This window comes from Heloderma suspectum, chromosome Z (genome assembly GCF_057233095.1).
Source record: "Heloderma suspectum isolate Gila_16-S chromosome Z, 16-S_ref, whole genome shotgun sequence".
In the NCBI taxonomy this organism is placed as follows: Eukaryota; Metazoa; Chordata; class Lepidosauria; order Squamata; family Helodermatidae; genus Heloderma; species Heloderma suspectum.
Window position 1 is genome coordinate 11999807 of NC_139476.1, and position 70804 is coordinate 12070610.

The following is a 70804-nucleotide window of genomic DNA, read 5'->3' on the forward strand; positions in this document are numbered from 1 at the left end:
TGTAATACTCCCTTCTTTCTCTACCCTGGAACTTTCTCTTCTTTCTCTACCCTGGAACTTGCTCTTCTTTCTCTACCCTGGAATTTTCTCTTCTTTCTCTACCCTGGAATTTACTCTTCTTTCTCTATGCTGGAATGTTCTCTTTCTTCTCTACCCTGGAATGTTCTCTTCTTTCTCTACCCTGGAATGTTCTCTTCTTTCTCTACCCTGGAATGTTCTCTTCTTTCTCTACCCTGGAACTTTCTCTCCTTTCTCTACCCTGGAATTTTCTCTTCTTTCTCTACCCTGTAATGTTCCCTTCTTTCTCTACCCTGTAATGTCCCTTCTTTCTCTACCCTGGAACTTTCTCTTCTTTCTCTATCCTGGAATTTTCTCTTCTTTCTCTACCCTGGAATGTTCTCTTCTTTCTCTACCCTGGAATGTTCTCTTCTTTCTCGACCCTGTAATGTTCCCTTCTTTCTCTACCCTGGAATGTTCTCTTCTCTCTCTACCCTGGAATGTTCTCTTCTTTCTCTACCCTGGAATGTTCTCTTCTTTCTCTACCCTAGAATTTTCTCTTCTTTCTCTACCCTGGAATGGTCTCTTCTTTCTCTACCCTGGAATTTTCTCTCCTTTCCCTACTCTGGAATTTCTCTTCTTTCTCTACCCTGTAATACTCCCTTCTTTCTCTACCCTGGAACTTTCTCTTCTTTCTCTACCCTGGAACTTTCACTTCTTTCTCTACCCTGGACTTTTCTCTTCTTTCTCTACCCTGGAATTTACTCTTCTTTCTCTATGCTGGAATGTTCTCTTTCTTCTCTACCCTGGAATGTTCTCTTCTTTCTCTACCCTGGAATGTTCTCTTCTTTCTCTACCCTGGAATGTTCTCTTCTTTCTCTACCCTGGAACTTTCTCTCCTTTCTCTACCCTGGAATTTTCTCTTCTTTCTCTACCCTGTAATGTTCCCTTCTTTCTCTACCCTGTAATGTTCCCTTCTTTCTCTACCCTGGAACATTCTCTTCTTTCTCTACCCTGGAACTTTCTCTTCTTTCTCTATCCGGAATTTTCTCTTCTTTCTCTACCCTGGAAAGTTCTCTTCTTTCTCTACCCTGGAATTTAGTCTTCTTTCTCTACCCTGGAATGTTCTCTTCTTTCTCGACCCTGGAATGTTCTCTTCTTTCTCTACCCTGGAATGTTCCCTTCTTTCTCTACCCTGGAATTTTCTCTCCTTTCTCTAGCCTGGAATTTTCTCTTCTTTCTCTACCCTGCAATGTTCCCTTCTATCTCTACCCTGGAACTTTCTCTTCTTTCTCTACCCTGGAACTTTCTCTTCTTTCTCTATCCGGAATTTTCTCTTCTTTCTCTACCCTGGAAAGTTCTCTTCTTTCTCTACCCTGGAATTTAGTCTTCTTTCTCGACCCTGGAATGTTCCCTTCTTTCTCTACCGTGGAATTTTCTCTTCTTTCTCTACCCTGGAATGTTCTCTCCTTTCTCTACCCTGGAATGTTCTCTTCTTTCTCTACCCTGGAATTTACTCTTCTTTCTCGACCCTGGAATGTTCCCTTCTTTCTCTACCCTGGAATGTTCTCTTAATTCTCTATCCTGGAATTTTCTCTTCTTTCTCTACCCTGGAATTTTCCCTTCTTTCTCTACCCTGGAATGTTCTCTTCTTTCTCTACCCTGGAATGTTCTCTTCTTTCTCTACCCTGGAATGTTCCCTTCTTTCTCTACCCTGGAATTTTCTCTCCTTTCTCTACCCTGGAATTTTCTCTTCTTTCTCTACCCTGTAATGTTCCCTTCTTTCTCTACCCTGGAACTTTCTCTTCTTTCTCTACCCTGGAACTTTCTCTTCTTTCTCTATCTGGAATTTTCTCTTCTTTCTCTACCCTGGAAAGTTCTCTTCTTTCTCTACCCTGGAATGTTCTCTTCTTTCTCTACCCTGGAATGTTCCCTTCTTTCTCTACCCTGGAATTTTCTCTCCTTTCTCTACCCTGGAATTTTCTCTTCTTTCTCTACCCTGTAATGTTCCCTTCTTTCTCTACCCTGGAACTTTCTCTTCTTTCTCTACCCTGGAACTTTCTCTTCTTTCTCTATCCGGAATTTTCTCTTCTTTCTCTACCCTGGAAAGTTCTTTCTCTACCCTGGAATTTAGTCTTCTTTCTCGACCCTGGAATGTTCTCTTCTTTCTCGACCCTGGAATGTTCTCTTCTTTCTCTACCCTGGAATGTTCCCTTCTTTCTCTACCCTGGAATTTTCTCTCCTTTCTCTACCCTGGAATTTTCTCTTCTTTCTCTACCCTGCAATGTTCCCTTCTATCTCTACCCTGGAACTTTCTCTTCTTTCTCTACCCTGGAATGTTCTCTTAATTCTCTACCCTGGCATTTTCTCTTCTTTCTCTACCCTGGAATTTACTCTTCTTTCTCTACGCTGGAATGTTCTCTTCCTTCTCTACCCTGGAATGTTCTCTTCTTTCTCTACCCTGGAATGTTCTCTTCTTTCTCTACACTGGAATGTTCTCTTAATTCTCTATACTGGAATGTTCTCTTCTTTCTCTACCCTGGAATGTTCTCTTCTTTCTCTACCCTGGAATGTTCTCTTCTTTCTCTACCCTGGAATGTTCTCTTCTTTCTCGACCCTGGAATGTTCCCTTCTTTCTCTACCCTGGAATTTTCTCTCCTTTCTCTACCCTGGAATTTTCTCTTCTTTCTCTACCCTGTAATGTTCCCTTCTTTCTCTACCCTGGAACTTTCTCTTCTTTCTCTACCCTGGAACTTTCTCTTCTTTCTCTATCCGGAATTTTCTTTTCTTTCTCTACCCTGGAAAGTTCTCTTCTTTCTCTACCCTGGAATTTAGTCTTCTTTCTCGACCCTGGAATGTTCTCTTCTTTCTCTACCCTGGAATGTTCTCTTCTTTCTCTACCCTGGAATGTTCCCTTCTTTCTCTACCCTGGAATTTTCTCTCCTTTCTCTACCCTGGAATTTTCTCTTCTTTCTCTACCCTGTAATGTTCCCTTCTTTATCTACCCTGGAACTTTCTCTTCTTTCTCTACCCTGGAACTTTCTCTTCTTTCTCTATCCGGAATTTTCTCTTCTTTCTCGACCCTGGTATGTTCTCTTCTTTCTCTACCCTGGAATTTAGTCTTCTTTCTCGACCCTGGAATGTTCCCTTCTTTCTCTACCGTGGAATTTTCTCTTCTTTCTCGACCCTGGAATGTTCCCTTCTTTCTCTACCGTGGAATTTTCTCTTCTTTCTCTACCCTGGAATGCTCTCTTCTTTCTCTACCCTGGAATTTACTCTTCTTTCTCGACCCTGGAATGTTCCCTTCTTTCTCTACCCTGGAATGTTCTCTTAATTCTCTATCCTGGAATTTTCTCTTCTTTCTCTACCCTGGAATTTTCCCTTCTTTCTCTACCCTGGAATGTTCTCTTCTTTCTCTACCCTGGAATGTTCTCTTCTTTCTCTACCCTGGAATGTTCCCTTCTTTCTCTACCCTGGAATTTTCTCTCCTTTCTCTACCCTGGAATTTTCTCTTCTTTCTCTACCCTGTAATGTTCCCTTCTTTCTCTACCATGGAAATTTCTCTTCTTTCTCTACCCTGGAACTTTCTCTTCTTTCTCTATCTGGAATTTTCTCTTCTTTCTCTACCCTGGAATCTTCTCTTCTTTCTCTACCCTGGAATGTTATCTTCTTTCTCTACCCTGGAACTTTCTCTCCTTTCTCTACCCTGGAATTTTCGTTTCTTTCTCTTCACTGTAATGTTCCCTTCTTTCTCTACCCTGGAATTTTCTCTTCTTTCTCTTCAATGTAATGTTCCCTTCTTTCTCTACCCTGGAACTTTCTCTTGTTTTGCTACCCTGGAACTTTCTCTTCTTTCTCTATCCTGGAATTTTCTCTCCTTTCTCTACCCTGGAATTTTCAATTCCTTCTCTACCCTGGAATGTTCTCTTCTTTCTCTACCCTGGAATCTTCTCTTCTTTCTCTACCCTGGAATGTTCTCTTCTTTCTCTACCCTGGAATGTTCCCTTCTTTCTCTACCCGGGAATTTACTTTTCTTTCTCTACCCTGGAATGTTCCCTTCTTTCTCTACCCTGGAATGTTCTCTTCTTTCTCTACCCTGGAATGTTCTCTTCTTTCTCAACCCTGGAATGTTCCCTTCTTTCTCTTCCCTGGAATTTTCTCTCCTTTCTCTACCCTGGAATTTACTCTTCTTTCTCGACCCTGGAATGTTCCCTTCTTTCTCTACCCTGGAATTTTCTCTTCTTTCTCTACTCTGGAATGTTCTCTTCTTTCTCTACCCTGGAATGTTCTCTTCGTTCTCTACCCTGGAATTTTCTCTCCTTTCTCTATCCTGGAATGTTCTCTTCTTTCTGCACCCTGGAATGTTCCCTTCTTTCTCTACCCTGGAATGTTCTCTTAATTCTCTATACTGGAATTTTCTCTTCTTTCTGTACCCTGGAATTTTCTCTTCTTTCTCTACCCTGGAATGTTCTCTTCTTTCTCTACACTGGAATGTTCCCTTCTTTCTCTACCCTGGAATTTACTCTTCTTTCTCTACGCTGGAATGTTCTCTTCTTTCTCTACCCTGGAATGTTCTCTTCTTTCTCTACCGTGGAATGTTCTCTTCTTTCTCTACCCTGGAATTTTCTCTTCTTTCTCTATCCTGGAATTTTCTCTTCTTTCTCTACCCTGGAATTTACTCTTCCTTCTCTACCCTGGAACGTTGTCTTAATTCTCTACCCTTGAATGTTCTCTTCTTTCTCTACCCTGGAATGTTCTCTTCTTTCTCTACCCTGGAATGTTCTCTTCTTTCTCTACCCTGGAATTTAGTCTTCTTTCTCGACCCTGGAATGTTCCCTTCTTTCTCTACCCTGGAATTTTCTCTTCTTTCTCTACCCTGTAATGTTCTCTTCTTTCTCTACCCTGGAACTTTCTCTTCTTTCTCTATCCTGGAATTTTCTCTTCTTTCTCTACCCTGGAATGTTCTCTTCTTTCTCTACCCTGGAATGTTCTCTTCCTTCTCGACCCTGTAATGTTCCCTTCTTTCTCTACCCTGGAATGTTCTCTTCTCTCTCTACCCTGGAATGTTCTCTTCTTTCTCTACCCTGGAATGTTCTCTTCTTTCTCTACCCTGGAATTTTCTCTTCTTTCTCTACCCTGGAATGGTCTCTTCTTTCTCTACCCTGGAATTTTCTCTCCTTTCTCTACTCTGGAATTTTCTCTTCTTTCTCTACCCTGTAATACTCCCTTCTTTCTCTACCCTGGAACTTTCTCTTCTTTCTCTACCCTGGAACTTGCTCATCTTTCTCTACCCTGGAATTTTCTCTTCTTTCTCTACCCTGGAATTTACTCTTCTTTCTCTATGCTGGAATGTTCTCTTTCTTCTCTACCCTGGAATGTTCTCTTCTTTCTCTACCCTGGAATGTTCTCTTCTTTCTCTACCCTGGAATGTTCTCTTCTTTCTCTACCCTGGAACTTTCTCTCCTTTCTCTACCCTGGAATTTTCTCTTCTTTCTCTACCCTGTAATGTTCCCTTCTTTCTCTACCCTGTAATGTCCCTTCTTTCTCTACCCTGGAACATTCTCTTCTTTCTCTATCCTGGAATTTTCTCTTCTTTCTCTACCCTGGAATGTTCTCTTCTTTCTCTACCCTGGAATGTTCTCTTCTTTCTCGACCCTGTAATGTTCCCTTCTTTCTCTACCCTGGAATGTTCTCTTCTCTCTCTACCCTGGAATGTTCTCTTCTTTCTCTACCCTGGAATGTTCTCTTCTTTCTCTACCCTAGAATTTTCTCTTCTTTCTCTACCCTGGAATGGTCTCTTCTTTCTCTACCCTGGAATTTTCTCTCCTTTCCCTACTCTGGAATTTCTCTTCTTTCTCTACCCTGTAATACTCCCTTCTTTCTCTACCCTGGAACTTTCTCTTCTTTCTCTACCCTGGAACTTTCACTTCTTTCTCTACCCTGGACTTTTCTCTTCTTTCTCTACCCTGGAATTTACTCTTCTTTCTCTATGCTGGAATGTTCTCTTTCTTCTCTACCCTGGAATGTTCTCTTCTTTCTCTACCCTGGAATGTTCTCTTCTTTCTCTACCCTGGAATGTTCTCTTCTTTCTCTACCCTGGAACTTTCTCTCCTTTCTCTACCCTGGAATTTTCTCTTCTTTCTCTACCCTGTAATGTTCCCTTCTTTCTCTACCCTGTAATGTTCCCTTCTTTCTCTACCCTGGAACTTTCTCTTCTTTCTCTACCCTGGAACTTTCTCTTCTTTCTCTATCCGGAATTTTCTCTTCTTTCTCTACCCTGGAAAGTTCTCTTCTTTCTCTACCCTGGAATTTAGTCTTCTTTCTCTACCCTGGAATGTTCTCTTCTTTCTCGACCCTGGAATGTTCTCTTCTTTCTCTACCCTGGAATGTTCTCTTCTTTCTCTACCCTAGAATTTTCTCTTCTTTCTCTACCCTGGAATGGTCTCTTCTTTCTCTACCCTGGAATTTTCTCTCCTTTCCCTACTCTGGAATTTTCTCTTCTTTCTCTACCCTGTAATACTCCCTTCTTTCTCTACCCTGGAACTTTCTCTTCTTTCTCTACCCTGGAACTTTCACTTCTTTCTCTACCCTGGACTTTTCTCTTCTTTCTCTACCCTGGAATTTACTCTTCTTTCTCTATGCTGGAATGTTCTCTTTCTTCTCTACCCTGGAATGTTCTCTTCTTTCTCTACCCTGGTATGTTCTCTTCTTACTCTACCCTGGAATGTTCTCTTCTTTCTCTACCCTGGAACTTTCTCTCCTTTCTCTACCCTGGAATTTTCCCTTCTTTCTATACCCTGTAATGTTCCCTTCTTTCTCTACCCTGTAATGTTCCCTTCTTTCTCTACCCTGGAACTTTCTCTTCTTTCTCTACCCTGGAACTTTCTCTTCTTTCTCTATCCGGAATTTTCTCTTCTTTCTCTACCCTGGAAAGTTCTCTTCTTTCTCTACCCTGGAATTTAGTCTTCTTTCTCTACCCTGGAATGTTCTCTTCTTTCTCGACCCTGGAATGTTCTCTTCTTTCTCTACCCTGGAATGTTCCCTTCTTTCTCTACCCTGGAATTTTCTCTCCTTTCTCTACCCTGGAATTTTCTCTTCTTTCTCTACCCTGCAATGTTCCCTTCTATCTCTACCCTGGAACTTTCTCTTCTTTCTCTACCCTGGAACTTTCTCTTCTTTCTCTATCCGGAATTTTCTCTTCTTTCTCTACCCTGGAAAGTTCTCTTCTTTCTCTACCCTGGAACTTTCTCTTCTTTCTCTATCCGGAATTTTCTTTTCTTTCTCTACCCTGGAAAGTTCTCTTCTTTCTCTACCCTGGAATTTAGTCTTCTTTCTCGACCCTGGAATGTTCTCTTCTTTCTCTACCCTGGAATGTTCTCTTCTTTCTCTACCCTGGAATGTTCCCTTCTTTCTCTACCCTGGAATTTTCTCTCCTTTCTCTACCCTGGAATTTTCTCTTCTTTCTCTACCCTGTAATGTTCCCTTCTTTATCTACCCTGGAACTTTCTCTTCTTTCTCTACCCTGGAACTTTCTCTTCTTTCTCTATCCGGAATTTTCTCTTCTTTCTCGACCCTGGAAAGTTCTCTTCTTTCTCTACCCTGGAATTTAGTCTTCTTTCTCGACCCTGGAATGTTCCCTTCTTTCTCTACCGTGGAATTTTCTCTTCTTTCTCGACCCTGGAATGTTCCCTTCTTTCTCTACCGTGGAATTTTCTCTTCTTTCTCTACCCTGGAATGCTCTCTTCTTTCTCTACCCTGGAATTTACTCTTCTTTCTCGACCCTGGAATGTTCCCTTCTTTCTCTACCCTGGAATGTTCTCTTAATTCTCTATCCTGGAATTTTCTCTTCTTTCTCTACCCTGGAATTTTCCCTTCTTTCTCTACCCTGGAATGTTCTCTTCTTTCTCTACCCTGGAATGTTCTCTTCTTTCTCTACCCTGGAATGTTCCCTTCTTTCTCTACCCTGGAATTTTCTCTCCTTTCTCTACCCTGGAATTTTCTCTTCTTTCTCTACCCTGTAATGTTCCCTTCTTTCTCTACCATGGAAATTTCTCTTCTTTCTCTACCCTGGAATTTTCCCTTCTTTCTCTATCTGGAATTTTCTCTTCTTTCTCTACCCTGGAATCTTCTCTTCTTTCTCTACCCTGGAATGTTATCTTCTTTCTCTACCCTGGAACTTTCTCTCCTTTCTCTACCCTGGAATTTTCGTTTCTTTCTCTTCACTGTAATGTTCCCTTCTTTCTCTATCCTGGAATTTTCTCTTCTTTCTCTTCAATGTAATGTTCCCTTCTTTCTCTACCCTGGAACTTTCTCTTGTTTTGCTACCCTGGAACTTTCTCTTCTTTCTCTATCCTGGAATTTTCTCTCCTTTCTCTACCCTGGAATTTTCAATTCCTTCTCTACCCTGGAATGTTCTCTTCTTTCTCTACCCTGGAATCTTCTCTTCTTTCTCTTCCCTGGAATGTTCTCTTCTTTCTCTACCCTGGAATGTTCCCTTCTTTCTCTACCCGGGAATTTACTTTTCTTTCTCTACCCTGGAATGTTCCCTTCTTTCTCTACCCTGGAATGTTCTCTTCTTTCTCTACCCTGGAATGTTCTCTTCTTTCTCAACCCTGGAATGTTCCCTTCTTTCTCTTCCCTGGAATTTTCTCTCCTTTCTCGACCCTGGAATTTACTCTTCTTTCTCGACCCTGGAATGTTCCCTTCTTTCTCTACCCTGGAATTTTCTCTTCTTTCTCTACTCTGGAATGTTCTCTTCTTTCTCTACCCTGGAATGTTCTCTTCGTTCTCTACCCTGGAATTTTCTCTCCTTTCTCTATCCTGGAATGTTCTCTTCTTTCTGCACCCTGGAATGTTCCCTTCTTTCTCTACCCTGGAATGTTCTCTTAATTCTCTATACTGGAATTTTCTCTTCTTTCTGTACCCTGGAATTTTCTCTTCTTTCTCTACCCTGGAATGTTCTCTTCTTTCTCTACACTGGAATGTTCCCTTCTTTCTCTACCCTGGAATTTACTCTTCTTTCTCTACGCTGGAATGTTCTCTTCTTTCTCTACCCTGGAATGTTCTCTTCTTTCTCTACCGTGGAATGTTCTCTTCTTTCTCTACCCTGGAATTTTCTCTTCTTTCTCTATCCTGGAATTTTCTCTTCTTTCTCTACCCTGGAATTTACTCTTCCTTCTCTACCCTGGAACGTTGTCTTAATTCTCTACCCTTGAATGTTCTCTTCTTTCTCTACCCTGGAATGTTCTCTTCTTTCTCTACCCTGGAATGTTCTCTTCTTTCTCTACCCTGGAATTTAGTCTTCTTTCTCGACCCTGGAATGTTCCCTTCTTTCTCTACCCTGGAATTTTCTCTTCTTTCTCTACCCTGTAATGTTCTCTTCTTTCTCTACCCTGGAACTTTCTCTTCTTTCTCTATCCTGGAATTTTCTCTTCTTTCTCTACCCTGGAATGTTCTCTTCTTTCTCTACCCTGGAATGTTCTCTTCCTTCTCGACCCTGTAATGTTCCCTTCTTTCTCTACCCTGGAATGTTCTCTTCTCTCTCTACCCTGGAATGTTCTCTTCTTTCTCTACCCTGGAATGTTCTCTTCTTTCTCTACCCTGGAATTTTCTCTTCTTTCTCTACCCTGGAATGGTCTCTTCTTTCTCTACCCTGGAATTTTCTCTCCTTTCTCTACTCTGGAATTTTCTCTTCTTTCTCTACCCTGTAATACTCCCTTCTTTCTCTACCCTGGAACTTTCTCTTCTTTCTCTACCCTGGAACTTGCTCATCTTTCTCTACCCTGGAATTTTCTCTTCTTTCTCTACCCTGGAATTTACTCTTCTTTCTCTATGCTGGAATGTTCTCTTTCTTCTCTACCCTGGAATGTTCTCTTCTTTCTCTACCCTGGAATGTTCTCTTCTTTCTCTACCCTGGAATGTTCTCTTCTTTCTCTACCCTGGAACTTTCTCTCCTTTCTCTACCCTGGAATTTTCTCTTCTTTCTCTACCCTGTAATGTTCCCTTCTTTCTCTACCCTGTAATGTCCCTTCTTTCTCTACCCTGGAACTTTCTCTTCTTTCTCTATCCTGGAATTTTCTCTTCTTTCTCTACCCTGGAATGTTCTCTTCTTTCTCTACCCTGGAATGTTCTCTTCTTTCTCGACCCTGTAATGTTCCCTTCTTTCTCTACCCTGGAATGTTCTCTTCTCTCTCTACCCTGGAATGTTCTCTTCTTTCTCTACCCTGGAATGTTCTCTTCTTTCTCTACCCTAGAATTTTCTCTTCTTTCTCTACCCTGGAATGGTCTCTTCTTTCTCTACCCTGGAATTTTCTCTCCTTTCCCTACTCTGGAATTTCTCTTCTTTCTCTACCCTGTAATACTCCCTTCTTTCTCTACCCTGGAACTTTCTCTTCTTTCTCTACCCTGGAACTTTCACTTCTTTCTCTACCCTGGACTTTTCTCTTCTTTCTCTACCCTGGAATTTACTCTTCTTTCTCTATGCTGGAATGTTCTCTTTCTTCTCTACCCTGGAATGTTCTCTTCTTTCTCTACCCTGGAATGTTCTCTTCTTTCTCTACCCTGGAATGTTCTCTTCTTTCTCTACCCTGGAACTTTCTCTCCTTTCTCTACCCTGGAATTTTCTCTTCTTTCTCTACCCTGTAATGTTCCCTTCTTTCTCTACCCTGTAATGTTCCCTTCTTTCTCTACCCTGGAACTTTCTCTTCTTTCTCTACCCTGGAACTTTCTCTTCTTTCTCTATCCGGAATTTTCTCTTCTTTCTCTACCCTGGAAAGTTCTCTTCTTTCTCTACCCTGGAATTTAGTCTTCTTTCTCTACCCTGGAATGTTCTCTTCTTTCTCGACCCTGGAATGTTCTCTTCTTTCTCTACCCTGGAATGTTCTCTTCTTTCCCTACCCTAGAATTTTCTCTTCTTTCTCTACCCTGGAATGGTCTCTTCTTTCTCTACCCTGGAATTTTCTCTCCTTTCCCTACTCTGGAATTTTCTCTTCTTTCTCTACCCTGTAATACTCCCTTCTTTCTCTACCCTGGAACTTTCTCTTCTTTCTCTACCCTGGAACTTTCACTTCTTTCTCTACCCTGGACTTTTCTCTTCTTTCTCTACCCTGGAATTTACTCTTCTTTCTCTATGCTGGAATGTTCTCTTTCTTCTCTACCCTGGAATGTTCTCTTCTTTCTCTACCCTGGTATGTTCTCTTCTTACTCTACCCTGGAATGTTCTCTTCTTTCTCTACCCTGGAACTTTCTCTCCTTTCTCTACCCTGGAATTTTCCCTTCTTTCTATACCCTGTAATGTTCCCTTCTTTCTCTACCCTGTAATGTTCCCTTCTTTCTCTACCCTGGAACTTTCTCTTCTTTCTCTACCCTGGAACTTTCTCTTCTTTCTCTATCCGGAATTTTCTCTTCTTTCTCTACCCTGGAAAGTTCTCTTCTTTCTCTACCCTGGAATTTAGTCTTCTTTCTCTACCCTGGAATGTTCTCTTCTTTCTCGACCCTGGAATGTTCTCTTCTTTCTCTACCCTGGAATGTTCCCTTCTTTCTCTACCCTGGAATTTTCTCTCCTTTCTCTACCCTGGAATTTTCTCTTCTTTCTCTACCCTGCAATGTTCCCTTCTATCTCTACCCTGGAACTTTCTCTTCTTTCTCTACCCTGGAACTTTCTCTTCTTTCTCTATCCGGAATTTTCTCTTCTTTCTCTACCCTGGAAAGTTCTCTTCTTTCTCTACCCTGGAATTTAGTCTTCTTTCTCGACCCTGGAATGTTCCCTTCTTTCTCTACCGTGGAATTTTCTCTTCTTTCTCTACCCTGGAATGTTCTCTCCTTTCTCTACCCTGGAATGTTCTCTTCTTTCTCTACCCTGGAATTTACTCTTCTTTCTCGACCCTGGAATGTTCCCTTCTTTCTCTACCCTGGAATGTTCTCTTAATTCTCTATCCTGGAATTTTCTCTTCTTTCTCTACCCTGGAATTTTCCCTTCTTTCTCTACCCTGGAATGTTCTCTTCTTTCTCTACCCTGGAATGTTCTCTTCTTTCTCTACCCTGGAATGTTCCCTTCTTTCTCTACCCTGGAATTTTCTCTCCTTTCTCTACCCTGGAATTTTCTCTTCTTTCTCTACCCTGTAATGTTCCCTTCTTTCTCTACCCTGGAACTTTCTCTTCTTTCTCTACCCTGGAACTTTCTCTTCTTTCTCTATCTGGAATTTTCTCTTCTTTCTCTACCCTGGAAAGTTCTCTTCTTTCTCTACCCTGGAATGTTCTCTTCTTTCTCTACCCTGGAATGTTCCCTTCTTTCTCTACCCTGGAATTTTCTCTCCTTTCTCTACCCTGGAATTTTCTCTTCTTTCTCTACCCTGTAATGTTCCCTTCTTTCTCTACCCTGGAACTTTCTCTTCTTTCTCTACCCTGGAACTTTCTCTTCTTTCTCTATCCGGAATTTTCTCTTCTTTCTCTACCCTGGAAAGTTCTCTTCTTTCTCTACCCTGGAATTTAGTCTTCTTTCTCGACCCTGGAATGTTCCCTTCTTTCTCTACCCTGGAATGTTCTCTCCTTTCTCTACCCTGGAATGTTCTCTTCTTTCTCAACCCTGGAATGTTCCCTTCTTTCTCTTCCCTGGAATTTTCTCTCCTTTCTCTACCCTGGAATTTACTCTTCTTTCTCGACCCTGGAATGTTCCCTTCTTTCTCTACCCTGGAATTTACTCTTCTTTCTCGACCCTGGAATGTTCCCTTCTTTCTCTACCCTGCAAATTGTCTTCTTTCTCTACCCTGGAATGTTCTCTTCCTTCTCTACCCTGGAATGTTCTCTTCTTTCTCTACCCTGGAATGTTCCCTTATTTCTCTTTCCTGGAATCTTCTCTTCTTTCTCTACCCTGGAATTTTCTCTTCTTTCTCTATCCTGGAATGTTCCCTTCTTTCTCTACCCGGGAATTTACTCTTCTTTCTCTACCCTGGAATGTTCCCTTCTATCTCTACCCTGGAATTTTCTCTTCTTTCTCTACCCTAGAATATTCCCTTCTTGCTCTATCCTGGAATTTTCTCTTCTTTCTCTACCCTGGAATATTCCCTACTTTCTCTAACCTTGAATTTTCTCTTCTTTCTCTACCCTGGAACTTTCTCTCCTTTCTCTACCCTGGAATTTACTCTTCTCTCTCGACCCTGGAATGTTCCCTTCTTTCTCTACCCTGGAATGTTCCCTTCTTTCTCTACCCTGGAATTTTCTCTTCTTTCTCTACCCTGGAATTTACTCTTCTCTCTCGACCCTGGAATGTTCCCTTCTTTCTCTACCCTGGAATGTTCCCTTCTTTCTCTACCCTGGAATTTTCTCTTCTTTCTCTACCCTGGAATTTTCTCTTCTTTCTCTACCCTGGAATGTTCCCTTCTTTCTCTACCCTGGAATGTTCTCTTCTTTCTCTACCCTGGAATGTTCTTTCTCTACACTGGAATTTTCTCTCCTTTCTCTACCGTGGAATTTTCTCTTCTTTCTCTACCCTGTAATGTTCCCTTCTTTCTCTACCCTGGAACTTTCTCTCCTTTCTCTACCTTGGAATGTTCTCTTCTTTCTCTACCCTGGAATTTACTCTTCTTTCTCTACCTTGGAATGTTCCTTTCTTTCTCTAACCTGGATTTTCTCTTCTTTCCCTACTCTGGAATGTTCCCTTCTCTCTATACCCTGGAATTTTCTCTTCTTTCTATACCCTGGAATGTTCCCTTCTTTCTCTACCCTGGGATGTTCTCTTCTTTCTCTACCCTGGAATGTTCCCTTCTTTCTCTACCCTGGAATGTTCTCTTAATTCTCTATACTGGAATTTTCTCTTCTTTCTGTACCCTGGAATTTTCTCTTCTTTCTCTACCCTGGAATGTTCTCTTCTTTCTCTACACTGGAATGTTCCCTTCTTTCTCTACCCTGGAATTTACTCTTCTTTCTCTACGCTGGAATGTTCTCTTCTTTCTCTACCCTGGAATGTTCTCTTCTTTCTCTACCGTGGAATGTTCTCTTCTTTCTCTACCCTGGAAAGTTCCCTTCTTTCTCTACCCAGGAATTTTCTCTCCTGTCTCTACCCTGGAATGTTCTCTTCTTTCTCTACCCTGGTATGTTCTCTTCTTTCTCTACCCTGGAATGATCTCTTCTTTCTCTACCCTGGAATGTTCTCTTCTCTCTCTACCCTGCAATGTTCTCTCCTTTCTATACCCTGGAATTTTCTCTTCTTTCTCTATCCTGGAATTTTCTCTTCTTTCTCTACCCTGGAATTTACTCTTCCTTCTCTACCCTGGAACGTTGTCTTAATTCTCTACCCTTGAATGTTCTCTTCTTTCTCTACCCTGGAATGTTCTCTTCTTTCTCTACCCTGGAATGTTCTCTTCTTTCTCTACCCTGGAATTTAGTCTTCTTTCTCGACCCTGGAATGTTCCCTTCTTTCTCTACCCTGGAATTTTCTCTTCTTTCTCTACCCTGTAATGTTCTCTTCTTTCTCTACCCTGGAACTTTCTCTTCTTTCTCTATCCTGGAATTTTCTCTTCTTTCTCTACCCTGGAATGTTCTCTTCTTTCTCTACCCTGGAATGTTCTCTTCCTTCTCGACCCTGTAATGTTCCCTTCTTTCTCTACCCTGGAATGTTCTCTTCTCTCTCTACCCTGGAATGTTCTCTTCTTTCTCTACCCTGGAATGTTCTCTTCTTTCTCTACCCTGGAATTTTCTCTTCTTTCTCTACCCTGGAATGGTCTCTTCTTTCTCTACCCTGTAATACTCCCTTCTTTCTCTACCCTGGAACTTTCTCTTCTTTCTCTACCCTGGAACTTGCTCTTCTTTCTCTACCCTGGAATGTTCCCTTCTTTCTCTACCCTGGAATGTTCTCTTCTTTCTCTACCCTGGAATGTTCTTTCTCTACACTGGAATTTTCTCTCCTTTCTCTACCGTGGAATTTTCTCTTCTTTCTCTACCCTGTAATGTTCCCTTCTTTCTCTACCCTGGAACTTTCTCTCCTTTCTCTACCTTGGAATGTTCTCTTCTTTCTCTACCCTGGAATTTACTCTTCTTTCTCTACCTTGGAATGTTCCTTTCTTTCTCTAACCTGGATTTTCTCTTCTTTCCCTACTCTGGAATGTTCCCTTCTCTCTATACCCTGGAATTTTCTCTTCTTTCTATACCCTGGAATGTTCCCTTCTTTCTCTACCCTGGGATGTTCTCTTCTTTCTCTACCCTGGAATGTTCCTTTCTTTCTCTACCCTGGAATTTTCTCTCCTTTCTCTACCCTGGAATTTTCTCTTCTTTCTCTACCCTGCAATGTTCCCTTCTTTCTCTACCCTGGAACTTTCTCTTCTTTCTCTATCCTGGAATTTTCTCTTCTTTCTCTACCCTGGAATTTTCAATTCCTTCTCTACCCTGGAATTTTCTCTTCTTTCTCTACCCTGGAATCTTCTCTTCTTTCTCTACCCTGGAATGTTCTCTTCTTTCTCTACCCTGGAATGTTCCCTTCTTTCTCTACCCGGGAATTTACTTTTCTTTCTCTACCCTGGAATGTTCCCTTCTTTCTCTACCCTGGAATGTTCTCTTCTTTCTCTACCCTGGAATGTTCTCTTCTTTCTCAACCCTGGAATGTTCCCTTCTTTCTCTTCCCTGGAATTTTCTCTCCTTTCTCTACCCTGGAATTTACTCTTCTTTCTCGACCCTGGAATGTTCCCTTCTTTCTCTACCCTGGAATTTTCTCTTCTTTCTCTACTCTGGAATGTTCTCTTCTTTCTCTACCCTGGAATGTTCTCTTTGTTCTCTACCCTGGAATTTTCTCTCCTTTCTCTATCCTGGAATGTTCTCTTCTTTCTGCACCCTGGAATGTTCCCTTCTTTCTCTACCCTGGAATGTTCTCTTAATTCTCTATACTGGAATTTTCTCTTCTTTCTGTACCCTGGAATTTTCTCTTCTTTCTCTACCCTGGAATGTTCTCTTCTTTCTCTACACTGGAATGTTCCCTTCTTTCTCTACCCTGGAATTTACTCTTCTTTCTCTACGCTGGAATGTTCTCTTCTTTCTCTACCCTGGAATGTTCTCTTCTTTCTCTACCGTGGAATGTTCTCTTCTTTCTCTACCCTGGAAAGTTCCCTTCTTTCTCTACCCAGGAATTTTCTCTCCTGTCTCTACCCTGGAATGTTCTCTTCTTTCTCTACCCTGGTATGTTCTCTTCTTTCTCTACCCTGGAATGATCTCTTCTTTCTCTACCCTGGAATGTTCTCTTCTCTCTCTACCCTGCAATGTTCTCTCCTTTCTATACCCTGGAATTTTCTCTTCTTTCTCTATCCTGGAATTTTCTCTTCTTTCTCTACCCTGGAATTTACTCTTCCTTCTCTACCCTGGAACGTTGTCTTAATTCTCTACCCTTGAATGTTCTCTTCTTTCTCTACCCTGGAATGTTCTCTTCTTTCTCTACCCTGGAATTTAGTCTTCTTTCTCGACCCTGGAATGTTCCCTTCTTTCTCTACCCTGGAATTTTCTCTTCTTTCTCTACCCTGTAATGTTCTCTTCTTTCTCTACCCTGGAACTTTCTCTTCTTTCTCTATCCTGGAATTTTCTCTTCTTTCTCTACCCTGGAATGTTCTCTTCTTTCTCTACCCTGGAATGTTCTCTTCCTTCTCGACCCTGTAATGTTCCCTTCTTTCTCTACCCTGGAATGTTCTCTTCTCTCTCTACCCTGGAATGTTCTCTTCTTTCTCTACCCTGGAATGTTCTCTTCTTTCTCTACCCTGGAATTTTCTCTTCTTTCTCTACCCTGGAATGGTCTCTTCTTTCTCTACCCTGTAATACTCCCTTCTTTCTCTACCCTGGAACTTTCTCTTCTTTCTCTACCCTGGAACTTGCTCTTCTTTCTCTACCCTGGAATTTTCTCTTCTTTCTCTACCCTGGAATTTACTCTTCTTTCTCTATGCTGGAATGTTCTCTTTCTTCTCTACCCTGGAATGTTCTCTTCTTTCTCTACCCTGGAATGTTCTCTTCTTTCTCTACCCTGGAATGTTCTCTTCTTTCTCTACCCTGGAACTTTCTCTCCTTTCTCTACCCTGGAATTTTCTCTTCTTTCTCTACCCTGTAATGTTCCCTTCTTTCTCTACCCTGTAATGTCCCTTCTTTCTCTACCCTGGAACTTTCTCTTCTTTCTCTATCCTGGAATTTTCTCTTCTTTCTCTACCCTGGAATGTTCTCTTCTTTCTCTACCCTGGAATGTTCTCTTCTTTCTCGACCCTGTAATGTTCCCTTCTTTCTCTACCCTGGAATGTTCTCTTCTCTCTCTACCCTGGAATGTTCTCTTCTTTCTCTACCCTGGAATGTTCTCTTCTTTCTCTACCCTAGAATTTTCTCTTCTTTCTCTACCCTGGAATGGTCTCTTCTTTCTCTACCCTGGAATTTTCTCTCCTTTCCCTACTCTGGAATTTCTCTTCTTTCTCTACCCTGTAATACTCCCTTCTTTCTCTACCCTGGAACTTTCTCTTCTTTCTCTACCCTGGAACTTTCACTTCTTTCTCTACCCTGGACTTTTCTCTTCTTTCTCTACCCTGGAATTTACTCTTCTTTCTCTATGCTGGAATGTTCTCTTTCTTCTCTACCCTGGAATGTTCTCTTCTTTCTCTACCCTGGAATGTTCTCTTCTTTCTCTACCCTGGAATGTTCTCTTCTTTCTCTACCCTGGAACTTTCTCTCCTTTCTCTACCCTGGAATTTTCTCTTCTTTCTCTACCCTGTAATGTTCCCTTCTTTCTCTACCCTGTAATGTTCCCTTCTTTCTCTACCCTGGAACATTCTCTTCTTTCTCTACCCTGGAACTTTCTCTTCTTTCTCTATCCGGAATTTTCTCTTCTTTCTCTACCCTGGAAAGTTCTCTTCTTTCTCTACCCTGGAATTTAGTCTTCTTTCTCTACCCTGGAATGTTCTCTTCTTTCTCGACCCTGGAATGTTCTCTTCTTTCTCTACCCTGGAATGTTCCCTTCTTTCTCTACCCTGGAATTTTCTCTCCTTTCTCTAGCCTGGAATTTTCTCTTCTTTCTCTACCCTGCAATGTTCCCTTCTATCTCTACCCTGGAACTTTCTCTTCTTTCTCTACCCTGGAACTTTCTCTTCTTTCTCTATCCGGAATTTTCTCTTCTTTCTCTACCCTGGAAAGTTCTCTTCTTTCTCTACCCTGGAATTTAGTCTTCTTTCTCGACCCTGGAATGTTCCCTTCTTTCTCTACCGTGGAATTTTCTCTTCTTTCTCTACCCTGGAATGTTCTCTCCTTTCTCTACCCTGGAATGTTCTCTTCTTTCTCTACCCTGGAATTTACTCTTCTTTCTCGACCCTGGAATGTTCCCTTCTTTCTCTACCCTGGAATGTTCTCTTAATTCTCTATCCTGGAATTTTCTCTTCTTTCTCTACCCTGGAATTTTCCCTTCTTTCTCTACCCTGGAATGTTCTCTTCTTTCTCTACCCTGGAATGTTCTCTTCTTTCTCTACCCTGGAATGTTCCCTTCTTTCTCTACCCTGGAATTTTCTCTCCTTTCTCTACCCTGGAATTTTCTCTTCTTTCTCTACCCTGTAATGTTCCCTTCTTTCTCTACCCTGGAACTTTCTCTTCTTTCTCTACCCTGGAACTTTCTCTTCTTTCTCTATCTGGAATTTTCTCTTCTTTCTCTACCCTGGAAAGTTCTCTTCTTTCTCTACCCTGGAATGTTCTCTTCTTTCTCTACCCTGGAATGTTCCCTTCTTTCTCTACCCTGGAATTTTCTCTCCTTTCTCTACCCTGGAATTTTCTCTTCTTTCTCTACCCTGTAATGTTCCCTTCTTTCTCTACCCTGGAACTTTCTCTTCTTTCTCTACCCTGGAACTTTCTCTTCTTTCTCTATCCGGAATTTTCTCTTCTTTCTCTACCCTGGAAAGTTCTTTCTCTACCCTGGAATTTAGTCTTCTTTCTCGACCCTGGAATGTTCTCTTCTTTCTCGACCCTGGAATGTTCTCTTCTTTCTCTACCCTGGAATGTTCCCTTCTTTCTCTACCCTGGAATTTTCTCTCCTTTCTCTACCCTGGAATTTTCTCTTCTTTCTCTACCCTGCAATGTTCCCTTCTATCTCTACCCTGGAACTTTCTCTTCTTTCTCTACCCTGGAATGTTCTCTTAATTCTCTACCCTGGCATTTTCTCTTCTTTCTCTACCCTGGAATTTACTCTTCTTTCTCTACGCTGGAATGTTCTCTTCCTTCTCTACCCTGGAATGTTCTCTTCTTTCTCTACCCTGGAATGTTCTCTTCTTTCTCTACACTGGAATGTTCTCTTAATTCTCTATACTGGAATGTTCTCTTCTTTCTCTACCCTGGAATGTTCTCTTCTTTCTCTACCCTGGAATGTTCTCTTCTTTCTCTACCCTGGAATGTTCTCTTCTTTCTCGACCCTGGAATGTTCCCTTCTTTCTCTACCCTGGAATTTTCTCTCCTTTCTCTACCCTGGAATTTTCTCTTCTTTCTCTACCCTGTAATGTTCCCTTCTTTCTCTACCCTGGAACTTTCTCTTCTTTCTCTACCCTGGAACTTTCTCTTCTTTCTCTATCCGGAATTTTCTTTTCTTTCTCTACCCTGGAAAGTTCTCTTCTTTCTCTACCCTGGAATTTAGTCTTCTTTCTCGACCCTGGAATGTTCTCTTCTTTCTCTACCCTGGAATGTTCTCTTCTTTCTCTACCCTGGAATGTTCCCTTCTTTCTCTACCCTGGAATTTTCTCTCCTTTCTCTACCCTGGAATTTTCTCTTCTTTCTCTACCCTGTAATGTTCCCTTCTTTATCTACCCTGGAACTTTCTCTTCTTTCTCTACCCTGGAACTTTCTCTTCTTTCTCTATCCGGAATTTTCTCTTCTTTCTCGACCCTGGAAAGTTCTCTTCTTTCTCTACCCTGGAATTTAGTCTTCTTTCTCGACCCTGGAATGTTCCCTTCTTTCTCTACCGTGGAATTTTCTCTTCTTTCTCGACCCTGGAATGTTCCCTTCTTTCTCTACCGTGGAATTTTCTCTTCTTTCTCTACCCTGGAATGCTCTCTTCTTTCTCTACCCTGGAATTTACTCTTCTTTCTCGACCCTGGAATGTTCCCTTCTTTCTCTACCCTGGAATGTTCTCTTAATTCTCTATCCTGGAATTTTCTCTTCTTTCTCTACCCTGGAATTTTCCCTTCTTTCTCTACCCTGGAATGTTCTCTTCTTTCTCTACCCTGGAATGTTCTCTTCTTTCTCTACCCTGGAATGTTCCCTTCTTTCTCTACCCTGGAATTTTCTCTCCTTTCTCTACCCTGGAATTTTCTCTTCTTTCTCTACCCTGTAATGTTCCCTTCTTTCTCTACCATGGAAATTTCTCTTCTTTCTCTACCCTGGAACTTTCTCTTCTTTCTCTATCTGGAATTTTCTCTTCTTTCTCTACCCTGGAATCTTCTCTTCTTTCTCTACCCTGGAATGTTATCTTCTTTCTCTACCCTGGAACTTTCTCTCCTTTCTCTACCCTGGAATTTTCGTTTCTTTCTCTTCACTGTAATGTTCCCTTCTTTCTCTACCCTGGAATTTTCTCTTCTTTCTCTTCAATGTAATGTTCCCTTCTTTCTCTACCCTGGAACTTTCTCTTGTTTTGCTACCCTGGAACTTTCTCTTCTTTCTCTATCCTGGAATTTTCTCTCCTTTCTCTACCCTGGAATTTTCAATTCCTTCTCTACCCTGGAATGTTCTCTTCTTTCTCTACCCTGGAATCTTCTCTTCTTTCTCTACCCTGGAATGTTCTCTTCTTTCTCTACCCTGGAATGTTCCCTTCTTTCTCTACCCGGGAATTTACTTTTCTTTCTCTACCCTGGAATGTTCCCTTCTTTCTCTACCCTGGAATGTTCTCTTCTTTCTCTACCCTGGAATGTTCTCTTCTTTCTCAACCCTGGAATGTTCCCTTCTTTCTCTTCCCTGGAATTTTCTCTCCTTTCTCTACCCTGGAATTTACTCTTCTTTCTCGACCCTGGAATGTTCCCTTCTTTCTCTACCCTGGAATTTTCTCTTCTTTCTCTACTCTGGAATGTTCTCTTCTTTCTCTACCCTGGAATGTTCTCTTCGTTCTCTACCCTGGAATTTTCTCTCCTTTCTCTATCCTGGAATGTTCTCTTCTTTCTGCACCCTGGAATGTTCCCTTCTTTCTCTACCCTGGAATGTTCTCTTAATTCTCTATACTGGAATTTTCTCTTCTTTCTGTACCCTGGAATTTTCTCTTCTTTCTCTACCCTGGAATGTTCTCTTCTTTCTCTACACTGGAATGTTCCCTTCTTTCTCTACCCTGGAATTTACTCTTCTTTCTCTACGCTGGAATGTTCTCTTCTTTCTCTACCCTGGAATGTTCTCTTCTTTCTCTACCGTGGAATGTTCTCTTCTTTCTCTACCCTGGAATTTTCTCTTCTTTCTCTATCCTGGAATTTTCTCTTCTTTCTCTACCCTGGAATTTACTCTTCCTTCTCTACCCTGGAACGTTGTCTTAATTCTCTACCCTTGAATGTTCTCTTCTTTCTCTACCCTGGAATGTTCTCTTCTTTCTCTACCCTGGAATGTTCTCTTCTTTCTCTACCCTGGAATTTAGTCTTCTTTCTCGACCCTGGAATGTTCCCTTCTTTCTCTACCCTGGAATTTTCTCTTCTTTCTCTACCCTGTAATGTTCTCTTCTTTCTCTACCCTGGAACTTTCTCTTCTTTCTCTATCCTGGAATTTTCTCTTCTTTCTCTACCCTGGAATGTTCTCTTCTTTCTCTACCCTGGAATGTTCTCTTCCTTCTCGACCCTGTAATGTTCCCTTCTTTCTCTACCCTGGAATGTTCTCTTCTCTCTCTACCCTGGAATGTTCTCTTCTTTCTCTACCCTGGAATGTTCTCTTCTTTCTCTACCCTGGAATTTTCTCTTCTTTCTCTACCCTGGAATGGTCTCTTCTTTCTCTACCCTGGAATTTTCTCTCCTTTCTCTACTCTGGAATTTTCTCTTCTTTCTCTACCCTGTAATACTCCCTTCTTTCTCTACCCTGGAACTTTCTCTTCTTTCTCTACCCTGGAACTTGCTCATCTTTCTCTACCCTGGAATTTTCTCTTCTTTCTCTACCCTGGAATTTACTCTTCTTTCTCTATGCTGGAATGTTCTCTTTCTTCTCTACCCTGGAATGTTCTCTTCTTTCTCTACCCTGGAATGTTCTCTTCTTTCTCTACCCTGGAATGTTCTCTTCTTTCTCTACCCTGGAACTTTCTCTCCTTTCTCTACCCTGGAATTTTCTCTTCTTTCTCTACCCTGTAATGTTCCCTTCTTTCTCTACCCTGTAATGTCCCTTCTTTCTCTACCCTGGAACTTTCTCTTCTTTCTCTATCCTGGAATTTTCTCTTCTTTCTCTACCCTGGAATGTTCTCTTCTTTCTCTACCCTGGAATGTTCTCTTCTTTCTCGACCCTGTAATGTTCCCTTCTTTCTCTACCCTGGAATGTTCTCTTCTCTCTCTACCCTGGAATGTTCTCTTCTTTCTCTACCCTGGAATGTTCTCTTCTTTCTCTACCCTAGAATTTTCTCTTCTTTCTCTACCCTGGAATGGTCTCTTCTTTCTCTACCCTGGAATTTTCTCTCCTTTCCCTACTCTGGAATTTCTCTTCTTTCTCTACCCTGTAATACTCCCTTCTTTCTCTACCCTGGAACTTTCTCTTCTTTCTCTACCCTGGAACTTTCACTTCTTTCTCTACCCTGGACTTTTCTCTTCTTTCTCTACCCTGGAATTTACTCTTCTTTCTCTATGCTGGAATGTTCTCTTTCTTCTCTACCCTGGAATGTTCTCTTCTTTCTCTACCCTGGAATGTTCTCTTCTTTCTCTACCCTGGAATGTTCTCTTCTTTCTCTACCCTGGAACTTTCTCTCCTTTCTCTACCCTGGAATTTTCTCTTCTTTCTCTACCCTGTAATGTTCCCTTCTTTCTCTACCCTGTAATGTTCCCTTCTTTCTCTACCCTGGAACTTTCTCTTCTTTCTCTACCCTGGAACTTTCTCTTCTTTCTCTATCCGGAATTTTCTCTTCTTTCTCTACCCTGGAAAGTTCTCTTCTTTCTCTACCCTGGAATTTAGTCTTCTTTCTCTACCCTGGAATGTTCTCTTCTTTCTCGACCCTGGAATGTTCTCTTCTTTCTCTACCCTGGAATGTTCTCTTCTTTCTCTACCCTAGAATTTTCTCTTCTTTCTCTACCCTGGAATGGTCTCTTCTTTCTCTACCCTGGAATTTTCTCTCCTTTCCCTACTCTGGAATTTTCTCTTCTTTCTCTACCCTGTAATACTCCCTTCTTTCTCTACCCTGGAACTTTCTCTTCTTTCTCTACCCTGGAACTTTCACTTCTTTCTCTACCCTGGACTTTTCTCTTCTTTCTCTACCCTGGAATTTACTCTTCTTTCTCTATGCTGGAATGTTCTCTTTCTTCTCTACCCTGGAATGTTCTCTTCTTTCTCTACCCTGGTATGTTCTCTTCTTACTCTACCCTGGAATGTTCTCTTCTTTCTCTACCCTGGAATGTTCTCTTCTTTCTCGACCCTGGAATGTTCTCTTCTTTCTCTACCCTGGAATGTTCCCTTCTTTCTCTACCCTGGAATTTTCTCTCCTTTCTCTACCCTGGAATTTTCTCTTCTTTCTCTACCCTGCAATGTTCCCTTCTATCTCTACCCTGGAACTTTCTCTTCTTTCTCTACCCTGGAACTTTCTCTTCTTTCTCTATCCGGAATTTTCTCTTCTTTCTCTACCCTGGAAAGTTCTCTTCTTTCTCTACCCTGGAACTTTCTCTTCTTTCTCTATCCGGAATTTTCTTTTCTTTCTCTACCCTGGAAAGTTCTCTTCTTTCTCTACCCTGGAATTTAGTCTTCTTTCTCGACCCTGGAATGTTCTCTTCTTTCTCTACCCTGGAATGTTCTCTTCTTTCTCTACCCTGGAATGTTCCCTTCTTTCTCTACCCTGGAATTTTCTCTCCTTTCTCTACCCTGGAATTTTCTCTTCTTTCTCTACCCTGTAATGTTCCCTTCTTTATCTACCCTGGAACTTTCTCTTCTTTCTCTACCCTGGAACTTTCTCTTCTTTCTCTATCCGGAATTTTCTCTTCTTTCTCGACCCTGGAAAGTTCTCTTCTTTCTCTACCCTGGAATTTAGTCTTCTTTCTCGACCCTGGAATGTTCCCTTCTTTCTCTACCGTGGAATTTTCTCTTCTTTCTCGACCCTGGAATGTTCCCTTCTTTCTCTACCGTGGAATTTTCTCTTCTTTCTCTACCCTGGAATGCTCTCTTCTTTCTCTACCCTGGAATTTACTCTTCTTTCTCGACCCTGGAATGTTCCCTTCTTTCTCTACCCTGGAATGTTCTCTTAATTCTCTATCCTGGAATTTTCTCTTCTTTCTCTACCCTGGAATTTTCCCTTCTTTCTCTACCCTGGAATGTTCTCTTCTTTCTCTACCCTGGAATGTTCTCTTCTTTCTCTACCCTGGAATGTTCCCTTCTTTCTCTACCCTGGAATTTTCTCTCCTTTCTCTACCCTGGAATTTTCTCTTCTTTCTCTACCCTGTAATGTTCCCTTCTTTCTCTACCATGGAAATTTCTCTTCTTTCTCTACCCTGGAATTTTCCCTTCTTTCTCTATCTGGAATTTTCTCTTCTTTCTCTACCCTGGAATCTTCTCTTCTTTCTCTACCCTGGAATGTTATCTTCTTTCTCTACCCTGGAACTTTCTCTCCTTTCTCTACCCTGGAATTTTCGTTTCTTTCTCTTCACTGTAATGTTCCCTTCTTTCTCTACCCTGGAATTTTCTCTTCTTTCTCTTCAATGTAATGTTCCCTTCTTTCTCTACCCTGGAACTTTCTCTTGTTTTGCTACCCTGGAACTTTCTCTTCTTTCTCTATCCTGGAATTTTCTCTCCTTTCTCTACCCTGGAATTTTCAATTCCTTCTCTACCCTGGAATGTTCTCTTCTTTCTCTACCCTGGAATCTTCTCTTCTTTCTCTACCCTGGAATGTTCTCTTCTTTCTCTACCCTGGAATGTTCCCTTCTTTCTCTACCCGGGAATTTACTTTTCTTTCTCTACCCTGGAATGTTCCCTTCTTTCTCTACCCTGGAATGTTCTCTTCTTTCTCTACCCTGGAATGTTCTCTTCTTTCTCAACCCTGGAATGTTCCCTTCTTTCTCTTCCCTGGAATTTTCTCTCCTTTCTCTACCCTGGAATTTACTCTTCTTTCTCGACCCTGGAATGTTCCCTTCTTTCTCTACCCTGGAATTTTCTCTTCTTTCTCTACTCTGGAATGTTCTCTTCTTTCTCTACCCTGGAATGTTCTCTTCGTTCTCTACCCTGGAATTTTCTCTCCTTTCTCTATCCTGGAATGTTCTCTTCTTTCTGCACCCTGGAATGTTCCCTTCTTTCTCTACCCTGGAATGTTCTCTTAATTCTCTATACTGGAATTTTCTCTTCTTTCTGTACCCTGGAATTTTCTCTTCTTTCTCTACCCTGGAATGTTCTCTTCTTTCTCTACACTGGAATGTTCCCTTCTTTCTCTACCCTGGAATTTACTCTTCTTTCTCTACGCTGGAATGTTCTCTTCTTTCTCTACCCTGGAATGTTCTCTTCTTTCTCTACCGTGGAATGTTCTCTTCTTTCTCTACCCTGGAATTTTCTCTTCTTTCTCTATCCTGGAATTTTCTCTTCTTTCTCTACCCTGGAATTTACTCTTCCTTCTCTACCCTGGAACGTTGTCTTAATTCTCTACCCTTGAATGTTCTCTTCTTTCTCTACCCTGGAATGTTCTCTTCTTTCTCTACCCTGGAATGTTCTCTTCTTTCTCTACCCTGGAATTTAGTCTTCTTTCTCGACCCTGGAATGTTCCCTTCTTTCTCTACCCTGGAATTTTCTCTTCTTTCTCTACCCTGTAATGTTCTCTTCTTTCTCTACCCTGGAACTTTCTCTTCTTTCTCTATCCTGGAATTTTCTCTTCTTTCTCTACCCTGGAATGTTCTCTTCTTTCTCTACCCTGGAATGTTCTCTTCCTTCTCGACCCTGTAATGTTCCCTTCTTTCTCTACCCTGGAATGTTCTCTTCTCTCTCTACCCTGGAATGTTCTCTTCTTTCTCTACCCTGGAATGTTCTCTTCTTTCTCTACCCTGGAATTTTCTCTTCTTTCTCTACCCTGGAATGGTCTCTTCTTTCTCTACCCTGGAATTTTCTCTCCTTTCTCTACTCTGGAATTTTCTCTTCTTTCTCTACCCTGTAATACTCCCTTCTTTCTCTACCCTGGAACTTTCTCTTCTTTCTCTACCCTGGAACTTGCTCATCTTTCTCTACCCTGGAATTTTCTCTTCTTTCTCTACCCTGGAATTTACTCTTCTTTCTCTATGCTGGAATGTTCTCTTTCTTCTCTACCCTGGAATGTTCTCTTCTTTCTCTACCCTGGAATGTTCTCTTCTTTCTCTACCCTGGAATGTTCTCTTCTTTCTCTACCCTGGAACTTTCTCTCCTTTCTCTACCCTGGAATTTTCTCTTCTTTCTCTACCCTGTAATGTTCCCTTCTTTCTCTACCCTGTAATGTCCCTTCTTTCTCTACCCTGGAACTTTCTCTTCTTTCTCTATCCTGGAATTTTCTCTTCTTTCTCTACCCTGGAATGTTCTCTTCTTTCTCTACCCTGGAATGTTCTCTTCTTTCTCGACCCTGTAATGTTCCCTTCTTTCTCTACCCTGGAATGTTCTCTTCTCTCTCTACCCTGGAATGTTCTCTTCTTTCTCTACCCTGGAATGTTCTCTTCTTTCTCTACCCTAGAATTTTCTCTTCTTTCTCTACCCTGGAATGGTCTCTTCTTTCTCTACCCTGGAATTTTCTCTCCTTTCCCTACTCTGGAATTTCTCTTCTTTCTCTACCCTGTAATACTCCCTTCTTTCTCTACCCTGGAACTTTCTCTTCTTTCTCTACCCTGGAACTTTCACTTCTTTCTCTACCCTGGACTTTTCTCTTCTTTCTCTACCCTGGAATTTACTCTTCTTTCTCTATGCTGGAATGTTCTCTTTCTTCTCTACCCTGGAATGTTCTCTTCTTTCTCTACCCTGGAATGTTCTCTTCTTTCTCTACCCTGGAATGTTCTCTTCTTTCTCTACCCTGGAACTTTCTCTCCTTTCTCTACCCTGGAATTTTCTCTTCTTTCTCTACCCTGTAATGTTCCCTTCTTTCTCTACCCTGTAATGTTCCCTTCTTTCTCTACCCTGGAACTTTCTCTTCTTTCTCTACCCTGGAACTTTCTCTTCTTTCTCTATCCGGAATTTTCTCTTCTTTCTCTACCCTGGAAAGTTCTCTTCTTTCTCTACCCTGGAATTTAGTCTTCTTTCTCTACCCTGGAATGTTCTCTTCTTTCTCGACCCTGGAATGTTCTCTTCTTTCTCTACCCTGGAATGTTCTCTTCTTTCCCTACCCTAGAATTTTCTCTTCTTTCTCTACCCTGGAATGGTCTCTTCTTTCTCTACCCTGGAATTTTCTCTCCTTTCCCTACTCTGGAATTTTCTCTTCTTTCTCTACCCTGTAATACTCCCTTCTTTCTCTACCCTGGAACTTTCTCTTCTTTCTCTACCCTGGAACTTTCACTTCTTTCTCTACCCTGGACTTTTCTCTTCTTTCTCTACCCTGGAATTTACTCTTCTTTCTCTATGCTGGAATGTTCTCTTTCTTCTCTACCCTGGAATGTTCTCTTCTTTCTCTACCCTGGTATGTTCTCTTCTTACTCTACCCTGGAATGTTCTCTTCTTTCTCTACCCTGGAACTTTCTCTCCTTTCTCTACCCTGGAATTTTCCCTTCTTTCTATACCCTGTAATGTTCCCTTCTTTCTCTACCCTGTAATGTTCCCTTCTTTCTCTACCCTGGAACTTTCTCTTCTTTCTCTACCCTGGAACTTTCTCTTCTTTCTCTATCCGGAATTTTCTCTTCTTTCTCTACCCTGGAAAGTTCTCTTCTTTCTCTACCCTGGAATTTAGTCTTCTTTCTCTACCCTGGAATGTTCTCTTCTTTCTCGACCCTGGAATGTTCTCTTCTTTCTCTACCCTGGAATGTTCCCTTCTTTCTCTACCCTGGAATTTTCTCTCCTTTCTCTACCCTGGAATTTTCTCTTCTTTCTCTACCCTGCAATGTTCCCTTCTATCTCTACCCTGGAACTTTCTCTTCTTTCTCTACCCTGGAACTTTCTCTTCTTTCTCTATCCGGAATTTTCTCTTCTTTCTCTACCCTGGAAAGTTCTCTTCTTTCTCTACCCTGGAATTTAGTCTTCTTTCTCGACCCTGGAATGTTCCCTTCTTTCTCTACCGTGGAATTTTCTCTTCTTTCTCTACCCTGGAATGTTCTCTCCTTTCTCTACCCTGGAATGTTCTCTTCTTTCTCTACCCTGGAATTTACTCTTCTTTCTCGACCCTGGAATGTTCCCTTCTTTCTCTACCCTGGAATGTTCTCTTAATTCTCTATCCTGGAATTTTCTCTTCTTTCTCTACCCTGGAATTTTCCCTTCTTTCTCTACCCTGGAATGTTCTCTTCTTTCTCTACCCTGGAATGTTCTCTTCTTTCTCTACCCTGGAATGTTCCCTTCTTTCTCTACCCTGGAATTTTCTCTCCTTTCTCTACCCTGGAATTTTCTCTTCTTTCTCTACCCTGTAATGTTCCCTTCTTTCTCTACCCTGGAACTTTCTCTTCTTTCTCTACCCTGGAACTTTCTCTTCTTTCTCTATCTGGAATTTTCTCTTCTTTCTCTACCCTGGAAAGTTCTTTTCTTTCTCTACCCTGGAATGTTCTCTTCTTTCTCTACCCTGGAATGTTCCCTTCTTTCTCTACCCTGGAATTTTCTCTCCTTTCTCTACCCTGGAATTTTCTCTTCTTTCTCTACCCTGTAATGTTCCCTTCTTTCTCTACCCTGGAACTTTCTCTTCTTTCTCTACCCTGGAACTTTCTCTTCTTTCTCTATCCGGAATTTTCTCTTCTTTCTCTACCCTGGAAAGTTCTCTTCTTTCTCTACCCTGGAATTTAGTCTTCTTTCTCGACCCTGGAATGTTCTCTTCTTTCTCGACCCTGGAATGTTCTCTTCTTTCTCTACCCTGGAATGTTCCCTTCTTTCTCTACCCTGGAATTTTCTCTCCTTTCTCTACCCTGGAATTTTCTCTTCTTTCTCTACCCTGCAATGTTCCCTTCTATCTCTACCCTGGAACTTTCTCTTCTTTCTCTACCCTGGAATGTTCTCTTAATTCTCTACCCTGGCATTTTCTCTTCTTTCTCTACCCTGGAATTTACTCTTCTTTCTCTACGCTGGAATGTTCTCTTCCTTCTCTACCCTGGAATGTTCTCTTCTTTCTCTACCCTGGAATGTTCTCTTCTTTCTCTACACTGGAATGTTCTCTTAATTCTCTATACTGGAATGTTCTCTTCTTTCTCTACCCTGGAATGTTCTCTTCTTTCTCTACCCTGGAATGTTCTCTTCTTTCTCTACCCTGGAATGTTCTCTTCTTTCTCGACCCTGGAATGTTCCCTTCTTTCTCTACCCTGGAATATTCTCTCCTTTCTCTACCCTGGAATTTTCTCTTCTTTCTCTACCCTGTAATGTTCCCTTCTTTCTCTACCCTGGAACTTTCTCTTCTTTCTCTACCCTGGAACTTTCTCTTCTTTCTCTATCCGGAATTTTCTTTTCTTTCTCTACCCTGGAAAGTTCTCTTCTTTCTCTACCCTGGAATTTAGTCTTCTTTCTCTACCCTGGAATTTAGTCTTCTTTCTCGACCCTGGAATGTTCTCTTCTTTCTCTACCCTGGAATGTTCCCTTCTTTCTCTACCCTGGAATTTTCTCTCCTTTCTCTACCCTGGAATTTTCTCTTCTTTCTCTACCCTGTAATGTTCCCTTCTTTATCTACCCTGGAACTTTCTCTTCTTTCTCTACCCTGGAACTTTCTCTTCTTTCTCTATCCGGAATTTTCTCTTCTTTCTCGACCCTGGAAAGTTCTCTTCTTTCTCTACCCTGGAATTTAGTCTTCTTTCTCGACCCTGGAATGTTCCCTTCTTTCTCTACCGTGGAATTTTCTCTTCTTTCTCGACCCTGGAATGTTCCCTTCTTTCTCTACCGTGGAATTTTCTCTTCTTTCTCTACCCTGGAATGCTCTCTTCTTTCTCTACCCTGGAATTTACTCTTCTTTCTCGACCCTGGAATGTTCCCTTCTTTCTCTACCCTGGAATGTTCTCTTAATTCTCTATCCTGGAATTTTCTCTTCTTTCTCTACCCTGGAATTTTCCCTTCTTTCTCTACCCTGGAATGTTCTCTTCTTTCTCTACCCTGGAATGTTCTCTTCTTTCTCTACCCTGGAATGTTCCCTTCTTTCTCTACCCTGGAATTTTCTCTCCTTTCTCTACCCTGGAATTTTCTCTTCTTTCTCTACCCTGTAATGTTCCCTTCTTTCTCTACCATGGAAATTTCTCTTCTTTCTCTACCCTGGAACTTTCTCTTCTTTCTCTATCTGGAATTTTCTCTTCTTTCTCTACCCTGGAATCTTCTCTTCTTTCTCTACCCTGGAATGTTATCTTCTTTCTCTACCCTGGAACTTTCTCTCCTTTCTCTACCCTGGAATTTTCTCTTCTTTCTCTTCACTGTAATGTTCCCTTCTTTCTCTACCCTGGAATTTTCTCTTCTTTCTCTTCAATGTAATGTTCCCTTCTTTCTCTACCCTGGAACTTTCTCTTGTTTTGCTACCCTGGAACTTTCTCTTCTTTCTCTATCCTGGAATTTTCTCTCCTTTCTCTACCCTGGAATTTTCTTTTCTTTCTCTACCCTGGAATTTTCTCTTCTTTCTCTACCCTGGAATTTTCTCTTCTTTCTCTACCCTGGAATGTTCTCTTCTTTCACTACCCTGGAATGTTCTCTTCTTACTCTACCCTGGAATGTTCCCTCCTTTCTCTACCCTGGAATTTTCTCTTCTTCCTCTACCCTTGAATTTACTCTTCTTTCTCTACGCTGGAATGTTCTCATCCTTCTCTACCCTGGAATGTTCTCTTCTTTCTCTACCCTGGAATGTTCCCTTCTTTCTCTACTCTGGAATGTTCTCTTCTTTCTCTACCCTGGAATGTTCTTTCTCTACCCTGGAATTTTCTCTCCTTTCTCTACCCTGGAATTTTCTCTTCTTTCTCTACCCTGTAATGTTCCCTTCTTTCTCTACCCTGGAACTTTCCCTTCTTTCTCTCCCCTGGAACTTTCTCTCCTTTCGCTACCCTGGAATTTTCTCTCCTTTCTCTACCCTGGAATTTTCTCTTCTTTCTCTACCCTGGAATGTTCCCTTCTTTCTCTACCCTGGAATGTTCTCTTCTTTCTCTACCCTGGAATGTTCTTTCTCTACACTGGAATTTTCTCTCCTTTCTCTACCGTGGAATTTTCTCTTCTTTCTCTACCCTGTAATGTTCCCTTCTTTCTCTACCCTGGAACTTTCTCTCCTTTCTCTACCTTGGAATGTTCTCTTCTTTCTCTACCCTGGAATTTACTCTTCTTTCTCTACCTTGGAATGTTCCTTTCTTTCTCTAACCTGGATTTTCTCTTCTTTCCCTACTCTGGAATGTTCCCTTCTCTCTATACCCTGGAATTTTCTCTTCTTTCTATACCCTGGAATGTTCCCTTCTTTCTCTACCCTGGGATGTTCTCTTCTTTCTCTACCCTGGAATGTTCCTTTCTTTCTCTACCCTGGAATTTTCTCTCCTTTCTCTACCCTGGAATTTTCTCTTCTTTCTCTACCCTGGAATGTTCCCTTCTTTCTCTACCCTGGAACTTTCTCTTCTTTCTCTATCCTGGAATTTTCTCTTCTTTCTCTACCCTGGAATTTTCAATTCCTTCTCTACCCTGGAATGTTCTCTTCTTTCTCTACCCTGGAATCTTCTCTTCTTTCTCTACCCTGGAATGTTCTCTTCTTCCTCTACCCTGGAATGTTCCCTTCTTTCTCTACCCGGGAATTTACTTTTCTTTCTCTACCCTGGAATGTTCCCTTCTTTCTCTACCCTGGAATGTTCTCTTCTTTCTCTACCCTGGAATGTTCTCTTCTTTCTCAACCCTGGAATGTTCCCTTCTTTCTCTTCCCTGGAATTTTCTCTCCTTTCTCTACCCTGGAATTTACTCTTCTTTCTCGACCCTGGAATGTTCCCTTCTTTCTCTACCCTGGAATTTTCTCTTCTTTCTCTACTCTGGAATGTTCTCTTCTTTCTCTACCCTGGAATGTTCTCTTCGTTCTCTACCCTGGAATTTTCTCTCCTTTCTCTATCCTGGAATGTTCTCTTCTTTCTGCACCCTGGAATGTTCTCTTAATTCTCTATACTGGAATTTTCTCTTCTTTCTGTACCCTGGAATTTTCTCTTCTTTCTCTACCCTGGAATGTTCTCTTCTTTCTCTACACTGGAATGTTCCCTTTTTCTCTACCCTGGAATTTACTCTTCTTTCTCTACGCTGGAATGTTCTCTTCTTTCTCTACCCTGGAATGTTCTCTTCTTTCTCTACCGTGGAATGTTCTCTTCTTTCTCTACCCTGGAAAGTTCCCTTCTTTCTCTACCCAGGAATTTTCTCTCCTGTCTCTACCCTGGAATGTTCTCTTCTTTCTCTACCCTGGTATGTTCTCTTCTTTCTCTACCCTGGAATGATCTCTTCTTTCTCTACCCTGGAATGTTCTCTTCTTTCTCTACCCTGCAATGTTCTCTCCTTTCTATACCCTGGAATTTTCTCTTATTTCTCTATCCTGGAATTTTCTCTTCTTTCTCTACCCTGGAATTTACTCTTCCTTCTCTACCCTGGAACGTTGTCTTAATTCTCTACCCTTGAATGTTCTCTTCTTTCTCTACCCTGGAATGTTCTCTTCTTTCTCTACCCTGGAATGTTCTCTTCCTTCTCTACCCTGGAATTTAGTCTTCTTTCTCGACCCTGGAATGTTCCCTTCTTTCTCTACCCTGGAATTTTCTCTTCTTTCTCTACCCTGTAATGTTCTCTTCTTTCTCTACCCTGGAACTTTCTCTTCTTTCTCTATCCTGGAATTTTCTCTCCTTTCCCTACTCTGGAATTTTCTCTTCTTTCTCTACCCTGTAATACTCCCTTCTTTCTCTACCCTGGAACTTTCTCTTCTTTCTCTACCCTGGAACTTTCACTTCTTTCTCTACCCTGGACTTTTCTCTTCTTTCTCTACCCTGGAATTTACTCTTCTTTCTCTATGCTGGAATGTTCTCTTTCTTCTCTACCCTGGAATGTTCTCTTCTTTCTCTACCCTGGAATGTTCTCTTCTTTCTCTACCCTGGAATGTTCTCTTCTTTCTCTACCCTGGAACTTTCTCTCCTTTCTCTACCCTGGAATTTTCTCTTCTTTCTCTACCCTGTAATGTTCCCTTCTTTCTCTACCCTGTAATGTTCCCTTCTTTCTCTACCCTGGAACTTTCTCTTCTTTCTCTACCCTGGAACTTTCTCTTCTTTCTCTATCCGGAATTTTCTCTTCTTTCTCTACCCTGGAAAGTTCTCTTCTTTCTCTACCCTGGAATTTAGTCTTCTTTCTCTACCCTGGAATGTTCTCTTCTTTCTCGACCCTGGAATGTTCTCTTCTTTCTCTACCCTGGAATGTTCCCTTCTTTCTCTACCCTGGAATTTTCTCTCCTTTCTCTACCCTGGAATTTTCTCTTCTTTCTCTACCCTGCAATGTTCCCTTCTATCTCTACCCTGGAACTTTCTCTTCTTTCTCTACCCTGGAACTTTCTCTTCTTTCTCTATCCGGAATTTTCTCTTCTTTCTCTACCCTGGAAAGTTCTCTTCTTTCTCTACCCTGGAATTTAGTCTTCTTTCTCGACCCTGGAATGTTCCCTTCTTTCTCTACCGTGGAATTTTCTCTTCTTTCTCTACCCTGGAATGTTCTCTACTTTCTCTACCCTGGAATGTTCTCTTCTTTCTCTACCCTGGAATTTACTCTTCTTTCTCGACCCTGGAATGTTCCCTTCTTTCTCTACCCTGGAATGTTCTCTTAATTCTCTATCCTGGAATTTTCTCTTCTTTCTCTACCCTGGAATTTTCCCTTCTTTCTCTACCCTGGAATGTTCTCTTCTTTCTCTACCCTGGAATGTTCTCTTCTTTCTCTACCCTGGAATGTTCCCTTCTTTCTCTACCCTGGAATTTTCTCTCCTTTCTCTACCCTGGAATTTTCTCTTCTTTCTCTACCCTGTAATGTTCCCTTCTTTCTCTACCCTGGAACTTTCTCTTCTTTCTCTACCCTGGAACTTTCTCTTCTTTCTCTATCTGGAATTTTCTCTTCTTTCTCTACCCTGAAAAGTTCTCTTCTTTCTCTACCCTGGAATGTTCTCTTCTTTCTCTACCCTGGAATGTTCCCTTCTTTCTCTACCCTGGAATTTTCTCTCCTTTCTCTACCCTGGAATTTTCTCTTCTTTCTCTACCCTGTAATGTTCCCTTCTTTCTCTACCCTGGAACTTTCTCTTCCTTCTCTACCCTGGAACTTTCTCTTCTTTCTCTATCCGGAATTTTCTCTTCTTTCTCTACCCTGGAAAGTTCTCTTCTTTCTCTACCCTGGAATTTAGTCTTCTTTCTCGACCCTGGAATGTTCTCTTCTTTCTCGACCATGGAATGTTCTCTTCTTTCTCTACCCTGGAATGTTCCCTTCTTTCTCTACCCTGGAATTTTCTCTCCTTTCTCTACCCTGGAATTTTCTCTTCTTTCTCTACCCTGCAATGTTCCCTTCTATCTCTACCCTGGAACTTTCTCTTCTTTCTCTACCCTGGAATGTTCTCTTAATTCTCTACCCTGGCATTTTCTCTTCTTTCTCTACCCTGGAATTTACTCTTCTTTCTCTACGCTGGAATGTTCTCTTCCTTCTCTACCCTGGAATGTTCTCTTCTTTCTCTACCCTGGAATGTTCTCTTCTTTCTCTACACTGGAATGTTCTCTTAATTCTCTATACTGGAATGTTCTCTTCTTTCTCTACCCTGGAATGTTCTCTTCTTTCTCTACCCTGGAATGTTCTCTTCTTTCTCTACCCTGGAATGTTCCCTTCTTTCTCTACCCTGGAATTTTCTCTCCTTTCTCTACCCTGGAATTTTCTCTTCTTACTATACCCTGTAATGTTCCCTTCTTTCTCTACCCTGGAACTATCTCTTCTTTCTCTACCCTGGAACTTTCTCTTCTTTCTCTATCCGGAATTTTCTTTTCTTTCTCTACCCTGGAAAGTTCTCTTCTTTCTCTACCCTGGAATTTAGTCTTCTTTCTCGACCCTGGAATGTTCTCTTCTTTCTCTACCCTGGAATGTTCTCTTCTTTCTCTACCCTGGAATGTTCCCTTCTTTCTCTACCCTGGAATTTTCTCTCCTTTCTCTACCCTGGAATTTTCTCTTCTTTCTCTACCCTGTAATGTTCCCTTCTTTATCTACCCTGGAACTTTCTCTTCTTTCTCTACCCTGGAACTTTCTCTTCTTTCTCTATCCGGAATTTTCTCTTCTTTCTCGACCCTGGAAAGTTCTCTTCTTTCTCTACCCTGGAATTTAGTCTTCTTTCTCGACCCTGGAATGTTCCCTTCTTTCTCTACCGTGGAATTTTCTCTTCTTTCTCTACCCTGGAATGTTCTCTACTTTCTCTACCCTGGAATGCTCTCTTCTTTCTCTACCCTGGAATTTACTCTTCTTTCTCGACCCTGGAATGTTCCCTTCTTTCTCTACCCTGGAATGTTCTCTTAATTCTCTATCCTGGAATTTTCTCTTCTTTCTCTACCCTGGAATTTTCCCTTCTTTCTCTACCCTGGAATGTTCTCTTCTTTCTCTACCCTGGAATGTTCTCTTCTTTCTCTACCCTGGAATGTTCCCTTCTTTCTCTACCCTGGAATTTTCTCTCCTTTCTCTACCCTGGAATTTTCTCTTCTTTCTCTACCCTGTAATGTTCCCTTCTTTCTCTACCATGGAAATTTCTCTTCTTTCTCTACCCTGGAACTTTCTCTTCTTTCTCTATCTGGAATTTTCTCTTCTTTCTCTACCCTGGAATCTTCTCTTCTTTCTCTACCCTGGAACTTTCTCTTCTTTCTCTACCCTGGAACTTTCTCTCCTTTCTCTACCCTGGAATTTTCTCTTCTTTCTCTTCACTGTAATGTTCCCTTCTTTCTCTACCCTGGAACTTTCTCTTCTTTCTCTACCCTGGAATGTTCCCTTCTTTCTCTACCCTGGAATGTTCTCTTCTTTCTCTACCCTGGAATGTTCTTTCTCTAAACTGGAATTTTCTCTCCTTTCTCTACCGTGGAATTTTCTCTTCTTTCTCTACCCTGTAATGTTCCCTTCTTTCTCTACCCTGGAACTTTCTCTCCTTTCTCTACCTTGGAATGTTCTCTTCTTTCTCTACCCTGGAATTTACTCTTCTTTCTCTACCTTGGAATGTTCCTTTCTTTCTCTAACCTGGATTTTCTCTTCTTTCCCTACTCTGGAATGTTCCCTTCTCTCTATACCCTGGAATTTTCTCTTCTTTCTATACCCTGGAATGTTCCCTTCTTTCTCTACCCTGGAATTTTATCTTCTTTCTCTACTCTGGAATGTTCCCTCCTTTCTCTACCCTGGAATTTTCTCTTCTGTCTCTACTCTGGAATGTTCCCTTCTTTCTCTACCCTGGAATTTTGCCTTCTTTCTCTACCCTGGAATGTTCTCTTCTTTCTCTACCCTGGAATTTTCTCTTCTTTCTCTACCCTGGAATTTTCTCTTCTTTCTCTACCCTGGAATGTTCCCTTCTTTCACTACCCTGGAATGTTCTCTTCTTACTCTACCCTGGAATGTTCCCTTCTTTCTCTACCCTGGAATATTCTCCTCTTCCTCTACCCTTGAATTTACTCTTCTTTCTCTACGCTGGAATGTTCTCTTCCTTCTCTACCCTGGAATGTTCTCTTCTTTCTCTACCCTGGAATGTTCCCTTCTTTCTCTACCCTGGAATGTTCTCTTCTTTCTCTACCCCAGAATGTTCTTTCTCTACCCTGGAACTTTCTCTCCTTTCTCTACCCTGGAACTTTCTCTCCTTTCGCTACCCTGGAATTTTCTCTTCTTTCTCTTCCCTGTAATGTTCCCTTCTTTCTCTGCCCTGGAACTTACTCTTCTTTCTCTACCCTGGAACTTTCTCTTCTTTCTCTATCCTGGATTTTTCCCTTCTTTCTCTACTCTGGAATGTTCCCTTCCTTCTCTACCCTGGAATTTACTCTTCTTTCTCTAACCTGGAATGTTCCCTTCTTTCTCTACCCTGGAATTTTCTCTTCTTTCTCTACTCCGGAATATTCCCTTCTTTCTCTGCCCTGGAATGTTCCCTTCTTTCTCTATCCTGGATTTTCTCTTCTTTCTCTACTCTGGAATGTTCTCTCTATACCCTGGAATTTTCTCTTCTTTCTCTACCCTAGAATGTTACCTTCTTTCTCTCCCCTGGAATTTTATCTTCTTTCTCTACTCTGGAATGTTCCCTCCTTTCTCTACCCTGGAATGTTCTCTTCTTTCTCTACTCTGGAATGTTCCCTTCTTTCTCTACCCTGGAATTTTCTCTTCTGTCTCTACTCTGGAATGTTCCCTTCTTTCTCTACCCTGGAATGTTCCCTTCTTTCTCTACCCTGGAATGTTCTCTTCTTTCTCTACCCTGCAATGTTCCCTTCTTTCTCTACCCTGGAACTTTCTCTTCTTTCTCTACCCTGGAACTTTCTCTTCTTTCTCTATCCTGGAATTTTCTCTTCTTTCTCTACCCTGGAATTTACTCTTCTTTCTCTACCCTGGAATGTTCCCTTCTTTCTCGACCCTGGAATGTTCTCTCAATTCTCTATCCTGGAATTTTCTCTTCTTTCTCTACCCTGGAATGTTCTCTTCTTTCTCTACCCTGCAATGTTCTCTCCTTTCTATACCCTGGAATTTTCTCTTCTTTCTCTATCCTGGAATTTTCTCTTCTTTCTCTACCCTGGAATTTTCTCTTCTTTCTCTACCCTGGAATTTACTCTTCCTTCTCTACCCTGGAACGTTGTCTTCATTCTCTACCCTTGAATGTTCTCTTCTTTCTCTACCCTGGAATGTTCTCTTCTTTCTCTACCCTGGAATGTTCTCTTCTTTCTCTACCCTGGAATTTAGTCTTCTTTCTCGACCCTGGAAGGTTCCCTTCTTTCTCTACCGTGGAATTTTCTCTTCTTTCTCTACCCTGGAATTTACTCTTCCTTCTCTACCCTGGAACGTTGTCTTCATTCTCTACCCTTGAATGTTCTCTTCTTTCTCTACCCTGGAATGTTCTCTTCTTTCTCTACCCTGGAATGTTCTCTTCTTTCTCTACCCTGGAATTTAGTCTTCTTTCTCGACCCTGGAATGTTCCCTTCTTTCTCTACCGTGGAATTTTCTCTTCTTTCTCTACTCTGGAATGTTCCCTCCTTTCTCTACCCTGGAATGTTCTCTTCTTTCTCTACTCTGGAATGTTCCCTTCTTTCTCTACCCTGGAATTTTCTCTTCTGTCTCTACTCTGGAATGTTCCCTTCTTTCTCTACCCTGGAATGTTCCCTTCTTTCTCTACCCTGGAATGTTCTCTTCTTTCTCTACCCTGGAATGTTCTCTTCTTTCTCTACCCTGCAATGTTCCCTTCTTTCTCTACCCTGGAACTTTCTCTTCTTTCTCTACCCTGGAACTTTCTCTTCTTTCTCTCTCCTGGAATTTTCTCTTCTTTCTCTACCCTGGAATTTACTCTTCTTTCTCTACCCTGGAATGTTCCCTTCTTTCTCGACCCTGGAATGTTCTCTTAATTCTCTATCCTGGAATATTCTCTTCTTTCTCTACCCTGGAATGTTCTCTTCTTTCTCTACCCTGCAATGTTCTCTCCTTTCTATACCCTGGAATTTTCTCTTCTTTCTCTATCCTGGAATTTTCTCTTCTTTCTCTACCCTGGAATTTTCTCTTCTTTCTCTACCCTGGAATTTACTCTTCCTTCTCTACCCTGGAACGTTGTCTTCATTCTCTACCCTTGAATGTTCTCTTCTTTCTCTACCCTGGAATGTTCTCTTCTTTCTCGACCCTGGAATGTTCTCTTCTTTCTCTACCCTGGAATTTAGTCTTCTTTCTCGACCCTGGAATGTTCCCTTCTTTCTCTACCGTGGAATTTTCTCTTCTTTCTCTACCCTGGAATTCTCTCTTCTTTCTCTACCCTGTAATGTTCTCTTCTTTCTCTACCCTGGAACTTTCTCTTCTTTCTCTATCCTGGGATTTTCTCTTCTTTCTCTACCCTGGAATGTTCTCTTCTTTCTCTACCCTGGAATGTTCTCTTCCTTCTCGACCCTGTAATGTTCCCTTCTTTCTCTACCCTGGAATGTTCTCTTCTCTCTCTACCCTGGAATGTTCTCTTCTTTCTCTACCCTGGAATGTTCTCTTCTTTCTCTACCCTGGAATTTTCTCTTCTTTCTCTACCCTGGAATGGTCTCTTCTTTCTCTACCCTGGAATTTTCTCTCCTTTGTCTACTCTGGAATTTTCTCTTCTTTCTCTACCCTGTAATACTCCCTTCTTTCTCTACCCTGGAACTTTCTCTTCTTTCTCTACCCTGGAACTTGCTCTTCTTTCTCTACCCTGGAATTTTCTCTTCTTTCTCTACCCTGGAATTTACTCTTCTTTCTCTATGCTGGAATGTTCTCTTTCTTCTCTACCCTGGAATGTTCTCTTCTTTCTCTACCCTGGAACTTTCTCTCCTTTCTCTACCCTGGAATTTTCTCTTCTTTCTCTACCCTGTAATGTTCCCTTCTTTCTCTACCCTGTAATGTCCCTTCTTTCTCTATCCTGGGATTTTCTCTTCTTTCTCTACCCTGGAATGTTCTCTTCTTTCTCTACCCTGGAATGTTCTCTTCCTTCTCGACCCTGTAATGTTCCCTTCTTTCTCTACCCTGGAATGTTCTCTTCTCTCTCTACCCTGGAATGTTCTCTTCTTTCTCTACCCTGGAATGTTCTCTTCTTTCTCTACCCTGGAATTTTCTCTTCTTTCTCTACCCTGGAATGGTCTCTTCTTTCTCTACCCTGGAATTTTCTCTCCTTTCTCTACTCTGGAATTTTCTCTTCTTTCTCTACCCTGTAATACTCCCTTCTTTCTCTACCCTTGAACTTTCTCTTCTTTCTCTACCCTGGAACTTGCTCTTCTTTCTCTACCCTGGAATTTTCTCTTCTTTCTCTACCCTGGAATTTACTCTTCTTTCTCTATGCTGGAATGTTCTCTTTCTTCTCTACCCTGGAATGTTCTCTTCTTTCTCTACCCTGGAACTTTCTCTCCTTTCTCTACCCTGGAATTTTCTCTTCTTTCTCTACCCTGTAATGTTCCCTTCTTTCTCTACCCTGTAATGTCCCTTCTTTCTCTACCCTGGAACTTTCTCTTCTTTCTCTATCCTGGAATTTTCTCTTCTTTCTCTACCCTGGAATGTTCTCTTCTTTCTCTACCCTGGAATGTTCTCTTCTTTCTCGACCCTGTAATGTTCCCTTCTTTCTCTACCCTGGAATGTTCTCTTCTCTCTCTACCCTGGAATGTTCTCTTCTTTCTCTACCCTGGAATGTTCTCTTCTTTCTCTACCCTAGAATTTTCTCTTCTTTCTCTACCCTGGAATGGTCTCTTCTTTCTCTACCCTGGAATTTTCTCTCCTTTCCCTACTCTGGAATTTTCTCTTCTTTCTCTACCCTGTAATACTCCCTTCTTTCTCTACCCTGGAACTTTCTCTTCTTTCTCTACCCTGGAACTTTCACTTCTTTCTCTACCCTGGACTTTTCTCTTCTTTCTCTACCCTGGAATTTACTCTTCTTTCTCTATGCTGGAATGTTCTCTTTCTTCTCTACCCTGGAATGTTCTCTTCTTTCTCGAACCTGGAATGTTCCCTTCTTTCTCTACCGTGGAATTTTCTCTTCTTTCTCTACCCTGGAATGTTCTCTCCTTTCTCTACCCTGGAATGTTCTCTTCTTTCTCTACCCTGGAATTTACTCTTCTTTCTCGACCCTGGAATGTTCCCTTCTTTCTCTACCCTGGAATGTTCTCTTAATTCTCTATCCTGGAATTTTCTCTTCTTTCTCTACCCTGGAATTTTCCCTTCTTTCTCTACCCTGGAATGTTCTCTTCTTTCTCTACCCTGGAATTTTCTCTCCTTTCTCTACCCTGGAATTTTCTCTTCTTTCTCTACCCTGTAATGTTCCCTTCTTTCTCTACCCTGGAATTTTCTCTTCTTTCTCTACCCTGGAATGTTCTCTCCTTTCTCTACCCTGGAATGTTCTCTTCTTTCTCTACCCTGGAATTTACTCTTCTTTCTCGACCCTGGAATGTTCCCTTCTTTCTCTACCCTGGAATGTTCTCTTAATTCTCTATCCTGGAATTTTCTCTTCTTTCTCTACCTTGGAATTTTCCCTTCTTTCTCTACCCTGGAATTTTCTCTTCTTTCTCTAACCTGGAATGTTCTCTTCTTTCTCTACCCTGGAATGTTCTCTTCTTTCTTGACCCTGGAATTTACTCTTCCTTCTCGACCCTGGAATGTTCACTTCTTTCTTTACCCTGGAATGTTCTCTTAATTCTCTATACTGGAATTTTCTCTTCTTTCTCTACCCTGAAATTTTCTCTTCTTTCTCTACCCTGGAATTTTCTCTTCTTTCTCTACCCTGGAATGTTCCCTTCTTTCTCTACCCTGGCATTTTCTCTTCTTTCTCTACCCTGGAATTTACTCTTCTTTCTCTACGCTGGAATGTTCTCTTCCTTCTCTACCCTGGAATGTTCTCTTCTTTCTCTACCCTGGAATGTTCTCTTCTTTCTCTACACTGGAATGTTCTCTTAATTCTCTATACTGGAATGTTCTCTTCTTTCTCTACCCTGGAATGTTCTCTTCTTTCTCTACCCTGGAATGTTCTCTTCTTTCTCTACCCTGGAATGTTCCCCTCTTTCTCTACCCTGGAACTTTCTCTTCTTTCTCTACCCTGGAACTTTCTCTTCTTTCTCTATCCGGAATTTTCTCTTCTTTCTCTACCCTGGAACTTTCTCTTCTTTCTCGACCCTGGAATTTAGTCTTCTTTCTCGACCCTGGAATGTTCTCTTCTTTCTCTACCCTGGAATGTTCTCTTCTTTCTCTACCCTGGAATGTTCCCTTCTTTCTCTACCCTGGAATTTTCTCTCCTTTCTCTACCCTCGAATTTTCTCTTCTTTCTCTACCCTGTAATGTTCCCTTCTTTCTCTACCCTGGAACTTTCTCTTCTTTCTCTACCCTGGAACTTTCTCTTCTTTCTCTATCCGGAATTTTCTCTTCTTTCTCTACCCTGGAAAGTTCTCTTCTTTCTCTACCCTGGAATTTAGTCTTCTTTCTGGACCCTGGAATGTTCCCTTCTTTCTCTACCGTGGAATTTTCTCTTCTTTCTCTACCCTGGAATGTTCTCTCCTTTCTCTACCCTGGAATGTTCTCTTCTTTCTCTACCCTGGAATTTACTCTTCTTTCTCGACCCTGGAATGTTCCCTTCTTTCTCTACCCTGGAATGTTCTCTTCTTTTTCTACACTGGAATGTTCCCTTCTTTCTCTACCCTGGAATGTTCCCTTCTTTCTCTACCCTGTAATGTTCCCTTCTTTCTCTACCCTGGAACTTTCTCTTCTTTCTCTACCCTGGAACTTTCTCTTCTTTCTCTATCTGGAATTTTCTCTTCTTTCTCTACCCTGGAAAGTTCTCTTCTTTCTCTACCCTGGAATTTAGTCTTCTTTCTCGACCCTGGAATGTTCCCTTCTTTCTCTACCCTGGAATTTTCTCTTCTTTCTCTACCCTGGAATGTTCTCTCCTTTCTCTACCCTGGAATGTTCTCTTCTTTCTCTACCCTGGAATTTACTCTTCTTTCTCGACCCTGGAATGTTCCCTTCTTTCTCTACCCTGGAATGTTCTCTTAATTCTCTATCCTGGAATTTTCTCTTCTTTCTCTACCCTGGAATTTTCCCTTCTTTCTCTACCCTGGAATGTTCTCTTCTTTCTCTAACCTGGAATTTACTCTTCCTTCTCGACCCTGGAATGTTCACTTCTTTCTCTACCCTGGAATGTTCTCTTAATTCTCTATACTGGAATTTTCTCTTCTTTCTCTACCCTGGAATATTCTCTTCTTCCTCTACCCTTGAATTTACTCTTCTTTCTCTACGCTGGAATGTTCTCTTCCTTCTCTACCCTGGAATGTTCTCTTCTTTCTCTACCCTGGAATGTTCCCTTCTTTCTCTACCCTGGAATGTTCTCTTCTTTCTCTACCCCAGAATGTTCTTTCTCTACCCTGGAATTTTCTCTCCTTTCTCTACCGTGGAATTTTCTCTTCTTTCTCTACCCTGTAATGTTCCCTTCTTTCTCTACCCTGGAACTTTCTCTTCTTTCTCTACCCTGGAATTTTCTCTCCTTTCGCTACCCTGGAATTTTCTCTTCTTTCTCTTCCCTGTAATGTTCCCTTCTTTCTCTGCCCTGGAACTTACTCTTCTTTCTCTACCCTGGAACTTTCTCTTCTTTCTCTATCCTGGATTTTTCCCTTCTTTCTCTACTCTGGAATGTTCCCTTCCTTCTCTACCCTGGAATTTACTCTTCTTTCTCTAACCTGGAATGTTCCCTTCTTTCTCTACCCTGGAATTTTCTCTTCTTTCTCTACTCCGGAATGTTCCCTTCTTTCTCTGCCCTGGAATGTTCCCTTCTTTCTCTATCCTGGATTTTCTCTTCTTTCTCTACTCTGGAATGTTCTCTCTATACCCTGGAATTTTCTCTTCTTTCTCTACCCTGGAATGTTCCCTTCTTTCTCTCCCCTGGAATTTTATCTTCTTTCTCTACTCTGGAATGTTCCCTCCTTTCTCTACCCTGGAATGTTCTCTTCTTTCTCTACTCTGGAATGTTCCCTTCTTTCTCTACCCTGGAATTTTCTCTTCTGTCTCTACTCTGGAATGTTCCCTTCTTTCTCTACCCTGGAATGTTCCCTTCTTTCTCTACCCTGGAATGTTCTCTTCTTTCTCTACCCTGGAATGTTCTCTTCTTTCTCTACCCTGCAATGTTCCCTTCTTTCTCTACCCTGGAACTTTCTCTTCTTTCTCTATCCTGGAATTTTCTCTTCTTTCTCTACCCTGGAATTTACTCTTCTTTCTCTACCCTGGAATGTTCCCTTCTTTCTCGACCCTGGAATGTTCTCTCAATTCTCTATCCTGGAATTTTCTCTTCTTTCTCTTCCCTGGAATGTTCTCTTCTTTCTCTACCCTGCAATGTTCTCTCCTTTCTATACCCTGGAATTTTCTCTTCTTTCTCTATCCTGGAATTTTCTCTTCTTTCTCTACCCTGGAATTTTCTCTTCTTTCTCTACCCTGGAATTTACTCTTCCTTCTCTACCCTGGAACGTTGTCTTCATTCTCTACCCTTGAATGTTCTCTTCTTTCTCTACCCTGGAATGTTCTCTTCTTTCTCTACCCTGGAATGTTCTCTTCTTTCTCTACCCTGGAATTTAGTCTTCTTTCTCGACCCTGGAATGTTCCCTTCTTTCTCTACCGTGGAATTTTCTCTTCTTTCTCTACTCTGGAATGTTCCCTCCTTTCTCTACCCTGGAATGTTCTCTTCTTTCTCTACTCTGGAATGTTCCCTTCTTTCTCTACCCTGGAATTTTCTCTTCTGTCTCTACTCTGGAATGTTCCCTTCTTTCTCTACCCTGGAATGTTCCCTTCTTTCTCTACCCTGGAATGTTCTCTTCTTTCTCTACCCTGGAATGTTCTCTTCTTTCTCTACCCTGCAATGTTCCCTTCTTTCTCTACCCTGGAACTTTCTCTTCTTTCTCTACCCTGGAACTTTCTCTTCTTTCTCTCTCCTGGAATTTTCTCTTCTTTCTCTACCCTGGAATTTACTCTTCTTTCTCTACCCTGGAATGTTCCCTTCTTTCTCGACCCTGGAATGTTCTCTTAATTCTCTATCCTGGAATTTTCTCTTCTTTCTCTACCCTGGAATGTTCTCTTCTTTCTCTACCCTGCAATGTTCTCTCCTTTCTATACCCTGGAATTTTCTCTTCTTTCTCTATCCTGGAATTTTCTCTTCTTTCTCTACCCTGGAATTTTCTCTTCTTTCTCTACCCTGGAATTTACTCTTCCTTCTCTACCCTGGAACGTTGTCTTCATTCTCTACCCTTGAATGTTCTCTTCTTTCTCTACCCTGGAATGTTCTCTTCTTTCTCGACCCTGGAATGTTCTCTTCTTTCTCTACCCTGGAATTTAGTCTTCTTTCTCGACCCTGGAATGTTCCCTTCTTTCTCTACCGTGGAATTTTCTCTTCTTTCTCTACCCTGGAATTCTCTCTTCTTTCTCTACCCTGTAATGTTCTCTTCTTTCTCTACCCTGGAACTTTCTCTTCTTTCTCTATCCTGGGATTTTCTCTTCTTTCTCTACCCTGGAATGTTCTCTTCTTTCTCTACCCTGGAATGTTCTCTTCCTTCTCGACCCTGTAATGTTCCCTTCTTTCTCTACCCTGGAATGTTCTCTTCTCTCTCTACCCTGGAATGTTCTCTTCTTTCTCTACCCTGGAATGTTCTCTTCTTTCTCTACCCTGGAATTTTCTCTTCTTTCTCTACCCTGGAATGGTCTCTTCTTTCTCTACCCTGGAATTTTCTCTCCTTTGTCTACTCTGGAATTTTCTCTTCTTTCTCTACCCTGTAATACTCCCTTCTTTCTCTACCCTGGAACTTTCTCTTCTTTCTCTACCCTGGAACTTGCTCTTCTTTCTCTACCCTGGAATTTTCTCTTCTTTCTCTACCCTGGAATTTACTCTTCTTTCTCTATGCTGGAATGTTCTCTTTCTTCTCTACCCTGGAATGTTCTCTTCTTTCTCTACCCTGGAACTTTCTCTCCTTTCTCTACCCTGGAATTTTCTCTTCTTTCTCTACCCTGTAATGTTCCCTTCTTTCTCTACCCTGTAATGTCCCTTCTTTCTCTATCCTGGGATTTTCTCTTCTTTCTCTACCCTGGAATGTTCTCTTCTTTCTCTACCCTGGAATGTTCTCTTCCTTCTCGACCCTGTAATGTTCCCTTCTTTCTCTACCCTGGAATGTTCTCTTCTCTCTCTACCCTGGAATGTTCTCTTCTTTCTCTACCCTGGAATGTTCTCTTCTTTCTCTACCCTGGAATTTTCTCTTCTTTCTCTACCCTGGAATGGTCTCTTCTTTCTCTACCCTGGAATTTTCTCTCCTTTCTCTACTCTGGAATTTTCTCTTCTTTCTCTACCCTGTAATACTCCCTTCTTTCTCTACCCTTGAACTTTCTCTTCTTTCTCTACCCTGGAACTTGCTCTTCTTTCTCTACCCTGGAATTTTCTCTTCTTTCTCTACCCTGGAATTTACTCTTCTTTCTCTATGCTGGAATGTTCTCTTTCTTCTCTACCCTGGAATGTTCTCTTCTTTCTCTACCCTGGAACTTTCTCTCCTTTCTCTACCCTGGAATTTTCTCTTCTTTCTCTACCCTGTAATGTTCCCTTCTTTCTCTACCCTGTAATGTCCCTTCTTTCTCTACCCTGGAACTTTCTCTTCTTTCTCTATCCTGGAATTTTCTCTTCTTTCTCTACCCTGGAATGTTCTCTTCTTTCTCTACCCTGGAATGTTCTCTTCTTTCTCGACCCTGTAATGTTCCCTTCTTTCTCTACCCTGGAATGTTCTCTTCTCTCTCTACCCTGGAATGTTCTCTTCTTTCTCTACCCTGGAATGTTCTCTTCTTTCTCTACCCTAGAATTTTCTCTTCTTTCTCTACCCTGGAATGGTCTCTTCTTTCTCTACCCTGGAATTTTCTCTCCTTTCCCTACTCTGGAATTTTCTCTTCTTTCTCTACCCTGTAATACTCCCTTCTTTCTCTACCCTGGAACTTTCTCTTCTTTCTCTACCCTGGAACTTTCACTTCTTTCTCTACCCTGGACTTTTCTCTTCTTTCTCTACCCTGGAATTTACTCTTCTTTCTCTATGCTGGAATGTTCTCTTTCTTCTCTACCCTGGAATGTTCTCTTCTTTCTCGAACCTGGAATGTTCCCTTCTTTCTCTACCGTGGAATTTTCTCTTCTTTCTCTACCCTGGAATGTTCTCTCCTTTCTCTACCCTGGAATGTTCTCTTCTTTCTCTACCCTGGAATTTACTCTTCTTTCTCGACCCTGGAATGTTCCCTTCTTTCTCTACCCTGGAATGTTCTCTTAATTCTCTATCCTGGAATTTTCTCTTCTTTCTCTACCCTGGAATTTTCCCTTCTTTCTCTACCCTGGAATGTTCTCTTCTTTCTCTACCCTGGAATTTTCTCTCCTTTCTCTACCCTGGAATTTTCTCTTCTTTCTCTACCCTGTAATGTTCCCTTCTTTCTCTACCCTGGAATTTTCTCTTCTTTCTCTACCCTGGAATGTTCTCTCCTTTCTCTACCCTGGAATGTTCTCTTCTTTCTCTACCCTGGAATTTACTCTTCTTTCTCGACCCTGGAATGTTCCCTTCTTTCTCTACCCTGGAATGTTCTCTTAATTCTCTATCCTGGAATTTTCTCTTCTTTCTCTACCTTGGAATTTTCCCTTCTTTCTCTACCCTGGAATTTTCTCTTCTTTCTCTAACCTGGAATGTTCTCTTCTTTCTCTACCCTGGAATGTTCTCTTCTTTCTTGACCCTGGAATTTACTCTTCCTTCTCGACCCTGGAATGTTCACTTCTTTCTTTACCCTGGAATGTTCTCTTAATTCTCTATACTGGAATTTTCTCTTCTTTCTCTACCCTGAAATTTTCTCTTCTTTCTCTACCCTGGAATTTTCTCTTCTTTCTCTACCCTGGAATGTTCCCTTCTTTCTCTACCCTGGCATTTTCTCTTCTTTCTCTACCCTGGAATTTACTCTTCTTTCTCTACGCTGGAATGTTCTCTTCCTTCTCTACCCTGGAATGTTCTCTTCTTTCTCTACCCTGGAATGTTCTCTTCTTTCTCTACACTGGAATGTTCTCTTAATTCTCTATACTGGAATGTTCTCTTCTTTCTCTACCCTGGAATGTTCTCTTCTTTCTCTACCCTGGAATGTTCTCTTCTTTCTCTACCCTGGAATGTTCCCCTCTTTCTCTACCCTGGAACTTTCTCTTCTTTCTCTACCCTGGAACTTTCTCTTCTTTCTCTATCCGGAATTTTCTCTTCTTTCTCTACCCTGGAACTTTCTCTTCTTTCTCGACCCTGGAATTTAGTCTTCTTTCTCGACCCTGGAATGTTCTCTTCTTTCTCTACCCTGGAATGTTCTCTTCTTTCTCTACCCTGGAATGTTCCCTTCTTTCTCTACCCTGGAATTTTCTCTCCTTTCTCTACCCTCGAATTTTCTCTTCTTTCTCTACCCTGTAATGTTCCCTTCTTTCTCTACCCTGGAACTTTCTCTTCTTTCTCTACCCTGGAACTTTCTCTTCTTTCTCTATCCGGAATTTTCTCTTCTTTCTCTACCCTGGAAAGTTCTCTTCTTTCTCTACCCTGGAATTTAGTCTTCTTTCTGGACCCTGGAATGTTCCCTTCTTTCTCTACCGTGGAATTTTCTCTTCTTTCTCTACCCTGGAATGTTCTCTCCTTTCTCTACCCTGGAATGTTCTCTTCTTTCTCTACCCTGGAATTTACTCTTCTTTCTCGACCCTGGAATGTTCCCTTCTTTCTCTACCCTGGAATGTTCTCTTCTTTTTCTACACTGGAATGTTCCCTTCTTTCTCTACCCTGGAATGTTCCCTTCTTTCTCTACCCTGGAATTTTCTCTCCTTTCTCTACCCTGGAATTTTCTCTTCTTTCTCTACCCTGTAATGTTCCCTTCTTTCTCTACCCTGGAACTTTCTCTTCTTTCTCTACCCTGGAACTTTCTCTTCTTTCTCTATCTGGAATTTTCTCTTCTTTCTCTACCCTGGAAAGTTCTCTTCTTTCTCTACCCTGGAATTTAGTCTTCTTTCTCGACCCTGGAATGTTCCCTTCTTTCTCTACCCTGGAATTTTCTCTTCTTTCTCTACCCTGGAATGTTCTCTCCTTTCTCTACCCTGGAATGTTCTCTTCTTTCTCTACCCTGGAATTTACTCTTCTTTCTCGACCCTGGAATGTTCCCTTCTTTCTCTACCCTGGAATGTTCTCTTAATTCTCTATCCTGGAATTTTCTCTTCTTTCTCTACCCTGGAATTTTCCCTTCTTTCTCTACCCTGGAATGTTCTCTTCTTTCTCTAACCTGGAATTTACTCTTCCTTCTCGACCCTGGAATGTTCACTTCTTTCTCTACCCTGGAATGTTCTCTTAATTCTCTATACTGGAATTTTCTCTTCTTTCTCTACCCTGGAATATTCTCTTCTTCCTCTACCCTTGAATTTACTCTTCTTTCTCTACGCTGGAATGTTCTCTTCCTTCTCTACCCTGGAATGTTCTCTTCTTTCTCTACCCTGGAATGTTCCCTTCTTTCTCTACCCTGGAATGTTCTCTTCTTTCTCTACCCCAGAATGTTCTTTCTCTACCCTGGAATTTTCTCTCCTTTCTCTACCGTGGAATTTTCTCTTCTTTCTCTACCCTGTAATGTTCCCTTCTTTCTCTACCCTGGAACTTTCTCTTCTTTCTCTACCCTGGAATTTTCTCTCCTTTCGCTACCCTGGAATTTTCTCTTCTTTCTCTTCCCTGTAATGTTCCCTTCTTTCTCTGCCCTGGAACTTACTCTTCTTTCTCTACCCTGGAACTTTCTCTTCTTTCTCTATCCTGGATTTTTCCCTTCTTTCTCTACTCTGGAATGTTCCCTTCCTTCTCTACCCTGGAATTTACTCTTCTTTCTCTAACCTGGAATGTTCCCTTCTTTCTCTACCCTGGAATTTTCTCTTCTTTCTCTACTCCGGAATGTTCCCTTCTTTCTCTGCCCTGGAATGTTCCCTTCTTTCTCTATCCTGGATTTTCTCTTCTTTCTCTACTCTGGAATGTTCTCTCTATACCCTGGAATTTTCTCTTCTTTCTCTACCCTGGAATGTTCCCTTCTTTCTCTCCCCTGGAATTTTATCTTCTTTCTCTACTCTGGAATGTTCCCTCCTTTCTCTACCCTGGAATGTTCTCTTCTTTCTCTACTCTGGAATGTTCCCTTCTTTCTCTACCCTGGAATTTTCTCTTCTGTCTCTACTCTGGAATGTTCCCTTCTTTCTCTACCCTGGAATGTTCCCTTCTTTCTCTACCCTGGAATGTTCTCTTCTTTCTCTACCCTGGAATGTTCTCTTCTTTCTCTACCCTGCAATGTTCCCTTCTTTCTCTACCCTGGAACTTTCTCTTCTTTCCCTATCCTGGAATTTTCTCTTCTTTCTCTACCCTGGAATTTACTCTTCTTTCTCTACCCTGGAATGTTCCCTTCTTTCTCGACCCTGGAATGTTCTCTCAATTCTCTATCCTGGAATTTTCTCTTCTTTCTCTTCCCTGGAATGTTCTCTTCTTTCTCTACCCTGCAATGTTCTCTCCTTTCTATACCCTGGAATTTTCTCTTCTTTCTCTATCCTGGAATTTTCTCTTCTTTCTCTACCCTGGAATTTTCTCTTCTTTCTCTACCCTGGAATTTACTCTTCCTTCTCTACCCTGGAACGTTGTCTTCATTCTCTACCCTTGAATGTTCTCTTCTTTCTCTACCCTGGAATGTTCTCTTCTTTCTCTACCCTGGAATGTTCTCTTCTTTCTCTACCCTGGAATTTAGTCTTCTTTCTCGACCCTGGAATGTTCCCTTCTTTCTCTACCGTGGAATTTTCTCTTCTTTCTCTACTCTGGAATGTTCCCTCCTTTCTCTACCCTGGAATGTTCTCTTCTTTCTCTACTCTGGAATGTTCCCTTCTTTCTCTACCCTGGAATTTTCTCTTCTGTCTCTACTCTGGAATGTTCCCTTCTTTCTCTACCCTGGAATGTTCCCTTCTTTCTCTACCCTGGAATGTTCTCTTCTTTCTCTACCCTGGAATGTTCTCTTCTTTCTCTACCCTGCAATGTTCCCTTCTTTCTCTACCCTGGAACTTTCTCTTCTTTCTCTACCCTGGAACTTTCTCTTCTTTCTCTCTCCTGGAATTTTCTCTTCTTTCTCTACCCTGGAATTTACTCTTCTTTCTCTACCCTGGAATGTTCCCTTCTTTCTCGACCCTGGAATGTTCTCTTAATTCTCTATCCTGGAATTTTCTCTTCTTTCTCTACCCTGGAATGTTCTCTTCTTTCTCTACCCTGCAATGTTCTCTCCTTTCTATACCCTGGAATTTTCTCTTCTTTCTCTATCCTGGAATTTTCTCTTCTTTCTCTACCCTGGAATTTTCTCTTCTTTCTCTACCCTGGAATTTACTCTTCCTTCTCTACCCTGGAACGTTGTCTTCATTCTCTACCCTTGAATGTTCTCTTCTTTCTCTACCCTGGAATGTTCTCTTCTTTCTCGACCCTGGAATGTTCTCTTCTTTCTCTACCCTGGAATTTAGTCTTCTTTCTCGACCCTGGAATGTTCCCTTCTTTCTCTACCGTGGAATTTTCTCTTCTTTCTCTACCCTGGAATTCTCTCTTCTTTCTCTACCCTGTAATGTTCTCTTCTTTCTCTACCCTGGAACTTTCTCTTCTTTCTCTATCCTGGGATTTTCTCTTCTTTCTCTACCCTGGAATGTTCTCTTCTTTCTCTACCCTGGAATGTTCTCTTCCTTCTCGACCCTGTAATGTTCCCTTCTTTCTCTACCCTGGAATGTTCTCTTCTCTCTCTACCCTGGAATGTTCTCTTCTTTCTCTACCCTGGAATGTTCTCTTCTTTCTCTACCCTGGAATTTTCTCTTCTTTCTCCACCCTGGAATGGTCTCTTCTTTCTCTACCCTGGAATTTTCTCTCCTTTCTCTACTCTGGAATTTTCTCTTCTTTCTCTACCCTGTAATACTCCCTTCTTTCTCTACCCTGGAACTTTCTCTTCTTTCTCTACCCTGGAACTTGCTCTTCTTTCTCTACCCTGGAATTTTCTCTTCTTTCTCTACCCTGGAATTTACTCTTCTTTCTCTATGCTGGAATGTTCTCTTTCTTCTCTACCCTGGACTGTTCTCTTCTTTCTCTACCCTGGAACTTTCTCTCCTTTCTCTACCCTGGAATTTTCTCTTCTTTCTCTACCCTGTAATGTTCCCTTCTTTCTCTACCCTGTAATGTCCCTTCTTTCTCTACCCTGGAACTTTCTCTTCTTTCTCTATCCTGGAATTTTCTCTTCTTTCTCTACCCTGGAATGTTCTCTTCTTTCTCTACCCTGGAATGTTCTCTTCTTTCTCGACCCTGTAATGTTCCCTTCTTTCTCTACCCTGGAATGTTCTCTTCTCTCTCTACCCTGGAATGTTCTCTTCTTTCTCTACCCTGGAATGTTCTCTTCTTTCTCTACCCTAGAATTTTCTCTTCTTTCTCTACCCTGGAATGTTCTCTTCTTTCTCTACCCTGGAATTTTCTCTCCTTTCCCTACTCTGGAATTTTCTCTTCTTTCTCTACCCTGTAATACTCCCTTCTTTCTCTACCCTGGAACTTTCTCTTCTTTCTCTACCCTGGAACTTTCACTTCTTTCTCTACCCTGGACTTTTCTCTTCTTTCTCTACCCTGGAATTTACTCTTCTTTCTCTATGCTGGAATGTTCTCTTTCTTCTCTACCCTGGAATGTTCTCTTCTTTCTCGAACCTGGAATGTTCTCTCCTTTCTCTACCCTGGAATGTTCTCTTCTTTCTCTACCCTGGAATTTACTCTTCTTTCTCGACCCTGGAATGTTCCCTTCTTTCTCTACCCTGGAATGTTCTCTTAATTCTCTATCCTGGAATTTTCTCTTCTTTCTCTACCCTGGAATTTTCCCTTCTTTCTCTACCCTGGAATGTTCTCTTCTTTCTCTACCCTGGAATTTTCTCTCCTTTCTCTACCCTGGAATTTTCTCTTCTTTCTCTACCCTGTAATGTTCCCTTCTTTCTCTACCCTGGAATTTTCTCTTCTTTCTCTACCCTGGAATGTTCTCTCCTTTCTCTACCCTGGAATGTTCTCTTCTTTCTCTACCCTGGAATTTACTCTTCTTTCTCGACCCTGGAATGTTCCCTTCTTTCTCTACCCTGGAATGTTCTCTTAATTCTCTATCCTGGAATTTTCTCTTCTTTCTCTACCTTGGAATTTTCCCTTCTTTCTCTACCCTGGAATTTTCTCTTCTTTCTCTAACCTGGAATGTTCTCTTCTTTCTCTACCCTGGAATGTTCTCTTCTTTCTTGACCCTGGAATTTACTCTTCCTTCTCGACCCTGGAATGTTCACTTCTTTCTTTACCCTGGAATGTTCTCTTAATTCTCTATACTGGAATTTTCTCTTCTTTCTCTACCCTGAAATTTTCTCTTCTTTCTCTACCCTGGAATTTTCTCTTCTTTCTCTACCCTGGAATGTTCCCTTCTTTCTCTACCCTGGCATTTTCTCTTCTTTCTCTACCCTGGAATTTACTCTTCTTTCTCTACGCTGGAATGTTCTCTTCCTTCTCTACCCTGGAATGTTCTCTTCTTTCTCTACCCTGGAATGTTCTCTTCTTTCTCTACACTGGAATGTTCTCTTAATTCTCTATACTGGAATGTTCTCTTCTTTCTCTACCCTGGAATGTTCCCTTCTTTCTCTACCCTGGAATGTTCTCTTCTTTCTCTACCCTGGAATGTTCCCCTCTTTCTCTACCCTGGAACTTTCTCTTCTTTCTCTACCCTGGAACTTTCTCTTCTTTCTCTATCCGGAATTTTCTCTTCTTTCTCTACCCTGGAACTTTCTCTTCTTTCTCGACCCTGGAATTTAGTCTTCTTTCTCGACCCTGGAATGTTCTCTTCTTTCTCTACCCTGGAATGTTCTCTTCTTTCTCTACCCTGGAATGTTCCCTTCTTTCTCTACCCTGGAATTTTCTCTCCTTTCTCTACCCTGGAATTTTCTCTTCTTTCTCTACCCTGTAATGTTCCCTTCTTTCTCTACCCTGGAACTTTCTCTTCTTTCTCTACCCTGGAACTTTCTCTTCTTTCTCTATCCGGAATTTTCTCTTCTTTCTCTACCCTGGAAAGTTCTCTTCTTTCTCTACCCTGGAATTTAGTCTTCTTTCTCGACCCTGGAATGTTCCCTTCTTTCTCTACCGTGGAATTTTCTCTTCTTTCTCTTCCCTGGAATGTTCTCTCCTTTCTCTACCCTGGAATGTTCTCTTCTTTCTCTACCCTGGAATTTACTCTTCTTTCTCGACCCTGGAATGTTCCCTTCTTTCTCTACCCTGGAATGTTCTCTTCTTTTTCTACACTGGAATGTTCCCTTCTTTCTCTACCCTGGAATGTTCCCTTCTTTCTCTACCCTGGAATTTTCTCTCCTTTCTCTACCCTGGAATTTTCTCTTCTTTCTCTACCCTGTAATGTTCCTTTCTTTCTCTACCCTGGAACTTTCTCTTCTTTCTCTACCCTGGAACTTTCTCTTCTTTCTCTATCTGGAATTTTCTCTTCTTTCTCTACCCTGGAAAGTTCTCTTCTTTCTCTACCCTGGAATTTAGTCTTCTTTCTCGACCCTGGAATGTTCCCTTCTTTCTCTACCCTGGAATTTTCTCTTCTTTCTCTACCCTGGAATGTTCTCTCCTTTCTCTACCCTGGAATGTTCTCTTCTTTCTCTACCCTGGAATTTACTCTTCTTTCTCGACCCTGGAATGTTCCCTTCTTTCTCTACCCTGGAATGTTCTCTTAATTCTCTATCCTGGAATTTTCTCTTCTTTCTCTACCCTGGAATTTTCCCTTCTTTCTCTACCCTGGAATGTTCTCTTCTTTCTCTAACCTGGAATGTTCTCTTCTTTCTCTACCCTGGAATGTTCTCTTCTTTCTTGACCCTGGAATTTACTCTTCCTTCTCGACCCTGGAATGTTCACTTCTTTCTCTACCTGGAATGTTCTCTTAATTCTCTATACTGGAATTTTCTCTTCTTTCTCTACCCTGGAATGTTCCCTTCTTTCTCTACCCTGGAATGTTCTCTTAATTCTCTATCCTGGAATTTTCTCTTCTTTTGTTGCAGAACCCAGAGTCAGAGAGACCACGGAGTGAAGGAAAAAGAGATTCTTTATTTAACGCGCGGGCTTAAGGCTGGAATCGTTTCCAAAGAGCCAGAAGCCCCGATTTACATTAGCACATTGGTTTTATAGACATTGTGACATATATGAAATGGCTCCTCCTCTCCCTCCCGCATGGGGTTGCAATCCTCAACATTTTTCCTCCTAGCACCATTGTTTATAATACAAGAACTGGGTTATAGGGTAGCCATGATAAGGAGAGAACAGAAGAGAACAGCAGAGAACAAGATATACAATTGTATGACCTTGACAAGATAAGGAATTCCTGTGTCTCGTCAGCTTACAACAATATATTCAAGGGAGAAAGAGCTCAGCAAGAACATGAAGCATGAGACTGCATGAGGCTACTTAGTCTGACCCCGATATGGCTGCTACATTCCCCCCTTAAATGCATAATTTCATTACAATTATAGCATTTCTGATAACTATTCAAAGCTTTTTGTGACATACATATTACTTAGCCTTTTGTTGGGCTATTAGAGCGTAGAGGGCAGCAGTTTTACTAGCTGAGACATAAAACAGATTGGTTAAACAGCGCATAAGACAAGGAACGCAGAGACATAACAGTATCTTTATGAACAACACTGGTAGAATTAGGATGAACAATGCTTCAAGCCAGCTAAGATCTGGAAGCCAAGGGGTTAACTAATTTAGCTAATTGTTTTGTCTTATTGTTTTGTTAGCTACTATATTGTGCAGCTTGTTGATCTGTTCATCTACAGCATTGCCATTATCAGTTAAGTTAAAACAACAGAGCTTTTGGTGTGTCTCACAACTTAAATGATGAAGAAGGAAGAGGTAATCTATACCAGCTCTATTTTCTAGAACTGCACCTCTTAGATCACGCAACTCTTTATTTAACAATGACAATGCTTGTGAGGTGGCATTTATGCTTTTGGCTAAGCTGCAAGCTAACCAGTTGTTCTTTAGACCATTAGCCAAGGCTAAACCTGGAACCCCAACTAGTGACATTGCTAAGGCCAATTTTTCTGAGTCAGAATATAACTGCACATGACTATTACAATTTTTAGTTAGTTGGAGTGCTCGAGGCTGCCGTTGACGGATTTTCTCGGGCTACAGGGGAAGAATTGGCACCAGTTCAATTGGCGGCTGAGGCAACATGGGTGGTTATCAGACAAGTTGGCAGGAATGAATGACCAAGTGCGGGAATTACATGTCTAAAACCATCCATGAGGCAAAAGTATGTGGGCATCATTAAAAGATATGTTTTGAATTTTATTACAGTGGAAGGGGGCCAGGGATAGCTTTGTATTTTCTGGAAAAATTTTTGACAATTAAGCATTTGTGCACACGTAGCATTTGTTTCAGCAATGATGGGGGTGCGTAGAGTGAACTCTGTAGGGGGTAGGATCTTTGCAACTACGCCCCAATTAGCATTTTGGGAATAAGTTAAACTTACACCATAAACTCTTAACATGGTATCTTTTTGAATTTTCCCAGGATGTCTACAGACAGGTATTAGGCAAGAGCTAATAAGCCTGTTTGCAGGTATACCTCTTGGCAAACAAAAATGTTTTACTCTCGTGATGTTAGCCAGGTGAAGCCAGTAATTATCAGCAAATCACTGGGACAAACTTTTTTTTTTCCAGGGGCAGACCCCCCTTTTTGCACCTTATTAAGGAAACACAATGCAACACTACTAACACTACAATACGCATGTTTGATCTTCTTTGGGATCTGACCGTACGCTGGGCAGCTATTCACCTGGCAAGCTGCAGTAGGGTCTAGTCCCCTTCTTCAATTCTCCAGTTGCAGGTCTGACCGTACGCAGGGGGACAGTTTCCCGGTGTGTCCACAGTAAGGTCTAGCCTGAGTCTTCTTACTGCTTTTTCAGAATGATTTTTAAAGGATTTTCAGGATTTCTGTTTATGGTCTACTTTCCCCCTCTCACTCTCTTGACTCGTGTCCAATGTATCCAGGGTTTAATTCTAGCTGCTTTCATAGCTGCGGGGGTGGAAAGTATGACAGTTCTGAGTTCTTTCCATCTGGGAGTCAAAGGGTTATTTTTCCCTCTTTAACTCATACTTTAACTCTTGGTTGGAAAGGATGAACTTCTGTGATGGGAATTGGGGGCTTATTTTCTAAGACAAAGCGACGCTGGGCTTGAAGACCTTTGCTCAGTGTTTGGACTTCTTGTTTAAGGCTAACGTTTGCTTGCTCTTGATGCCACTCCAGTGTCAATCATGAAGTCAATGTCACTGCCCCTCACAGTCAATGTCACGGCCCTTCTCAAGCTGTCTCCCTCTTCGCCCATTCTGGCCCCTTTGTTTTTCTCCTTTGTGTATTTGATTTATTTTATTTGGGCATTCATGCCACTAATGTCCATCTTGTCCACACTGGGCACACTGGTTCTTTTTTTTAAGAATCTTCTGCCTCTGCCGGGTCTTCTTCTTTTCTTTTTTCGTTTACGTCTTCTTGGGCCTCTGGGTCGAGGGGGGTGTACTGGCGATAGGCATTTGAAAGATGCTCCAAGTACGCTCTGGGGCCTCGGTGGCACCTTGCAGCACTTTAGACACTTTGGTCATATTAATTGACTTCTTTATACCTGCTTTCATGGCTTTTAACAGCAGGGTTTGATACTGGGTGAGGCGCTCTAGCCCCACTTGTGTTTTGGGATTCCAGCGAGGGGGAGATTTATTTACAAGGAGACTTTATTGGGTAACTTACAGCACACAGGCGTACTTAATTTTTGGATCAGACAGCTTCTCTGAACCACGAGCTATTGCACTAAATGGGTTTTTATACTATACATGTTACCCATGAGGCAGCACAACACTAGCAAGCATTTTCAGCATAGGCTAGAAGTGCTTGGTTCTCAGGCACAGCTTCCTGTAAACAACTTCGTTTCCCAAAGTGCTTGATAACACTTTTTATTTATTAGTATGGGAAGACAAATTTTTTCTCTTTCTTTTGCTTTCTTTTTCTTTGCTGATCTGCCTGTATTGCAGATCATGTTTCAAACTTTTTATATAAAACTTTCTGCTCCATGCACCAGCCTTGTCTCTTTATTTGTCTTTTTCAAGTTAAACTCACTTACTTAAACCTTTCTGCCTTACACTAGTCCCAATGACACACATTTGGGATAGGCTCTTCTTCTCCTTCTAGTTAGATTTTCTTTATCTTAAAGAACTATTACATTATTGTGGCTACTTTACCCCAGGTAATAAGCTCCAGGCACAATCAGCTGCTTTTAATTTACCCTGGGGGCAACTATGGCCACGCTTCTTTTTTACAAATGTTTTTTCTTTGCCTTTTGCCTTTTCTTTTTCTCTCTTCTCTATCTGTCTTCTACTTTCTCTATTCCTTCTTTTCTACTTGCTTTTGTCTTTTCTCCTTGTTATCCATCGGGAACCACACTTAGTATTATTTGGAGTTGCAACTAACACTAATCTGCAAATATCACATATATTTTATGATATTTAAGAAATCATAAAATATACACAACAAACTTTTTCTGCAATTTAACACAATGAATGGAAAACACTTCTTGCATGGTAAGGCATGATGGAGCAGATCCAGCAATTATACTGCTCTTCTGGCTGAAAGCTCAGGGCTCATTAAAATCAAGGGACGGGCATACCCACACACACAGAGTTCTAGGTCACCATTTTTGCATCGGCAACTCTATGCTGCATGAGTTCTGGCAGAAGGAAATCTAAAAGTTATAGATCAAACTCAGCCTGCTGTACACTGAGCTGACTACAAACATAGACACACGGTCCACAGCGATGAGAGTTCAAGTTTATCAAAAGCTTCATAGCACTGTCCATGGCAAGTCTTTGACAATTTAAAATTTTAGTTCATGTGCAGAGTGTCTCTAAAAAGCCCAGATGATGATGGAGGCAAACAGAGAAGGCTCTGGGCAATGAAGATGCGATGTTTCCAGCAAAGGCTCTCTACTTTTGCATGAGTTTAAAAAGGGAAAGTGTGGCCCTACACCCCTTCTGACAGACAAGGGCCTTTAACTTTTTAGCAAGGCTTCTGTTTAAACAGAGCGGCACAGCTCAGCTCTCTAGCCATGATGCTTTAACTTGGGCAACTCCTCTGTAAATTTTATTTTACTTCTGTCAGGTTCTCTCACAGACATTTTAAAAACTTACTCTTTTTTTTTTTCTTTTCTAACCTGGTACACGAAAGCACTGAAACACTGAGTGCCGAAACTCAGGACGCTGGGGGGTGATGGGCATCGCCTTATACTTGCATTTTTCAGGCAGCCTTTAATCTTCGTGGAGGCGGTGGGGTGATTTGCAGGACTTCAAAGGCAAGCTTCTCAGTTTGTTTGTATTTGTAAATCCCAAGCTTAAAACAGGACAGGATGAGGTACAGGGCAGCCAAATCTTTGCTTTGGCACGGGCAACAAATAACTCGGGTCAGCTTTCTTCGCTGGGGTCTCAAACAGGAAAACAGTCTTAATTTAAAGTTGTAACATCACTGACAGCGTCAGCCAGCCAGCTACACAGATCTCATTGTTTTTCAAGACAGTTGCTCCAATATCTTCTTCTCAATCAGGTTGGGTCTTTCAGCTTACACAGTTTATTGCAGCTTTCAGGAGCATGGCAGTAGCATGATTTTGGCTTGGCCAGGAACATGCTGTCTGGTTTCTCGGTCTCTTTAGCACACACACTTAGGCAGTGTAACACTGGACACTCAAATCAGTGAGATTTCTTCATTGCAGGGAATCCCACGGCAAAAGCTTAATGGTTACGCTCTTCAGAAATCATATAGCTGATGGTCAGTAGCTACAGGCTCTATGCAATTCTAACACAGTTCAAAGCTAAACACGGTTACCTTGACAGAGATCTTCAACATGGTCTTTCCGCTTCATTCTGCTTTGGGACAGTCTTATGGCACACTTTTTACTAGAAGAGGGGTCTAGCCTGTGCTCTGGGGGCTGATTCTTCACCTTTATTTTCTATTTTGCCTTCATCTTCTGAGTCTTCATTTTCAGTTTCCATTTCTTAGGGATTTTATCTCAATTAGGCGAGGTGATGATGTTGCACAACTCAGAACATTGTGGGCAATTTTCCTGCCCCCCCTCTCTCGGCGCGCTAGGCTAACAGCTACGTCTTCGGCCTTACACTCTCACGCTCCCACGCTTTGTTAAAAGCCAGACTGTCCTGCAACATTTTTCTAATTAACAGCCTCAGATCTTGTTTTTTTTCCTCTCAGCTCGACCTTGAGCTTTTTGCTGTTTTCTCTTTCTATTCTGAATCTTTTTAAAAAAAACCTTTTTCCTTCTTTGTTTGACATACATCTCAAGGGGGTGCAAGGTTTGCTTCCCCCACCACCCATAGCCTCCCTCCTAAATTGAAGACAGACACAATTAGGGAATGGGAATTGGTCAGTGAGTAAGGGGTCTCACTGGCCGACACAAGAGGATTTTTCACACCACGCACTTTGCTACTGGCCTGGGCACCCGGACGGTCAACGGTATGCTTCAGAAACCGCAGTAGCCACTCACACAATCATCAATCTCTCCACTACATCCATATGTCCCTGCCACCCACTTTTCCCACTTTTTACCAGAGCGGAAAACGGCTTCCCCAGCTTCCTCAGCTTCCTACTGAGTACTGGCGTGCTAGGTACTGGCGCCCACTCGGGGGTGTGATCAGGCCCCCCTTCTACCCGCAAGGAGTAGGTTCTTTTGTATACGTATACCACCAACACTGACCTTCTTCATAAGGCGGGGCCCTCTTTTTTTCTGCCCAGTGGCCTTTCTCCCTAAAGGCGGGGCCCTCTTTTTCCCATATACTTGCCTTTCTCCTGAAGGCTTCCAATGTGGGTTTCAACTCAATTGCAGCTGCGATACAGGCAGGGCTCAAGTTCCTTCCTCCGCTTCTCAAGGTTCTCTTGCCGCTCGCTGCCGTTTGGGCGATCCCGGTGCAGGCTTTCTCCCATTCACTCGACAAAAAGGTCGGTGGCGCCAAGAAAGGGAGGCATGCGCCGAGCTCGTCTTCCCGGTGCGGCGATCAAGAGCAGGCAACTGCCACCTGTCTGGCTCAGAGCCTGCCACATCCGAGTCACGGCACCATTTATGTTGCAGAACCCAGAGTCAGAGAGACCACGGAGTGAAGGAAAAAGAGATTCTTTATTTAACGCGCGGGCTTAAGGCTGGAATCATTTCCAAAGAGCCAGAAGCCCCGATTTACATTAGCACATTGGTTTTATAGACATTGTGACATATATGAAATGGCTCCTCCTCTCCCTCCCGCATGGGGTTGCAATCCTCAACATTTTTCCTCCTAGCACCATTGTTTATAATACAAGAACTGGGTTATAGGGTAGCCATGATAAGGAGAGAACAGAAGAGAACAGCAGAGAACAAGATATACAATTGTATGACCTTTGACAAGATAAGGAATTCCTGTGTCTCGTCAGCTTACAACAATATATTCAAGGGAGAAAGAGCTCAGCAAGAACATGAAGCATGAGACTGCATGAGGCTACTTAGTCTGACCCCGATATGGCTGCTACACTTTCTCTACCTTGGAATTTTCCCTTCTTTCTCTACCCTGGAATTTTCTCTTCTTTCTCTAACCTGGAATGTTCTCTTCTTTCTCTACCCTGGAATGTTCTCTTCTTTCTTGACCCTGGAATTTACTCTTCCTTCTCGACCCTGGAATGTTCACTTCTTTCTCTACCCTGGAATGTTCTCTTAATTCTCTATACTGGAATTTTCTCTTCTTTCTCTACCCTGAAATTTTCTCTTCTTTCTCTACCCTGGAATTTTCTCTTCTTTCTCTACCCTGGAATGTTCCCTTCTTTCTCTACCCTGGCATTTTCTCTTCTTTCTCTACCCTGGAATTTACTCTTCTTTCTCTACGCTGGAATGTTCTCTTCCTTCTCTACCCTGGAATGTTCTCTTCTTTCTCTACCCTGGAATGTTCTCTTCTTTCTCTACACTGGAATGTTCTCTTAATTCTCTATACTGGAATGTTCTCTTCTTTCTCTACCCTGGAATGTTCTCTTCTTTCTCTACCCTGGAATGTTCTCTTCTTTCTCTACCCTGGAATGTTCCCTTCTTTCTCTACCCTGGAACTTTCTCTTCTTTCTCTACCCTGGAATTTAGTCTTCTTTCTCGACCCTGGAATGTTCTCTTCTTTCTCTACCCTGGAATGTTCTCTTCTTTCTCTACCCTGGAATGTTCCCTTCTTTCTCTACCCTGGAATTTTCTCTCCTTTCTCTACCCTGGAATTTTCTCTTCTTTCTCTACCCTGTAATGTTCCCTTCTTTCTCTACCCTGGAACTTTCTCTTCTTTCTCTACCCTGGAACTTTCTCTTCTTTCTCTATCCGGAATTTTCTCTTCTTTCTCTACCCTGGAAAGTTCTCTTCTTTCTCTACCCTGGAATTTAGTCTTCTTTCTCGACCCTGGAATGTTCCCTTCTTTCTCTACCCTGGAATGTTCTCTCCTTTCTCTACCCTGGAATGTTCTCTTCTTTCTCTACCCTGGAATTTACTCTTCTTTCTCGACCCTGGAATGTTCCCTTCTTTCTCTACCCTGGAATGTTCTCTTAATTCTCTATCCTGGAATTTTCTCTTCTTTCTCTACCCTGGAATTTTCCCTTCTTTCTCTACCCTGGAATGTTCTCTTCTTTCTCTACCCTGGAATGTTCTCTTCTTTCTCTACCCTGGAATGTTCCCTTCTTTCTCTACCCTGGAATTTTCTCTCCTTTCTCTACCCTGGAATTTTCTCTTCTTTCTCTACCCTGTAATGTTCCCTTCTTTCTCTACCCTGGAACTTTCTCTTCTTTCTCTACCCTGGAACTTTCTCTTCTTTCTCTATCTGGAATTTTCTCTTCTTTCTCTACCCTGGAAAGTTCTCTTCTTTCTCTACCCTGGAAAGTTCTTTTCTTTCTCTACCCTGGAATGTTCCCTTCTTTCTCTACCCTGGAATTTTCTCTTCTTTCTCTACCCTGGAATGTTCTCTCCTTTCTCTACCCTGGAATGTTCTCTTCTTTCTCTACCCTGGAATTTACTCTTCTTTCTCGACCCTGGAATGTTCCCTTCTTTCTCTACCCTGGAATGTTCTCTTAATTCTCTATCCTGGAATTTTCTCTTCTTTCTCTACCCTGTAATTTTCCCTTCTTTCTCTACCCTGGAATGTTCTCTTCTTTCTCTAACCTGGAATGTTCTCTTCTTTCTCTACCCTGGAATGTTCTCTTCTTTCTTGACCCTGGAATTTACTCTTCCTTCTCGACCCTGGAATGTTCACTTCTTTCTCTACCCTGGAATGTTCTCTTAATTCTCTATACTGGAATTTTCTCTTCTTTCTCTTCCCTGAAATTTTCTCTTCTTTCTCTACCCTGGAATTTTCTCTTCTTTCTCTACCCTGGAATGTTCCCTTCTTTCTCTACCCTGGCATTTTCTCTTCTTTCTCTACCCTGGAATTTACTCTTCTTTCTCTACGCTGGAATGTTCTCTTCCTTCTCTACCCTGGAATGTTCTCTTCTTTCTCTACCCTGGAATGTTCTCTTCTTTCTCTACCCTGGAATGTTCTCTTCTTTTTCTACCCTGGAATGTTCTCTTCTTTCTCTACCCTGGAACTTTCTCTCCTTTCTCTACCCTGGAATTTTCTCTTCTTTCTCTACCTTGTGATGTTCTTTTCTTTCTCTACCCTGGAACTTTCTCTTCTTTCTCTACCCTGGAACTTTCTCTCCTTTCGCTACCCTGGAATTTTCTCTTCTTTCTCTACCCTGTAATGTTCCCTTCTTTCTCTACCCTGGAACTTTCTCTTCTTTCTCTACCCTGGAACTTTCTCTTCTTTCTCTGTCCTGGAATGTTCTCTTCTTTCTCTACCCTGGAATGTTCCCTTCTTTCTCTACCCTGGAATTTACTCTTCTTTCTCTACCCTGGAATGTTCCCTGATTTCTCTGCCCTGGAATGTTCCCTTCTTTCTCTACCCTGGAATTTACTCTTCTTTCTCTACCCTGGAATGTTCCCTGATTTCTCTGCCCTGGAATGTTCCCTTCTTTCTCTACCCTGGATTTTCTCTTCTTTCTCTACTCTGGAATTTTCCCTTCTTTCTCTACCCTGGAATTTCCTCTTCTTTCTCTACCCTGGAATGTTCCCTTCTTTCTCTACCCTGTAATTTTCTCTTCTTTCTCTACTCTGGAATGTTCCCTTCTTTCTCTACCCTGGAATTTTATCTTCTTTCTCTACTCTGGAATGTTCCCTTCTTTCTCTACCCTGGAATTTTCTCTTCTTTCTCTACTCTGGAATGTTCCCTTCTTTCTCTACCCTGGAATGTTCCCTTCTTTCTCTACCCTGGAATTTACTCTTCTTTCTCTACCCTGGAATGTTCCCTTCTTTCTCTACTCTGGAATTTTCTCTTCTTTCTCTACTCTGGAATGTTCCCTTCTTTCTCTCCCCTGGAATTTTCTCTTCTTTCTCTACCCTGGAATGTTCTCTTCTTTCTCTACCCTGGAATTTTCTCTTCTTTCTCTACCCTGGAACGTTCTCTTCTTTCTCTACCCTGGAATGTTCCCTTCTTTCTCTACCCTGGAATTTTCAAAATAATGTTAATACTGCAGGAATCCCCATGGATTTCCATCCACCAAATCAGTAACAAAGAACTCCACATCAAACCTTGCTAAATATAAATAAGATGTGAGCCCTTCACTGTGGGGCTGGGGTGGTGTCTGATTGCTGTTTGTCTCTTGTCAAGATTGAATTCCCCTCCTGGGGCCTCCATAGTCAGGTGCTCTTCAGGTTCTCTTTGCTCACTAGCCTAGGAGGGAAACTCTACTCTTACCAAGAATGATTGGCTGCTGCTGCTGCTGCTGCTATTTTGGAACCTGACCAGGCCATGCTGAGGACCACGTGCCTCTTGGCCAGGCCTTATGAACTGCAAGAAGACTGTTGCAAGCAAGGAGACCTCATTGTTGGTGGGAATTTCCCACTTGGCGATTTTGTTTCTACATCGACGTGGGATGTTATGGGGTTGGACCCATCACGGTTGGTCACTCTTCCAGTGTAAGTGTGCACAACAGAAATCTAGGCTAGATGCTTGCCTGCTTTTCTTTCAGTTTAGGGGGCTACATCCGGGGTATGCATTTGCAATGTGAGTGACGTTGATAGTTTCCTAGTTTATTCTGTGATTCTCAGAGGCTTGCGATGAATGGATCCAATGCATAATGGGAATCATAGGAATGAAAGAAGGGTTCTTCTTTGGCTTAATTCTGAGCTAGCGGAGAACTGCCCCTTCCTTCCCTTTCTAGCACTATCACCGCTCCTGTGGTAGTATCCCAGGAAAGGAAGGAAAGGTTCCTCCTGTGCAAGCACTGGGTCATTACTGACCCCTAGTGGGACGCCGCTTGCACTGGCGTTTTCATGGCAGGGTGTAGCGGGGTGGTTTGCCATGGCCTTCCCCAGTCATGACTACCTTTCCCCCAGCAAGCTGGGCACTCCTTTCACCGACGTCGGAAGGATGGAGGCCTGAGTCGACCTGAGCCGACTACCCGAGACCCGGGTTCCGCTGGGATTGAACTCAGGTCGTGGGGAGAGTTTGGATTGCAATACCGCCGCCTACCACTCTGCACCACATGAGTATCCCAGGAACAATCATGATGTCCAAAGAGTGACGGAGCCAAGCACTGCTTTTGCATCTCTTACTGGAAGGCGAGAGACATAAAAAGTCATGTTTGTCCAAGGCAGATTATGGGAGCTTGGACACACAGCTGCAGGGGCTCAACAGAAAGGTTGGGGGAAGATTTCAAACACCATTGCGCCCCCAGCTGATGCCATTGCAGATTCATCTGTTTGGAATAAACTATTTCCTGATTTCAGGGGCCACAGTCTTGCTTTGTGGTGCCCTCCTCTTCATTAATCTGTGGTGGTCACCTGTGGTGGAGAGTTCGCCATTGGATATTTGCATCCTTGCTAACCGCAGGAACAACTGGTCTGCCACTCGGGGCCGTTTGGCGCAAGGAGGGTAGTCAGAGCTGAGCAATAAATTTGTTGCGTATTAAGGATCGTGCAGTGACAAAGGAATGTGTCTCCTCTGCGCCCCACCCAAGCAGTCTTCCTCTAAGCCAGGGATGGACAGAAGATAGATCTGGAGGTACAGGTAAATCTCTGGGTGATCAGCAGGAGATTGCCAAGGATTTCTGACTGCCAGTACTTAACGATAGCAGCACCTGCAAATTATACTGCTGAAATGAAGAAAACTTGGCGTAGCATGGGATTTATTTCTATGTGGAAGGATGATCAGCTGTATTCAGTTGTGGAGCTCAAAAGAAATTCATGGGCTCAGAATACTTTAATACTAAGGGTATGCCTTTTCAGCACCAGGCTTCAGTCAGGGGAATCTTGGCATGCCAGTAAAAATGGGAGGAGATCCTGCCAACTTGAAGTGTACCCACACCTGGTTCCCAACCATGACATCCCAGATATTGTTGGACTGCAACTCCCATCACCACTGACCAAGTGCTGGCTGGGGCAATGGGAGTTGTACTGCACAGACTGGCAGCAGTTCTCCAGGGTTTCAGACAGGGGTCTTTTCTAGGGATGTATGAATGTCACTTACCTTTTCGCAGCTTGGCTTCGCGGTGGGGGGGAGGCACTTTGCTTTTCCCCCCAAAGTTCAGGCGAGGGGGGGGAGGCTTCCCACCTCGCCCAGCCAAAATTCAGGCCGGGGAGAAGTGCCCTGTCTCCCCGGCCGCGAAACAAAAAATAAAAAAAAGACCCCGTGATAGGCTACGTGACGATTTACGTAGCTTATCATGGCTAGATTTCCAAAGTCAGCCGTGATAGGCTACGTAAATCATCACGTAGCCTATCATGGGTGACTTTGGAAAAAAAAAAAGTGTGTACGCAAATGGCGGCGGCCCACAGGCGCCGCCATTTGCGTTCCTTATTTTGGCACGTCTAGTCTATGTAAATCTTTACGTAGACGATGGCAAAAATAATGGCAATGCACATAGCGTGCCCTTATTTTTGCCGTAGTCTACGTAAAGATTTACGTAGACTAGAGGTGCCAAAATAAGGAACGCAAATGGCAGCACCCACGGGCCGCCGCCATTTGTGTACGCGCTTTTTTTTTCCCAAAGTCACCCGTGATAGGCTTTGTAAATCTTTGTAGACTTTGGAAATCTAGCCGTGATAGGCTACGTAAATCGTTACGTAGTCTATCACGGGTGTTGTTGTCGTTTTTACTTTAGTTCTTTTTTTTTTTGCAATGGTGGCGGGATCCGCCGCCCAGAGGGACATTCGCTGAAGGTAAGTCCCGTCCCGGGGGGGGGCGGGGGGCCGGCGGAGAATTTCCCAACCAACTTCGGGGGGCCAAATGCGTCGGCGCTCGGCCTCCCAAAGATTCGGGGAGAAATTCTCCGCCATCCCTAGTCTTTTCCCAGCCTGACCTGGAGACGCTGTGGATTGACCTTCTGCATGCAAAGCAGGGACTCTACCACTGAGCTACAGCCCTGGTCCTCTGTAGTCCTGAATCACTTTGGCAAAATCTTGCTTCGCAACAGAGAGACTTTGGAGATGTGGGGATGGCTGGTGGGTTAGATTTGCTTGAAAAACGATCAGACAAATTCCTGGATCAAATGAATCCTGATAGCCAACACAGAGATGTCATATTAAAGTCAATCAACCTCTGAATAGGAATTGCTGAGGCAGGAAAGAGGAAAGGAGGGCTGTTGCCTTCATATCCTTCTTGTGGACTCCCAGGTAGATTCTTGGCTGACCACAGTCAGAAACAGGATGCTGAGCTAGATGGGGCCACTTTGGTCGGATCCAGCAGGGCTCATTCTATGAATGTCAGAGAATTCCACGATGGATCTCGGTGAGACTGAATGCCAGTGCTTTCGGCCCCCCAAAATTCATTGCAGAGTGAAGTTTCCACTGCCCCGACCCCACGAAAGGCCCGCGAAACAGAACACTTACCTGCTCCCGTCCGTGCTGCTTTGCGAATGGCAGCCGTTTCCTCCTCTTCAGCCATGATAGTGTCAAGGGCTCCTTGGAGGCCTCTCTCAGTCTAATCCAGTAGCCAAGTCCAGACACAGACAAAGGGATTCCTTTCAAAGCTTTATTCTTCTTTTACAACTTAACAACTATACTGTTTGCAACTAGATCTGAGCAGCACAGTACCTATGCCCTACGTTGGAACAGTTGGTCCCCGTTTGAAAGGGAATTACTGGCAGACCCCCGAACTTAAGGACTAGGGAGAGTCCCTCCCCTTTTCCCTTGGATCCTCTGGGCGCAGCCGTTGTTTGCGCGCCAACCGGGCACTAGGCCTCCTTTCCGCGCCCTCCATTTGGCGCCGCTCTCTGCGTCGGTGTCACACGTCCACCAAGTCTACTTCCCACGCTCGGTCACTCCCTGGACTGCTATCTAATCTAGGAATGCTGGTGGGAGGAATCTCCGTCAGCTGTTGGTCCTGGGAAAGATGAGCGCACTCCTCTCCCAGGAGCGACTGCTCTTCCTCAGTATCAGAACTACTCTGGGATTCTATGGGCTCAGTGTCCACCCTGACAGATAGGCTACGTAAATATTTACGTAGTCTATCACGGCAAGGGAGGGGAAAACCCAGTGTATGCAAATGGCGGTGGCTACCACCATTTGCATACACTGGGGTTTTTCCCCTGCCATGATAGGCTACGTAAATATTTACATAGCCTATCACGGCTCAATACAGGGACGCAAATGGCAGCGGCTACGACAGCAGCCATTTGCGTCCCTGCAGGGCTGCCCAGTGGCCGGATGTCCATCTGCAGGCGGCCAGAGCCAGCTGGAGGCTCCGCGGCTTGGCCGCGGAGCTGGCTGGGCAGGATTCTGGGGGGAGGGATGGAGCGCCTCTCCCCCATTGAAGATTCCGGGAGGAGGGATGGAGCACCTCCCCCCCACCACGGATGCCCCTGCGCAGAGCCAGGTAGGTGTTTTGTCCATCCCTAGCTCATTCATGATGGGAGCTGGGTCAACTGAGAATTCTTATCCATGGTTATGCCTGATGAACATCCCCCAGGAGAAGGATCCAGCTGTGTTATGCGTTATTATTCTCTTATTTGCATTTCATTACTGCATAATAGGGATGTACGAATCTCTTACCTTGTTCCGTTCTGGGGATCCACAGTGGGGGAGGAGGCAATCCGTCCCCACCCACGGAATCCTTCCCAGCCGGCTCCGCTCTAAGGAAAGGCCGCAGAGCTGCCGGCCAGCGCAGGCTGCAGCTGGACTTCCGGCTGCTGCCAGGTTTCTGGCTGCTGCTGGGCTGCTGCGGCTGCAAATGGCGGCAGTCATAGCGGCCATTTGCGTCCTTGCATTAGGCCATGATAGGCTACGTATGTATTTACGTAGCCTATCACAGCAAATGGCAGGGATGCAAATGGCGTAGCAGCTGCCATTTGCGCCCCTGCTCTTTGCCGTGATAGGCTACGTAAGTATTTACATAGCCTATCATGGCCTAATGCAGGCATGCAAATGGCGGCTGCTACAATGGCCTCCATTTGTGGCCACAGCAGCCCGGCAGTGGCCGGAAGATGAGCCGGAGCCACCACCGCATCCGCCGCCACATCTGCCGCCAGGTAGGTCCATCCCGGGGGGATTTCAGGGGGTGGGGGAGTAGTCCGTTCTGCCATGGACTCTGGGCGGCCAGATTCCAAAGAATCTGGCCTCACTGGAGCCCGTGGCAGATTTCTCCAACATCCCTACTGCACAATGGTTTTACTTCAAAGCTGCCTTGGCAGGATTTGCATCCTGAAAGGTGGACCAAAAATAATTAAAATGCATAATAAAAATAATAACTGTGCTCAGTAAGATGGAACTTTGATCCTACAGGATTTTTCTGATGTTCTTATGAAGTGCAGCTAGGAATACTGTGTGAGTGCACTCAGTGAGTGCACTGTGCGAGTGCACTGCCTGCACTCATAAAGCCCACTGACAGGTATCCCTTTCTTCTCATCCATGTGGGAACAAATGATACCGCCAAGCAGAGCTACGAAGAGATCACGTCAGACTTTGAAGCTTTGGGAAGGAAACTCAAGAACTTTGGGGCCCAGATAGTTTTCTCATCCATCCTTCCAGTAGTTAGAAGAGGGATAGAAAGGGAACGAAAAATACTCCGGGTGAATGACTGGCTACGAAGGTGGTGCCGACGAGAGAGATTTGGATTCTGGGACCACGGGCTATACTTCCTGGAAGATGGGCTGTTGGCTAGGGATGGGTTGCACCTCACAAAGGCTGGGAAGAATGTGTTTGGCCACAGCATGAAGAACTTCATCAGGAGGGCTTTAAACTGAATCCTACGGGGAAGGGAGATGTAATGTTGGGGGTAACAATGGACGTAGGCGCATGCACTGCAATGGAGAGAACAGCGCTGATAGCGCCCAATAATAGTCTTCAGACACATGTAGGAAGAAAGCCAGACTATGAAGCACATGGTCTTCGATGTCTATATACTAATGCCCAGAGTATGGGAAACAAACAGAACGAACTTGAACTCTTAATACAGGAGGGAAATTATGACTTGATAGGTATAACTGAGACTTGGTGGGATGACTCTCATGACTGGAATACAGCAGTTGAAGGATATAACTTGTTCAAAAAGAACAGGAGGAACAGAAAGGGAGGCAGGGTTGCACTGTATGTGAAAAATACATATCTCTGCACAGAAATACAGGAGGAGGAGCTTGGTAGCCCCATCGAGAGCATCTGGGTTGAAATAAATGGAGCAAAGAATAAAAGGAACCTGGTGGTCGGAGTCTACTACCGGCCACCCAATCAAGGAGAA